Below are 67,853 nucleotides of genomic sequence, written 5' to 3' on the forward strand. Positions count from 1 at the left end.
CTGCAAGTCTTAGAATAGTAACACTAAGAAATTCATAAACAGAAGATAATGACATTCCACTTTGACAAAATAATAATAATTAATAAAAGGTTCTTAGGACGATAACCCCCACAAGTTAAGGGAATCATCAACCCCCATTAGTTGAGGAAATGGTCAAAGTACATTTCATACGATTGTCAATAATACCTCAAATGGTTTACTAGTTGAAAGCCCTACACCAAAATTCAAAATTAAATGCAAACTAGCCTAACTACAAAACAATAAAATCTTGTTAAATCACAAGTAAAAACATGAAGAAATTCCTTGGAATATTAAGCTTTAGACAAAAACTGACACTGCAATTGGAACTCCAAACGGCAGCAATCACTTTGTAGTAATTACCTAAACAAACTGCAAGTCTTAGAATAGTAACACTAAGAAATTCATAAACAGAAGATAATGACATTCCACTTTGACAAAATACATTCTGCACCAACTATAAGATTTTCCAAACCCAACGCCATCTCTCTTCATTCATATACTACCAACATGGTTAACTATGACAATATCATCAATTTATTTATCCATGATCATACTTTGTTTTGCGATGAATGTGAAGACAGAAGATAGAAGAAAAAGAAAAAGGTGGATAGATAGATAGATGGAGTGACTTACATAGTTTCTGCTGCTCCAGGGAGGCTGTGTTGTAACGTTAAGGGTTTGAGTTGTTTGAACTCCTTCTAGCGTGTATTTTTATTTTTTTTAGGGTTTGAGTTATTTTGGAATTATAGTAAAGTGGTAAGGGTATTTTTGGAAGTTAATAAGAGAAAGCAGGAATGGGAATCGTATCGACTAGCCCCCCCTAGTCGATCTGATACCTAGTTTTGAGGGAATGTGATTACGGATTTTGAGGTGGGGCCCATTTATTTTTTCATTCCTGATTGCAAGTAAACGCAGGGGAAGTCAGGAATGGAAATCATTCCCTTTCCTCCAATACCCATTACTGATACGTAAACATGCCCGTAATTAGGTAATACCTTAGCCCTTTTTTGATTACTTTAATTAGTGATTATGTTTTAATTATTATTTCTTCAGTGAATATTTAAATATTTTACTCAATTTCGTAAATTACTTGGTAAATAGTAATTAATTAATCATTAAAATACATGCGTATGTGTACAATACGTTGCTTTCATTATACCGAGTCTTTAAGACGTATACAAAAGTACTATTGAAAAATACGTACGTACGTGAATAACATGGGTCTTAAGAATTTTAACAACTAAATACTATTCATTTAGTAATGTCACTTATGATGTTAATTAAAATATTTAATACTATTTATCGACTAGAGAAATAATTGTTAGAACATAATTACTAATGAATGTAATTAAATCAAGCTAAGATATTATTTAATTATGAAAAGAAAAAAAAAATTCAGAATTTTTATATTTTTAAAAAAGAAATGAACCTCTCGCGACGAAATTTTGTCGGCATAAGTCTATGCCGACAAAATTTGCCGGATTAGGTTTGCCCCGACGAAATTTCGTCGGAATAGAATCTTTCGTCGGGAGAGGTTTATGCACTTGTGCCGACGAAAATTCGTCGGGAGAGGTTGTGTCCTTTTTAAAAAAAATAAAAAAATTTAATTTTTAATAAAAAAAATATTTTTTGTTGAAAATTTGTTTCTTTACTTTTGCTTTTGGGCCAACTTCTTCAATTCAATACATGTAATTAGGTAATACCTTAGCCCTTTTTTCATTACTTTACTTATTGATTATGTTTTAATTATTATTTCTTTAGTGAATATTTAAATATTTTACTCAATTTCGTAAATTACTTGGTAAATAGTAATTAATTAATCATTAAAATCCGTGCGTACGTGTACAATACGTTTGCTTTCATTATACCGAGTCTTTAAGACGTATATGGAAGTACTATTGAAAAATACGTACCTACGTGTATAATATGGGTATTAAGAATTTTAACAACTAAATACTATTTATTAAGTAATATTATTTATGATGTTAATTTAAATATTTAATACCATTTATCGACTAGAGAAATAATTGTTAGAACATAATTACTAATGAATGTAATTAAATCAAGCTAAGAAAAAAAATAATTTTCTAAAATTTTATTTTTTTTAAAAAGAAGTAAACCTCTCGCGACGAAATTTCGTGGGCATAGATCTATGCCGACAAAATATGCCGGATCAGGTTTGCCCCGACGAAATTTCGTCGGCATAGATTTTGTCGTCGGGAGAGGTCTATGCACTTGTGCCGACGAAATTTCGTTGGGAGAGGTTGTGTTCCTTTTTTTAAAATAAAAAAAAATTTGTATTTTTAATAATAATTTTATTATTTTTTTGGTTGAAAATTTGTTTCTTTACTTTTGCTTTTGGGCCCACTTCTTCAATTCAATACATGTAATTAGGTAATACCTTAGCCCTTTTTTGATTACTTTAATTAGTGATTATGTTTTAATTATTATTTCTTTAGTGAATATTTAAATATTTTACTCAATTTCATAAATTACTTGGTAAATAGTAATTAATTAATCGTTAAAATACGTGCGTACGTGTACAATACGTTTGCTTTCATTATACCGAGTCTTTAAGACGTATACGGAAGTACTATTGAAAAATACGTACGTACGTGTATAATATGGGTATTAAGAATTTTAACAACTAAATACTATTCATTAAGTAATGTCACTTATGATGTTAATTAAAATATTTAATACTATTTATCGACTAGAGAAATAATTGTTAGAACATAATTACTAATGAATGTAATTAAATCAAGCTAAGATAGTATTTAATTATGAAAAGAAAAAAAAATAATTTTCAGAATTTTTATTTTGTTAAAAAAGAAATAAGCCTCTCGCGACGAAATTTCGTCGGCATAGGTCTATGCCGACAAAATTTGCCGGATTAGGCTTGCCCCGACGAAATTTTGTTGGCATACATTTTTTCGACGGGAGAGGTCTGTGCACTTGTGCCGACGAAATTTCGTCGGGAGAGGTTGTGTTCCTTTTGTTTTTTTTTTAATTTAAAATTTTAATAATATATTTTTTTTTTTGAAAATTTGTTTCTTTACTTTTGCTTGTGGGCCAACTTCTTCAATTCAATACATGTAATTAGGTAATACCTTAGCCCTTTTTTAATTACTTTAATTAGTGATTTTGTTTTAATTATTATTTCTTTAGTGAATATTTAAATATTTTACTCAATTTCGTAAATTACTTGATAAATAGTAATTAATTAATCATTAAAATACGTGCGTATGTGTACAATACGTTTGTTTCATTATACCGAGTCTTTAAGACGTATACAGAAGTACTATTAAAAAATACGTGCGTACGTGTTTAATATGGGTATTAAGAATTTTAACAACTAAATACTACTTATTAAGTAATATCACTTATGATGTTAATTAAAATATTTAATACTATTTATCGACTAGAGAAATAATTGTTAGAACATAATTACTAATGAATGTAATTAAATCAAGCTAAGATATTATTTAATTATGAAAAGAAAAAAAAATAATTTTCATAAATTTTATTTTTAAAATAAATAAATAAACATCTCGCGACGAAATTCGTCAGCTTGGGCTTAGGCCATGGGCCGGCCTTTTTATATATATAATATAGTACAGCCGGACGGCTATACTATTTATTTGAATTTTAAAAAAATAGTATAGCCGGTCGGCTATACTCCTTTTTTGCATTTAAAAAATAGTATGGATTTACCTCTTTGACACGTGGGCTTAGGCCTCTTTGACAGGTGGGCTTAGGCAATGGGCCGGCATTTTAATATATATAATAGTATAGCCGTGCGGCTATACTATTTATTTGAATTTTAAAAAATAGTATAGCCGTTTAGCTATACTCCTTTTTTGCATTTAAAAAATAATATGCCTCTTTGACACATGGGCTTGGGCCTCTTTGACACGTGGGCTTAGGCCATGGGCCGGCCTTTTTATATATATAATAGTACAGCCACACGGCTATACTTTTTTTTTTTAATTTTAAAAAATTAGTATAGCCGTCCGGCTATACTCCTTTTTTGCATTTAAAAAATCGTATGGCTTTACCTATTTCACACGTGGGCTTAGGCCTCTTTGACACGTGGGTTTAGGCCATGGGCCGGCCTTTTTATATATATATAATAGTACAGCCGCACGGCTATACGTTTTTTTTGCATTTAAAAAATAGTATGGCTTTACCTCCTTGACATGTGGGCTTAGGCCTCTTTGACACTTGGGCTTAGGCCATGGGCCGGCCTTTTTATATATATAATAGTATAGCCGCACGGCTATACTATTTATTTGAATTTAAAAAAAATAGTATAGCCGGTCGGCTATACTCCTTTTTTACATTTAAAAAATAGTATGGCTTTACCTCTTTGACACGTGGGCTTAGGTCTCTTTGACACGTGGGCTTAGGCCATGGGCCGGCCTTTTTTATAGATATAATAGTATAGCCGCAAGGCTATACTTATTTTTTGAATTAAAAAAAAATTTGTATAGCCCTGGCCGCAAGGCCAAGGCCCAAGTGTTTGATTAATATAATTATTATTAATGAAAGCCTAATCCAAAGCCAAGGCTATAGCCTAGGCCATTGGCCCAACTTTCCAATGTTAACTACAGTTACAAATCCATCATAGTGCTTTCTTTATAAACACCTTTATAAGAGTGTGATTTTTTAATGTGGGGTTTTCACAAAGAGCACCTCAAAAGATTGGCCTACAGAGAAATCTATATTTTTATTGTTGGTGCATTGTGAAAATATATTTGAAGCCTTTCAAGGTCTCCGTGATGCATCTATCGACCTTGATATTATTTGGCTTCTTATAGCTGATGTTTAGTATTCTCTGAAGAAAAAAGACTTGCCTTTGCCCCCCACATCGGACATACTTGAAATCTTACAGATTCCGCCGCCATCCTCATCTCCGAAAGAATACCTGTATGTACAATATGGAGGGCAGAGTTATGGTTTTGATGTACGTGGGCTCAGGCCTCTTTGACACGTGGGCCTAGGCCATGGGCCGGCCTTTTTATGTATATATAATAGTATAGCCACGCGGCTATACTATTTATTTGAATTTTAAAAAAATAGTATGGCCATTCGGCTATACTCCTTTTTTGCATTTAAAAAATAGTATGGCTTTACCTCCTTGACACGTGGGCTTAGGCCTCTTTGACACTTGGGCTTAGGCCATGGGCCGACCCCTTATATATATATATATATATAATAGTACAGCCGCACGGCTATACTCCTTTTTTGCATTTAAAAAATAGTATCGCTTTACCTCCTTGACACGTGGGCCTAGGCCTCTTTGACACTTGGGCTTAGGCAATGGGCCGGCCTTTTTATATATATAATAGTACAGCCGCACGGCTATACTGTTTTTTTTGAATTTTAAAAAAATAGTATAGCCGTACGGCTATACTCCTTTTTTGCATTTAAAAAATAGTATGGCTTTACCTCCTTGACATGTGGGCTTAGGACTCTTTGACACTTGAGCTTAGACCATGGGCCGGCCTTTTTATATATATAGTACAGCCGCACGGCTATACGTTTTTTTTGAATTTTAAAAAAGTAGTATACCCGTGCGGCTCTACTCTTTTTTTGCATTTAAAAATAATATGGCTTTACCTCTTTGACACGTGGACTTAGGCCATGGGCCGGCCTTTTTGTATATATAATAGTATAGCCGCGAGACTGTACTTATTTTTTGAATTTTAAAAAAAAATTGTATAGCCATGGCCGCAAGGCCATGGCCCAAGTCTTTGATTAATATAATTATTATTAATGAAAGCCTAATCCAAATCCAAGCCTAGGCCATTGGCCCAACTTTCCAATGTTAACTACACTTACAAATCAATCATAGTGCTTTCTTTATAAACACCTTTATAAGATTGTGGTTTTTTAATGTGAGATTTTCACAGAGTACCTCAAAAGATTGGCCTACAGAGAAATCTATATTTTTGTTGTTGGTGCATTGTGAAAAGATTGGCCTCATATTTATAATCTTATTGCCCCTAGCGATAAACTTAAAAGTATTTGGTTAAAGAACAGGCAAAGTGGCCTCTTAAAAAATTAAATGATTTTTTCCTTCTTTTGGAGAGTTAAATGATTCTCACAAGGATGCATCAAGGGAACTTCCCCCGAAAACAATCTGACCAAGATAAAATCGACACTAATAACTATCCCAAAATTTCTTATTGTAGCTGAGGATCTCTATGTAAAGATGGCAGGCCCTCTTACATTCCTAATTCAACCTGGATAGTACACAAGTCAACCAAATAACTACAAATGAAAATTTGAAGACTTCATTTTGTTGGTTGAGTCCACGTAGTTTCTGAGGTCGCCGTATTTCCATAATAAACCTGCTTTGAGGATTCATCCCAGTAGGCCTGAAAAAAATTAAAAATTAAAAAAAAAAATTTCAGATTTTGCAGAACAAGATCACATGCTTTGAAGAAGCGTTTAATGGCTTTGACAATAAGCATACAATCTAGCAAGCAAGGAAAAGACTCAAACAAATCCAACTAGAGCACATGCAGAATTTTCCTTCTCACTCCAGGAGGCAACATAACAGAAATGTTGAAAAGCAACACTTCCTGGCCATTAAATAATGTGTCCCCTAAACATATACCTGCCAACCGGAGGGGAGACCCCTTGAGAGTTCTGCCAGATCAGGCTTCTGGTTCCCATCCGCATGTGCCTCAGGTCCAGGTGTTGATGCGGTTTGTCCAGCTTTGCGGGCTAATTGAGCTTTTCTTCGCTTCACCTTCTCACGCCTGTATGAAACATAGCAATCACATCACAAGAAAGTTCATATGATACGAAACTTGTATTTAACAAGTTGAAAACTTGGAGACTCTGACCAAGTCACCCAAAACAATAATAAATATACCAGAAAACTTTGGACTTTAACAGTAAAATATTAAACTGTCCCTACTGCAGCTCAGCAACTTTATAATTTCTTTCAAGAATGTGTTAAGTGTAAGATTTCAAGTCATCATACCAATCGCCACCAAGAGGCTGAAAATTGGCATTATCTTTGGCCTCTCCGCTGGTAATTTGTTGTGCATACCATTGCTGCAACAAAGGGAACATAAGAAACCAGAAGGAGCCAAGATACAGTAACTTGTACAAATAAAGTCCAGCAAACCTCTATTCCCCTTTGTCGCTTCCTCTCAAACAACTCATATGCATTTTGAGGTTCCTCCTCATCTTCAAGCAACTCCTCTTTTGCTGCTTTCCACTGGTTGATTTGAAATTAAAATTAGGTGATCCATAATTATACTGATGCTAGTAGCAATGTAAAAAATCAAAAACAAAAAGCATACCTTGTCTACTAAACTGGAGACTTTCTTATTAGACCTCAAGGAGGAAGCAACTGCAACCATTCGCTTTTTAGTACGTGGAACTGAATAAGAGAAAAGAAAATGATGAGTATGCCTGTAATTATGCATGTCACTGGAATAGAAGTTTAACACCACGTGGTTGAACTAAAAAAGAATGCTTGTTGGCTTGTTGCTTTCCATATATGTTATTAACTTATTATGTATGGTAGAGAGCCCCAAAAAAGGAGGGGGGGGAGGAGAGAGAACTCTCTTTCACACATCATTTGCACAATGGGTTGTCTAACCTATTATAACTAGTCACAGCTTAACTCCATCAAGAACATTAACAAGAAGTAGGATGACATAAAAAAATGCCGTGAAAAGCACATTACTCCATCTTATTAGGTGTTTAAAAGCTTTACCTTTAGACTGAGCCTTAGTAACCTCCGATGTGGCAGGAATAGATGCAGCACTAGGGGCATGATTAGTTGATGGCACAGGAACATTACTTTTCACTGAAATGATTGCAGGTGCTTGGATTGTGGATGTGGTAGATGGAACATCCATAGATGCCCCACCAGTCTCACCATCAACAGCAGAACTATCAATATTCACATTTGGCAATGAACCACTACTGCCTGCTCCTGCAAAGGAGTTGATAGATCCAGTACGATCGGATACAAGGTTTTCATAGCTAAGAGGAGCAGACTCACTGTGAAACTGTAAAGACTCTACACCATTGACTACAGGAACAGAGAGTCCTGTTCCATCTTGAAGCCCATAATATGTGACAGACTCAACAGGGTTAGCTGCAGCCTGAGAAGTTTCAGTATAGGTGCCAGGAACTGCAGCATAGTAAAGTGGTGCATGGGACATAGAAACTTGGCATCCTTCAGGATGTCCATAAAAAGTACTACTAGGCCCTTCAGTAACTGTATGCCCATAATATTCAAAACTGGAACTTGGATAGGAAAAATTGTATTGCTCTGGATAAGGAGCTTGCCCTGTCGCAGGGTAAGATGACAAAGGAGGATGCGGGGGCTGAGGTGGGGGCTCATCAGGTGGGGGTGGAGGAACCTGTTCATTATCAGGTGGTGGTGGAGGAATCCATTCCTCATCTGGGGGAGGTGGTATAGTGAATGTATCCTCTGGCACTGAAGATGTGTATACTGAAGGTGGGCTAGGATTAATTGGCTGCTCTGACGGAGCAAACACCGTGGCATTCAATGCATATGCAATAGTTGTATTTCCTGCAGAATTTGAATCTTCAACTTCCATGTCCACATCCATGTCAACCTCTTCCCCAGCACAAAAATCATTCTTGGTAGTTGACTCAATGGGAACTGCCAGCCCATTGACTTGTTCACTTACACCGCTCTCCATATGCCTAGTAGGCGAGCCAAATTCAGAAACATGCTCGGCATTTACACCTGAACGTTCTTTAGAGACTATTGCTAATGTATCAACACTAGGGGTAGCATGAAAATCATCCAAAGCTTCAACTTGATCTGCTTCAGTTTTACATCCCACGCTTTCCTGAAAATTTGTTTCTCCCTGGGAGAAAGATGCATGAGCTGCCTGAACTTCATCCGTTTGTACAGATTTAGAAATTTTGGACATTTCATCATTTATAGCACTCTCAACCCGTTTAAGCTGTCTTTCAGAATGCATCCAAAATGGAAGCAAGGATGACCCATAAGATAAAAGGGACTGAAAATCAAAGAGTCTTATCTCAACTTCCAAAGTATACTTTGAGATCCAGTTGAGATCTTGCAATTGTTCCTTGGACCTGAAACATATAAATTAAGTTATTATAAATCTCCAGAAGCAAAACAAAAAACCAAGTGGGCATTTAAATAAATTCAAAAAAATTGGGAGCAGAGCAAAACATGCCATACCCTTGTAATGACTTCAATCTTTCTAACAAAGCCTCACAATGTTTGACAAGACGAGAAGAGAGATCAATCCCTGATTCAAGATCTTCATTAGCCATTGTATCATGAGTAGCTTGATTATTGCATGCTAGATTCCACTGATCCATTTGGGACCCACACCCACACCCATGTCCATACGATTCTGTTCCATGAGGAACCATATTGGCAGCCCCTTCATTTGTGTCAGAATTAGAAAAACCATCTAATTTCACATCAGAAGTTAAGTTAGACTCTTCTGTACCAACAGGAACGTTCTCCAACTTTCCTGCAACAGTAGGTGTTTTCTGGTCACTCGTTAACTTGGTTTCCTGGGTCAAAACATCAGGTACTTCCCATGAAGTTTCCCCCGTTTCAGTATTCCAGTAATAATAGCTATTACTCTCTTCATGCATCACAATCTTCCAGCCTGAACTGACATCTCCAATGACTTGTAAACTAGAAGTTTCAGGAACAGAGGCTTGTTCTGTCAAATACAATTCTGTGCGTAAATCACTTGAGGCCACATCATCATTTTCTCTTTTATCACTGTCCTCCATGCTCTGGTCACAATCATTCGGGGCACAGTTTGTATCCCCTCCCTGTTGCTTAACCTTCTGAGAAGCAAGGTCTTCATCAGCATTGGTATCCATATGCTGATAAGATTCACCAAGCGAACTCTTAACCTGAAAGAGGCAAAGCATTGAGCATGTGAAGTAAATACAAAATGAAAGGTCTGAGAGGTAAAGAGAACTTAAATTTTAGTACCTAGCTTTACTTAGAGACATGCCCCAATTAGTACATCAGACACAGAGAGAGAGAGAGAGAGAGTCATAATAAAGCCCCACTCACTAAGCTACTCAATAAACTAAGCTCCAGATTGGTAAGGACACGGGACATTGAAGAAAGTAGAGAATCCATTTAATTACCTCATCATTATTCTCAGGTGAGGAATTTCCTACAGCAGCATTGCTAAGTACTTGATTTGAGTCATCATCCAACTCATCATCACTATATTGCCCAAGTAACAGCAACGGATTTTGTGGTTGCTGACCTGCACGCATAATATACTCGCTTGTCAAACACTACCCAATCCATCATATTATCTACTTAGTAATCACCAACATATCAGCACCTAAACAAACAAAGGATGGAATCTTTATTTAGAAGGGAAGTAATAGCAACTAAGAGTGGGGGAGACAAAAGGCTGTCTAAGTTAAAATTTGAAATGAGAAGATTAGGATCTCTTCATTGCAGCCACCTGTTACACAAGGAAGAAAATTGTCAGCAAGTACAAAGCAAAATAAAGACAGGACATACGAACCGATAGAAAAATTTCCCGGCTGAAATCTCCAAAATGCTTTGTTGGTGCCAAAAAGGGAATAACGAATAGGGGTGATTCATAATTTCACTGTGGCAGGGCCCGACCTGATCTGATAGTGAATGTTCTCAACAAGACAACAGCCACCCTACAGTCTGAAAACAAAATCTTGGGGGGCAAACAACATAACATGTCTTGCACATATAGTATCCATAATTCCACCGAACAACATAATGTTGAGCACACATGTCCTCTCTACAAAGTCCTTTTTGAAGAAAACTGACGGAACCCACCTGAAGAAGATGGTGAATTGGGTAACCCAGCATGGCCTTTGGATTTCATATCTCCTCCAAGCTCATCATGTTCAGCAGAGCCACCCAAATCTCCTATAAAGGCAAACAAGTTGCTCAACATGATACCCCGAAATGTAGATAAACTACACATAATCATTTATGTATCATCCAATTCCGTACAGGAATATGGCATTATCAACATTAGTGAAAAATAACGTCAGTTAATGATACTAAAGGGACATATTTAAAAAACAAAAACAAACAAAATGAAACACATCTAAAATGTTCCGAAGAAGAGTCCTTCAATCCACCAATAATCTAAAAATACCGTTTTCATCCCAAAACTGCAGCGATTGTTACTTCCGCGTCCGCTATTCAGCTAACTTTTAGAATACGTGTGTGTACATGTATATATGAAGACACTTCTTAGACAAGCTAATGACTATACACAACTAGATGAAACAAAACCCCAGAAATAGAGACACACAGACAATTAAACAGGAAAAATAATACTTAGAAAACACTAAAGAGAAACGATTTAAATAATCTCGAGGACAAATGCATGCATAAATCACATAGTACAGATATATATACACATACCTATGTGTGTGTGTGTATATATGTGTGTATATATATATATATATATATATATATAGAGAGAGAGAGAGAGAGAGAGAGAGAGAGAGAGAGAGTACCAGAGGGTTCCGCGAAAAGATCAAGCTTGACTCTGCGACCAGCGTTGGTCTTAGCTGCAAGACGACGCTCTTTTCTCTTCCCCATCGATTAGACTCTGAGCGCTTTTGCTTCTCAAACAAGCTTAACAGCTTGAATGCTTAGATTGTAACCCTAATTTCAAAGCTTCGATTTTGATTATGGTTTCGAATTCGAATTGATTAGAAATTGGCTTTTTGAGGGGGCTTTTGATTGCGTTTCCAGGTAAACAATCGTGGAGGTTTTGTGTTTCTCTTCAACCTCATTTTGTCTCTACGTTTTTATTTATTTATATATATATATATATATATATATATATATATATATATGGGGATTGTGGTCCATAGACCTTCACGTCAACCCACAACACACTCAACCACTAGGCCCAATGGGCCTCTCTTTGTTTAGATATTTTTAATTCTTTTTGGATTTATTTATGACTTTTAAAATGAAATTTTGGATTTTTTATTATTGTTTTTTAAGATAGTTTTATTTTAAACACAAATGATATATTATTTATTAACTAAGAGGAATAAAATAATCAATCAAAATATCTTGAATAATACCACAGTTTTTATTTTAAATAAAAAAAAGTTTTAAAAAAACTTAGTTACTCTCACCACCAGCACTCGAGTATACCCACAACCTCCAAATTAAACCATCCCAACATTTATAATAACACGAATAATATAATGTGCTATCAAGTTCACGTGACATGAAATATGGGCAAATTAAACATTATGCAATTCAGACATTCAGAGAAAAAAAGCAAACAAACATTATTCAATATAAATATATATATTTTTTATCTTCACATTATTTAGTCATGTCATACATGGACCCTTGATTTTGTTGTCAACATGGGATGTAGGGCACATGTCGAAGTTGGGTTATAACTTCACAACTGAATAATTTCAATTTGATCAAAATTGCCTTAAGTCATAACACCACAATCAAAAATATATAAATAAAAAAAGACTATTGTAACATCCTACATCGACCAATGAAGAGGGAGTGATGTGCCTTATATGTACATGTCCACATCCATCTAACATGAAGTCTTTTTGGAGCTCACTGACTTTGGAGTCTTCGAAATTAAGCGAGTTTATACTAGAGCAATCCCAAAATGAGTGACCAACTGGGAAGTTGCTCGTGAGTTTCCAGAAACAAAACCGTGAAGGCATGGAATGGCCTAAAGAGAATAATATCGTGCTACGACGGAACCGATCCGAATTGTGACAACTGTCCTTCTTTTGAAATGACTAAAACTTAATATGGAAATTACACAATTCCACTTGAATTTCACCTCTAATTTGTATATTAACATTTTTTTTTTCTTTACTAAAAAGACCTTATTATGCCAAACTAGGTTTTAAATTATGAAATATTTAATTTTGCAATCTTAATTAAAAGGCTCAATTAAAGTATGCTATAATAAATAAATAATTGTTTAAAATCTTTTGAAAAGCTAAAATGATTGCCGAGCATGCATATTATCTTTCCCAATAAAAAGGAAATAAAATAAAATTTATTATTTTTAAAAAAATTTAAAATTTTAAAATAAAAAAAAAAAAAACCCAAAAACAAACAACAAACGAACACACCCTCTCCAAGTCCAATAATTCACTAGCGGCGGATGGCAATCTACCAATCCAACTCCCGAACGACGTCGTTTCGCTCTCCGCATCATAAAACAGTCCTTGGCAGAAATGAATATCTGTCTTTGTAGTTTGTAACAACATGCTCTTCTTCTTCTTCTTCTTCTTCTTCTCTGTCTATCACATTCGTAACCTCCATATATAAACAGGAGATTCGCTACATAGCTGCACAGAGATCGCATACCATCGCCCTCCAAGAACACAGCTGCTCAGCCACAGCGCTCTTCCTTCTCCCTCTCTCTCTCTCTCAAAGTAAAGTTTCTATCTTTTTGTTGTAATTCTCCAATTTCTGAATCTTCCTTTTCGTTCTGATTCTCTCAATATGTTTTTTTTCAATTGCCCGAATTTTCTCCACGGCCAAATAAATCGCTGAGCTTCTTTTGTTTATATTTGCGTCTTTCAATTGCGTTCGGATTGTTGTGCTCAATGTTTGGATCTCGGATTCGGATTCGGATTCGGATTTGGGGATTGCTAGCTTGTTTTTCATGTTTCTGTTTGGTGTTGTGTTTTTTTTTTTGTGTGCGTGTGGATTTATGTTTGGTTGTGGAATACGTATGGAGGATTGGGGAGTTATAATTAGTCAGCTTCCGTGATTTCTAAGCTGAAATTTAGTGTGAAATTTCTTACATTTTGCCGGATTGTTTCTTAGTTATGTGTTGTTAAGCAATCACAATGCCAATTTGGGTTGTGAATTCAGTAAGCACAATACAGATTCGTAATTTATATTTCGTTTTCTTGGTTTGAATTGAAAATTTGTTTGGTTATGTGGGTTTTATTCGGTGAAATAATTGTGCATGTTTTTCTTATTCAAATCCAGTTAGATGTTTGGACTCTAAAACCGTTGTGGTGTATAGAAATAGAAGAGAGTGTTTAGCTGAGGTGAGGTACTGTAAATGCTATTACTAGGATGGATATGACTAAATCATGAAATTGTTGCTCTTTTTCAATGGAAATGTTTAGGTTAGGATTGGATTTAGGTTTTAGTATTTCATTGTGACTGTTTTGTTGGTTTAAGAGCTACATTTGACCCCTTTCATCTTCATGTAAATTTAAAAAAATTAAAAATAAAAATTAAAAAATTAAAAAAAACTTTGGTCAAGTCATATACACTTCCATTGCTTCAGTTATTGTGGGTTTGCTTTTCGTTTCGGGCTTTACAAGAGTAAAACCTGTTTTTGAGATGGGTTTCTAATCTACCATGTTCTACTTGATTCAGTTCAGCTATCTATCAAAACAGATATAGCTTTGGCTGCTCCAAATTTTACGGATCTTGGATTTGGGCGTGAGTTAGAAGAAGTAGGAAATGGTTAAAAGGTTTGTTTTGATATTTACATGCTTTAGGATCCTTTCTTTTAAAGATAGACTTAAAGGAAATTTCATGATTTGTTTTTCATTTTTCCATGTGAACCAGGTATGGAGTGTTTTGATCTGCAGAAAATATCATGTTGCAGTGCATAGAGGGGTTAAAGCATTTATGTGCTTCCCTACTGAGGTGCTGTGATCTTGAGTTGTACAAGCAATCAAGAGGTTTAGAAGACCCTGAAATTCTAGCAAGGGAGACAGTGTGTATGTCATTTCACCAAAGAAATTAGCATTTTTTTTCTTACTATGTCTATGTGTCCACTATTTCAGTTTTATATCTAAACAATGGACTCTCATAGTACTGGGAATTGTTATTTCTTATTTGATACAGTCAGCGTGAGTGAAATAGAGGCACTTTATGAGCTATTTAAGAAGATCAGCAGTGCAGTGATTGATGATGGATTGATTAACAAGGTTTGTATAATCTTACTGTTCTTTAGGCAATGCTTTTCATGTATACATTTGGGTTAGAATTGTATTTGCAATGCATATTCACCTAAATTTTTCCATAAATTCCTGGTCCCTTCCTTATGCTGCCACATTTCTACGTTCCCTACACTCTTTTTCTTTCTTAAAAGTTGTTTATTTAATGCCATGGTGTAGGAGGAGTTTCAACTGGCATTATTCAAGACAAACAAGAAAGAGAGCTTGTTTGCTGATCGTGTACGTTTCTCTGTGAGAAATTATATCTTCTTCAAACTTGTTATAGTCTTCTCTTTAATTCCATCATCTTGATTATTTATAGTATCAATTATGCATCTTACAGCCTTTGCTAAGTCTTAAGTACCTTGGATAAGGCGCCGATTATTTATTGCTCATTATTGCAGGTATTTGACTTGTTTGACACAAAGCACAATGGAATACTAGGTTTTGAAGAGTTTGCACGAGCCCTGTCTGTCTTTCATCCTAACGCCCCAATTGACGATAAGATTGAGTGTAAGTTTTGTGTTTATTGATAATATAAGTCATTTATAAATTGTAATATCAATCAGTTAATGTTTATCAATGCTAAACTGTAACATGTGGAATATGATTGCGAGGTTTTAAGGTTTATTTTTTGTTGATCAATTAGACCTTGTAATGTCTTTTTTTTTTTTCCTCATTAATATTAATTTTTAAAATCTCAAATTTCAGTTTCTTTTCAATTATATGACCTCAAACAACAAGGCTTCATTGAAAGACAGGAGGTAATTTATTTGTTCCTAAGTGAACTATCTGTTTATCTCTGAATTCATTTATTAAGCTTCTTTATGTTTCTTTCCAACAGTCCGCATGTTCTTATTTATGTTTCTATATATCTAGGTGAAGCAAATGGTAGTCGCTACCCTTGCAGAATCTGGCATGAATCTTTCAGATGATGTGATAGAAAGTATAATTGATAAGGTGCTTTCTCTACCCAACTTTAGTATTAGATGTTTATGTATGATGTTCCTAGATATATTGGCTACATGAAGGAGTGCTTGGTATGTTACTGAAGTTGATTAAATATTTCTTTTTTCTTTTGGAACCTTGTTTCAGACCTTTGAGGAAGCCGATACTAAACATGATGGGAGGATCGACAAGGAAGAGTGGAGAAGCCTTGTTTTGCGGCACCCATCCCTTCTTAAAAATATGACGCTTCAATACCTCAAGTAAGTTTTCATATATACTTATCATGTTACGAGACCTTGTCCTTACAAATGTTTCCAACTTTATGCCTGCTTAGACCAAGATAAACTTTTCTGGCTAAACAATGAGAAGATAAATCTTGTGGAAAAGATTTCAAAACATCATTCTTTTTTCGTCGACGTTGGTGTTTTCATGTACACTTAAAACTACAAGTCTCTAAATATCCTTTGGTAGAATGACGTGATCATAATCTTTTTATCAGGATATCTGTTTTGATTTTGATTTACCTGTGATGAACAGTGGGCAATTGATCAATGCCGACTAAAAACATTAAAAATGAATAATTATTTTTTTCTGTACTAAATTTCAGATTTAATTGAACTCGCTGATTATATATAACAGATCAACTGGTTGTGTGCTATAACTTCTGATGATGATGTGTTTTTTGTTTTCTGAGCAGAGACATCACCACAACATTTCCGAGCTTTGTATTTCACTCACAAGTGGACGACACCTGAAATTTGAAAATTTCCAATTTTAAGCTCCAAGGGACATCATTTTTTAATTAACTTGATGTGGTTTTGCATGTTTCTGAAGAGAATGTGGCCCACTCCACTCTTATGTAAAGGGCCAAGAAGAAATTTTTTACATCATTATTTTCGTTGTTTCTTTTGAATATTTTTTGGCTGTGTGTATTTTATTTTATGCTCTACGACTGAAATTGCTTTTAATTGTATGTGGCTTCTGATTTTGGCTTCTTATGATACTGGATTTTATTGGGAGGTGCACACAGAATTGTAGGCTACACCGACGAGTGTGATTTTGCCACGTAATTCTATCCTCTTGGCTTTGCTAAGTTATGATTCATTGATGGTCCTCTAAGCATCTGTCTGCCTGCTTGAGGCCAAACTGTGTCGTATAAATGAAGGAAAATTGGTCGAATGAGGAGTATGTGCGCTTTTTTATGGTGAAACGACCAAACGACAAGAGCAGCAATCTTTTTCTCCTCTTGGGTGACTAAAAAGAATGATTTGTTCTACGTCGTACGTCGTACGTCGTTATCAAATAATTCATTGAGCATTGAACGACTGAGGAGGGAAAATGAGCACTTGGGCAGCTTCTTGTGGCTGGGAAGGGAAAATGACAGAGACTGCTTGTGAACAGAATACAGTGTCATTTTGGCTGACACATTTCACACTAAAATTGGAGCCTGAGGCCCTGTGTTACCGCTTGAACTCATGCTCAAGCTGGGCAGCTGTGCCGCAACAGAAAACAGCACAATCTAAGTCGGGTTCTCATTTTCGTTCTCTAATTTTTAACTCTAGGGAGTTGCCATTTATACTTGCAAATGTTGGTAAATTTATACCAATATTTGTCCCCAAAATTTATACTCAGCAGGCATAGTAATAACGTGCTAAACAAACCCATAATTTGAAGTGGGTCAAAAAAAACTATACAAATATTTATACAAAAGACAAAATTATAACTTACTCAAATGACAAAACTAACCCCAATTTAATCTCAAAAGTCAACTTTGTTATTTAGATCAATTTTAAGATTTAAAACATTAATAAAAAAAATTTTGTAAAAACAATTTAAAATATAAGGAGATGTTCGTACAACTTCTAAAACATCAGGAAGTTTTATTAAAAAATCAAAATATTAAAAAATCAAAAACTTCCAAGGATGTTGGTGTAAACAACTCTTTGTTCTAATAATTTTTCTTTTGAATTTTGTTAATCTTATAACCGGTTTTGAATCCCATAGACGATGATATAAATAAATCACCAAATTAAGGAAAATACCCTTGTAAAATTATCCTAACAACCAATGAAACAATCATGCAAAAATGAACTAGATTATATTACATAACAAATAAGAAGGAACAAGATTCACAACCAAGCATCAAAGACTAATAGAAGCAAAACCACAGAAACAGCCGTAGGAGACAATAGTTCCAAATGCATTAACAAAAAGAAGGTAATTATAATATCCGATAACAAAAACAGCAGTAACCATCCCAAAATATCCAAAATTAACTAAAGAAAGTAAGAAAATATAACATCACTAATATGGAGAAAAAACTACTGCTTGGTGGTGGGTTGGAAAGAAGGAGGGGGGGTTTGTTTCAGACACATCACTTAATCAACTTCCTCCATCTTGCTGCCCTCAGCATCAGCATCAGCGTCCTCCAATGGGGGCATCTCAGCATCACCGTCAACAGCATCGTCGTCAATGCTCAATCCAAGCTTCAACATTCTGTGGATCCTGTTGCCGAAGGTGTTGGGGTCATCAAGGCTGAACCCAGAGGTGAGGAGAGCAGTCTCGAACAGAAGGAGAACAAGGTCCTTCACTGACTTGTCATTCTTGTCTGCATCAGCCCTCTTTCTCAGCTCCTCCATGATGGGGTTCTCTGGGTTGATCTCCATGGTCTTCTTGCTCGACATGTACCCAGCCATGCTGTTATCCCTCAAGGCCTGAGCCTTCATGATTCTTTCCATGTTGGCAGTCCAGCCATACTCGCCTGTCACCAAACAGCAGGGAGAGTCGACCACACGGTCAGACACAACAACCTTCTCCACTCTGTCACCCAAAACATCCTTCACAACCTTGCAGAGTCCCTCAAACTTCTCCTTCAACTCTTCCTTCTTCTTTGCCTCGTCTTCACTCTCATCAAGCTTGAGACCTTCCTTGGTGGCTGAGACAAGCTTCTTGCCCTCAAACTCCTTGAGCTGACCAACAGCGTACTCATCAATAGCATCAACCATGAAGAGGACCTCATATCCCTTCTTCTTCAGCTTCTCAAGGAATGGAGAGTTCTCAACAGCCTTCTTGCTCTCACCGGTGATGTAGTAAATATCGCTCTGGCCCTCCTTCATCCTTGTCACATAGTCCTTGAGACTGGTCATCTCTTCACCGCTCTTGGTGGAGTGATATCTGAGCAACTCAGCAAGCTTTGTCTTGTTCTGGGAGTCCTCATGGATTCCAAGCTTGAGGTTCTTGGAGAATGACTCGTAGAACTTGTTGTAGTCTTCCTTGTTCTCAGCAATCTCTTGGAACATCTCAATGCACTTCTTCACCAAGTTTTTACGGATGACCTTCAAGATCTTGTTTTGCTGCAACATCTCTCTTGAAATGTTAAGAGGGAGATCCTCAGAGTCCACAATACCCTTAACAAAGCCAAGGTATTCAGGGATCAGCTCCTCACAGTTGTCCATGATGAAGACACGGCGGACATAGAGCTTGATGTTATTGGGCTTCTTCCTTGTGTCAAAGAGATCAAACGGAGCCCTCTTGGGAACAAAAAGGATGGCCTTGAACTCAAGCTGACCCTCAACTGAAAAGTGCTTCACAGAAAGGTGCTCCTCCCAGTCATTGGTAAGACTCTTGTAGAAAGCTGAATACTCTTCCTTAGTGATCTCCTCTGGCTTCCTCATCCAGATAGGTTTTTGCTTGTTCACCAAAGACCACTCATGTGACACTTCCTGGATCTTCTTCTTTTTCTTCTCCTCTTTTTCTTTCTCTTCATCAACATCCTCAACCTTTCCTTCCTCTTCCTTCTTTTCTTCCTCATCTTCGTCATCAGAAATCTCCTTCTCAGTGGTCTTCTCAATCCAGAGTGAGATTGGGTAGCTGATGAACTCAGAGTGCTTTTTAACCAAATCCTTGAGGCGGCGCTCTTCAAGGTACTCAAGCTGGTCCTCCTTGAGGTGAAGAGTAATCTTTGTACCCCTGCCGAGAACCTCACCAGAGTTGTCTCTGGTGACTGTGAATGAGCCTCCAGCTTGAGACTCCCACACATATTGCTCATCATCATTGTGCTTGGTGGTAACAATGACCTTGTCTGCAACAAGATAAGCAGAATAGAACCCAACACCAAACTGACCGATCATGCTAACATCAGCACCAGCGGCCAAAGCTTCCATAAATTCCTTGGTGCCAGACCTTGCAATGGTACCGAGGTTGTTCACCAAATCTGACAAGACAAAATAAGAACAAAACCATTAAGCACAATACAACAATTGGAATAACACAGATAACAAATTGTCTAACACAAATCAACTTACCAGCTTTGGTCATCCCAATACCACTGTCAATAATAGTCAAGGTATTGTTGGCTTTGTCAGGGATGATGTGGATAAAGAGGTCTGGCTGACCATCGAGCTTGCTCTTGTCAGTCAAACTCTCAAATCTAATCTTGTCAAGAGCCTACAAACAGAGCATTACACGATGAGTAAACGTGAAAAAAATATATGGGACAATTTATTATAACTAAGCTAAAGGAAGTTCAATTCGCTACATAGTTTTTCAACATCAATTCACCAGGAGCCAGGAACACTAAAGACAATTTAGATAGCGATTTCAAAATCATGCCTGCAACTTAAATATTTTTGTGCAACTTAAATATTTTTTTAAAACCTTATTATATTCAACTTACAAACTTTTAACACATACTAAAAGAGAATAAAAAGGGCAAACAGGATAGCAAACTTCTGATAGTATGAGAAACTCAAATACTCAATTGACATTCAATATCACTATCATTATCATTAAAAATGAAACAAATACCCAAAGAACTAATCAAAACCCTAATGTGAAATCAAAACCCAGAAATCCATAAGCAGATAAGCCACAGTGTTTTTAAGCCATAACAGAACAACTAAATCAAAAACCCCAAATCCTGTTCTCAAACTTTTAACTAAAAAAGTAACGACTAAAGAAGAAATAAATTAGTTTCATCCCATATTAAAACGAGCATAAACCCCAGCATAAAAATTAACATGTTCAGATCTCTAACCTAAGCCATACAAACTAAATCGTTGAATTTAAAACGTTCACAAGCAAAACACAAAGATTCATACAATAAACACTAGAAAATACTGAAATGATAAATCGGGATAAGAATAAAAGGTGAAAATACGTACATCGGAGGCGTTACTTATGAGCTCACGGAGAAAGATCTCCTTGTTGCTGTAGAAGGTGTTGATGATCAAACTCAGAAGCTGGTTGATCTCGGCCTGGAAGGCAAACGTCTCAGTCTCCGCCATTGATGTTGTATATTAGGGATTAAAGGAGATCTAGGGTTTTGGAGAAGCAGAGAGGTCGAAGACGACGTAAAAATGAAGACAGAGGAGGTAGTGAATATTTGGGCTTTGAAGAGTGAAGGAAGCGAGCATTATATAGGAGACTTGACTAGGGTTTCTAGATCCTTCTATCGCTAATTAATTGGATCTGATTTTTTGATATGTTTTTTCGGAGTTTTGTTTCGCGTACGCGTTGGGGAATTCCTTTTCTGTTAGACCCGGGCTGTTGTGCTGCCACGTGGATAGTCTAGATTGTTCGCAAGAGGGGTCTTTGGGCTTATAAGAGAGAAAAGGAGGGCCCAATAAGAGAATCCAAACACAAAAGGGGAAAGTTCCTCTGTTTTGATCCTAAACTTGCCAAGAAGTTTGGTGGAAGACCTAACTTTTGAGGTCTTCACGTTTGAATGGTTCTTCTGCTTTTTCTTTTTTCTTGTTTTCTAAGAAAAGAATCTAGTAATTTCCAAGTATGGATAAAAAGGGGGGTTTCGAGTTATTTATCAGTAACTATAATTTTCATAACAAATTATAAATGCATCATTCGTCTAACAGTTGCATGCATATAAAACTAAATTCATTCCCTTCATGCTACTTTGATCTTGTAGGTTATAAAATTGTGTATACTTAACTCAAAAGCTTTTGGCATATACTTATGTTTTGCATATTGTAACCAGAACACTTTTATTTTTACCATTCATACTTTTCATGACTCTTGATTTTATAAAATTATAGTTTGATTTGGCCGGATGATTGATCAAACCAAATTGATTTCATAAAAAATTTGACGGATTAGTTATCCTTTCAATTTTATTCGTAATAAAAACTTTAGCTTCTCGAAATTATATGTCATTTTTTATTTTGTTATTTGAACTTCCTTGATTATGAATTCCCTTAAACTTTCAATACGCACTAATGTCCTATTGCTATTAATTATTTCAATATTTCATCTATTCAAGTTGGGACTTGCTTGACCCATCTTTATCGTGATGGAAAAGAATAAAAATTATGATATAATTAACGGTTAGAACAACACCAATATGAAGTCAAAATTTAGGAGAGTTCAAAATCAGATTGAAAGTCTGAAGGGCAAATTGAACGAGATCGAAAATTCGGAAGCATTGCTAAATTTTTTTTCCAAAATGAATAATCTTTGATTACTATCCGTTGACTCCAAGTCTTTCTTTTCATATTGGTCAAAGTGAAGTTTTATCAAAATTTCGCACTCTACCGACTTCCTTATGTCCATCCAAAACAACGGTCCATAGACCGCTCCCTGGACATTGGAACATATTAGCAAAATTCTCCATGTTTTCTCTCAAGCTTCGACCTTTCCCTGTTTATCCGTTATCTCCAAATTCTTCCACTCTCCCAATTGGCAAATGGAAGCTCTCTCATTTCGAAGCTTACTTCAACTCCCATCTACTCTCAGAACTCCAAGGTAAAACTCATCCTCTCAATTCAGGAATTCATTCAATAATGGCAATCAAACTGAATAAAACCAAAATTCTGTTCTTTACTGCTTTTATTGAATTCCAATATTGTAAATTGCTTTTCATTGTCCTGATTGGAGTTAAATTGGCATCTGGCAATTTCAAGTGATCAAAATTTATGTCATCTGTCATTTGATTATGCTTCATAAATTCATGTTTTGGTTTCAGTTTTTTGAGTGTCTATTGGTTATGTTATTGTGCATAAAGCAGTTATGTTGAGAAAGAGCAACCTAAGAACACCGTGGCTAAGAACTTGCATGAAAGACTTCACTCATCAGCACCCAAAAGATTACCAAGAAGGCTGCTTTTGCAGTTTATGGGATTCTCTCCAATCCTTTCACATCCTGTTTTTGCTGCACCAGTGCCAGGGATGAAGGAACCTGAAGTCATTCGGTAAAATTTTGTATGTGGGTCTTTGTTTATTTCCATTTCTGTTCCCATTTTGTACTTGAAATTTAAGCTCAAATTTGGAGCCAGCTTCTTATTCAAAGAAAAAAAAAAAGGGAAGTGTGAGTCTCATATGCAATGTTGTTTCGAATTTGAAGCGTCCAGGACCTTAAAGCTTCCCAGCGGTGTGAGGATTCAAGGTACATAGTCTACAGAATTCTAAAGATTCCATATGATAATTGCTCAAGAATGATTTTGGGGTATTTGATATGTTGTTCATTGATGTGGTCTGACACTTTAGACATTAAGAATTAATTTGCATGAATAAGATGTTCAATGATTATGCAGTATTGCCCATTGGCATTATCTCTTTCCATATTCTGCAAAATGAATATCTGTGCCTGGTCTGTGACTTGAATTTCATTTGCTCCATGCATGATCTTTTCATACTGAATAACCATTTAAGATATGAGATGTGGTCTTTCCATGAGTTATTTTATGTCATTTATGCTCTAAATGTTGAAACTGTATGGAACTCAGTGACTTGCCCATTAGATAAAATGTCATACTTTAACCAAGAAAAAAGGTTTGTTCGTTCTGAGGTTAACATTAATCCCAGGTTTCCTTTTTGAATGACCATTTAAGACATGAGAGTGCTGTTTTTATTGTATGACATCTGAGCTCCCAATGTTGAAAATTTGTACATGGAATTGAGTCACATTCCCATTGGATAAATTTCATACTTCAACTTAGTAGAAAGGGATCTTGCATGCGTATAATCAGTTTTGTTCTTTTAGGTTAATGTTAATCCATAGTTTCCTTTCTGTAGAGATTGTTGAAGGGCAAGGATCAGTAGCCAACGAAGGAGATTTGGTTGAAATTAACTATGTATGCAGGCGCACAAATGGATATTTTGTTCATAGGTGGACTCTGTACATTCCGTTGAATTTATGATCAATGCCATTTGTATAAATTCCTTGCTTCCGTTATATCATACCTCGGTCTTCAACTTTCCTGAATGGAATATGTTTTGGTGTAGCACTGTAGATCAATTCAGTGGAGAAAGCACACCTGTGATACTTCCTTTGGATGAAAAACAGGTTAGTTATTGTTTCATTGACACATGTGGAGTCCCTTTGATGATCATGCTATTAATGTGTTACATAATCGCTCATTCAGATTATAGCAGGCTTGAAGGAGGTTCTAGTTGGCATGCGGATTGGCGGTATGTTCTAATATAAAGCTGCAATTTTTAACAACCGGAGGATCCGCTTATGTCATATGCTGGGTTTTAACTCTTTTTTAAGATGATGGTAAAAAAAAAAAATTTAAAAAGACAAAGTACAGTTTTTGAATGATCTCCACCTGATTATCATCCTTGGCTCCCTGCTTCTGGCTTGATTTTTTTCCCCATTCTTCTGTACTTCAGAATTTACTACTTGAATAGGGCATCTTGAAAAAATTTCACCATCCATAATGTTTCTTATGTTGGTTGATCTGAGTTAGAAGGATTGGAAATATAAATAAGCTAGAAAATATTGTATCCTCTTCATGTCTTGGAAATTGGTATGATGTATAAGGCTAATGTTATTAACCTACAGATAATCTGTTTTCAGTTTTGCTATCACTTGCAGAGACTTATTAAAAGCACTCACATTCTGAATATGCTTACTTTTCAGGAAAGAGAAGAGCATTGATACCTCCTTATGTGGGTTACATAAATGAAAACTTAAAACCAATTCCTGAAGAGGTAAAACCCAACAATCATGATTCATTTCCTGAACTTTGTTGTTAAATGGGTTCTTTTTGCCCACAGAACTAAAATAATATACACTTGTGTGTGTTGGTTGCAGTTTGGCCCTAGACGCAGCCTTTTGTCTCATGTAAACGAGCCCTTGATATTTGAGGTGCAGCTCTTGAAAGTGCTATGAGTTTAACTTCATAACATGCATTCAAAACACTTGTACCAACATTCTTTGTTCTAAGTTTTTGCACCTGAATGATTTATAACTACTGGGACCTTTGATCCCAAGATTACCTTGAATATACATTATTTTTCATGACCTTGACAGATTCTTGCAGAAGTTGCATGAAAACTGCAGTCTTTAATATTTACAATGCATTGCAAGTGGATTGGCAAAAAAATTTCCAAGTTCAAACTATTTTAAAGAAATACTTGAAAAATGACATTTTGAGATGCTGCTAGATGTTTGCCTTCATCTGCGGCTCAATGAGACTCACATATATCAACATGCATCGAGTGTTTATGTTACTGTCGATGCATATAGGATTCATAATGAGACATGTATCTACAACATGCATCGAGCGTGAAAGCAACCTTAACAGAAGCGTACATACGAAACTTGTATGAGTTACAATCCATGACAGCTGATAGCTTGGGTAAACTCAGAATTCAATCTTCATCTTGGAGTTTCCCTTCTTGAGTAATCTCCTCTCTCTATTATTCATGTGGTTTTTAGATGACTTTCTCTTAGAACTATGCGTGGTTAAAGAGTTCAACTTCAAGGGCCAAATGACTTACTTAGCATTACAATATTCAATAGTAACTATGGAGAGAGAGGTTATGAGTTGAAATCTCGTACTTGTGTTGATAAAAGAAAAATAGTTAAACTCTGTTAGCTCATGTTTTATTTTGAAGGCAAGTTGATGGTGAGTTTAAATAAGGAAAAGGCATACAAAATCCTATCTTTGATTCAAGGTTCAAGCTTTGAAATTGAATGATCACATTAAACATGCAAATCCAAATTACTCTTTCCCTCTGTTTTTCTTTTCTTTTTTTATAATTGCCTCTACCTTTTTTATTTTATTATTATTTTTTATAAATAGGAATTAGGAACCCCAAAAAGGAGAGAGAGAGGAAAAAAAAAAAAGGCCCAATGACCCCCATCCCATCTCAGAAAAATTTAAATAAAAACAGAGAAAATACAAAATATTAAAAACAAAACAAAACCACCAGCAGCAGCCAAGCCTTGCTTACTTCATAAGCCTCTACGGCCACGGTCATTCCGAAACACAGAGAGTCACAGACCAACCGCATCGCCATATATGTCAACCTAAAAGACGTTTCGACAAAGAATCTCACAATCAAAACCAAAAAAAACAGAAACGTGTTTTTTTTTTTTTTTTTTTCAAAATTTTAAATTCTCAGAAAGCTTAAAGCCAGCGACTGTTTGGTGAAGCAAGGAAACAATGCAAAAGATGGCACAGGAATGGTTTTCGCAGAGCGGTAGCGGCGCTGACGAATCGCAGAATACCTCGTCTTCCTTGTTAGCCGATTGGAACTCCTATGCCGCTTCACAATCTACAGATGAGAGCTCCTCCTTGGGCCTGGGCTTCGATCTCGAATCTGCGGTCCGTTCTGCTAACGATACCGTTTCAGGGACTTTCAGCGTGTATGTTCATATCTGATCTTAGTCTCCTGCCAAATTAACTCAGCATTTTACTTACGGTATACTTATTTATGGGTGAATTTGGTAATGGGTTTTTGATTTTGTGTATTTTTAAGTGAATTTGATAATTGGGTTTTGATATTGTGCATATTTAGTTGAACTTGATTATGGATTTTGATCCCTGCCTATATATAAGTGAATTTGATATTAGGATTAATGACAGTGGTGCATATTTAGGTGAATTTGATAGTGAGTTTTTGAAATTATTGTATAACTAGGTGAATCTGATATTGGGTTTTTGTATGTGTATATATTAAGGTGAATCTGATATGGAGATTTTGGTTTTAAGGGGTTTAGGAACTGGTGGATTTGTAGAATAAGCTGTTCCGTTTGACCTATTTTGTAAAATTTGTGACAGGGATTATGTATGCTATAGATTTTGATGATGGACATTTTGATTTTTGTTCTTGGATCTGTGATTTTTTTTGGACGAAGGATCTGTGATTAGTATTTGATTGAATGCATCATAATGCTTATGTTGCTTCATTGGCTGATTTAGGGTCTATGCATTTGTTTCTGATTGTAAGATTGGACTTTAGTGAATTGAAGAATTGTCTTATACAATGAAGGTTCTTTTTTTTTTTTTGGTCGAACAATGAAGGTTCATATTGTGTCTGATATAAGTTGTAGGAGTTGTGGAGGGTCCTGGCTGAGATATAAGTTGCAATGAAAAAATTAGCTGAAAGTGGAGCGAATTTAAGTTAGTTGAATTTATAAACTGAATATGTGTGCCGCCGCTTTAAAGGATTATAAGGGATCTGCAAAATTCACACGGGGTTTTAAGTGGAAACCTATTATAAGGGATCTGCAAAATTCACACTGGGTTTTAAGTGGAAACCTAGGCTTTTATCTCTTAATTGTCATTCTTCCGAAATCAAAACTAAGCAAGACTCAAAGCCAACAATTGTTTCAATAATTATGTTGTTCGTGGATGATGGGCAGAAAGGTTATCCTGCCAATAGGGCTTATAGACAAGAATCAGGAGTTAGGGGAAAAAAGGGTGGGGTGGTGGACTGTAATTTGCTTAATCACCTGTATTCTGTTGTTCTACCCCTACCTTAGTGTTGTATAATTTCCCTACCCCTATTGAAAAAACAAGTTTGAGATGAAAGTAAATGTTTATTCATTTTCTGGGTTTTATCTCATAATTGATGGAGTCTTTGTGTGATTTCATTGATACTTGTTTAGGGTTTCCAAAGGAGTGAGAGATCTACCTGGGAACCTCCAATCTGCCACTAGCACTGTCCCTTCAGGAAAAGCTCTCATGTATTTTGGCTTGTTTCTAGCAACTGGGGTGTTCTTTGTTTTTATCGCATTTACCATGTTCCTTCCTGTCATGGTGTTGATGCCTCAGAAGTTTGCTATCTGCTTTACACTTGGGTGTGCCTTTATTATTGCATCATTCTTTGCACTCAAAGGCCCGAAGAATCAGCTTGTTCACATGTCTTCAAGAGAGGTAACTATATCATATATGTACCTATTCTATTTGTGTAACCTGTACCAAGCATCACACGTCTAATGATATACTTATTGTTTTCTTTTCCACAATTTATGCAGAGACTTCCATTTACATTTGGATTTTTAGGCAGTATGGCGGGCACCATATATGTATCCATGGTGCTCCACAGCTACATTCTCTCTGTGCTCTTCTCTGTGATACAGGTATCAAATTCTTTTCCATCCTTCTGACAATTTGAATCTTTTTTCTCCTGGCTGACGATCCCTGCTTTTTAATCTGTTTTGATATCTCTAATTGTTATATTAATCAGGAAATTTTTTATTAAAAAAAATGTTCATAAAGATAGTTAATTATCCTAAGTGACACTGAAACTCATGTTCAAATGAAACTATCAGGTTCTGGCACTTGCATACTATGCTGTTTCATACTTTCCCGGTGGATCTGCGGGTTTGAAGTTCCTATCTTCTGCTCTTACGTCTTCAGTCATGAGATGTTTTGGGAGGTGACATTGACCTCTTCTATTTTTATGCTTGTTGCCTTGTATATTTCTTCCGATTTTTGTCAGTCTAGTTGATGTTTGGGATGATCCGAAACACATTTCCGAGTTGAAGCTATCATGTTAAAAATTTAAGAGTTTATTTCTTTTTCTTTTTCTACCCTGAAGATGCATGTGGAAAGTTGAAAGTGCACCTTTATTTGCCAAGATTTATTTGGTTTTGATAAACATCGATTTTAGATCAATTGGAGAGAAATCTGGCAAGATTTGTAGTTTTTGAATTGCTATCTATTTTCCCTTTGAAAATGAGGGGACATAAAATGCTGGTGAGTGGTAACAAGAATACAAGTGAAAACCAAAATGATGTTATGTGTGATTAAGTCTTTGGGGAGGATTCTGTTGTATGCTGAATTCTGAGATTCTATTTGGGAAAACAGAGCTGATGCTTGAAGATGCAAGCCCTCTGAGATCCGCCTTTGTATCTTTGTTGAGTGGCTCCCTCGTTTTAAAGCTAACATGGACAACGCGAATACACCATTGTCTTGGGTTTCTGGGTTTTTTTTACCTGGGCCCAAACTTAGATAATTTATTACTCTTGTATGAACCCAACTTATTTGGGAATTGGGCTCGTCCATTCAGCCATTCATGGTAATAGAGACATAATGGCTTAATCACATAAAACTCTATAAATTCTATGGTTAATTTCAAGTTGGTAGGCTCGTCCATTCAGCCATTCATGGTAATAGAGACATAATGGCTTAATCACATAAAACTCTATAAATTCTATGGTTAATTTCAAGTTGGTACATAATCTTTGAAGACTCTACAAACTCATACACAATTTTTTATTTTATTTTTCTAAAACCTTACATATAAGTACATCTGTCACTTAGAGCGTTAGTTTATAGGGTCTCATTTAAGTAATTCTATGTACTAATCAGATTGCTCACCGCATCTTTTACATATATGAGATTGCTCACTAGCAAAGTAAGTTCGTGTGGACACTTGTGGGAGAGATATGATTAGTAAATATAGTGCAATTAGTTTATCAAAAAATTGTTTTATCATCTTTTAAAAAATACAAAAACACAATGCGTTCCAACGCTTAGTCTACAAATTTTGACTATTAAAGGTTGGTTTAGAATGGCTACAAGTGGCGCTTTAGGAAAAGGAACAAGTTTAATAAGCAATACTAAGTCCCAAGATCATCCTCTACCTCACACCCATTATCACTCTTAATCTTTATTAGTGGTGAGGCTAATGACAACGATATAAAATGTTTAAAAGTAGGGTGCAAACACCAAAACCCAGGAATCATGGAAAGATGAGGACAGCAAGATTATTACTTGGCGACAAGGATTTGACCTTTGATATGGAGCTTATGCAAGAGAATGCATTGTATATGTTAAAGCCTTTGTTTTTGTAATGAAAAAATTATTGAGAAACGAGAAGGAAGAAAGGAAGAGCCATCTTCTCCACTAAGCAAAACAAAGCAAAAAACAAAGAGGCAAAGTGATGGGTTTTAATGATCAAATGGCATCATGAGATTATATTAAGCAAAACCCAAAAAGGCTAAGCCAAGTTAGTGTTCAAATGGTGAATCTTAATTAAGCATTTTCAATCTTTCTTGGGCAGCCAATCTGACTAGGTTAAAGGAAATAAATGTGAAGACAATAATAATATTTGGTCTATCAATAAGCCAGTCACTGATTGCTAAAGCATTATTATCATATCAGAGATTGGATGGTGGATTAGATCTTAATTAAAAGTGACCTAAAAGATGCTTTGGTGCTTCACGCAGTCAAGTTCTATCAGTGTTCAAATGCAAATTGCTACCCCAATCATGCATTCCAATTGACTTGACTGTTGAAAGCTACCAAGGATGTGTGGGCCTTTTAGGATAAATAATAATTCAGATTTATACCATTTTAATTGCCAAAATAGACATGGGTTTGGTACATGATAAGAGTCTCCTTCTGCAGACATTGGGTAAGAAGAAAACTATTTTCTGCTGAACTACCATGCAATTTATGGTCCATGGAGTTGGAAGTCTGTTTTGAACCAAAAAAGTTTCTGTATGCATGTGGTAACTAGTCACTTACAATAGACATCATGTATTGGAATTGATAAGTAATTTTTTAGTGTGATTTTAATGTTGTGATATCAATCCATTCATGTTATAACCCGTATATATTTATTAATGCTATACTTTAAAGTATAAACTCGTCGTCCCTTACTTTTTATGATTTGAGTAAATTGGTCAATAATATTATTGAGAAGCAGATTTATCTTTTGCAATATGTCAATAGCCAAGTGTACTAACAAGACTCATCGTAATCGAGAGTCCATAGTAACACAAGTCAGTGTGTCACGATCAAATACAAGATTTTCTTGCAATTGAAAAGTAAAAATTGAAATTTTATGGACAATCACATTAGTTTTCAGTTTAATGATTAGACTTACTAAGCCAACGATAATATGGTATAACAATATTTTTCTTGTTTTAGACGGCCGTAGACTGTATATAATAGATTTTGCTAGGCATGACAAATCTTGTTGGATCGATAATAGACCTTATTGTTATTTTGAGATTAAAAAAAGTTTAGACTGAGAACCATATGATCATGATATAACAATCTATATAAATATGTTTCTAGACCGTATAGAATTGGTAGATAGATGGGATCACCTATACTATAACTATAGTCTATAGGCATGACAACTCTTGTTGGATTGATATGTTTAGATTGAAAAAGTTTAGGGTTCTATCCAATTGGCCAACTCCATAGCACGTGTGCCAAGAGCCAATGACAAAAAGTCTCTCTATGATTGGTACTACTATGGTAGACCATTCAAGGGTCCACTTGTACAATTCCAAAGAAACTCTCTCTCACTTATATTCACTATCAGCAATGCAGCATAGGATGGGATGGGAAGCCATTTTATATGTTCAAAATTTCATTTTTATTTTCATTTATATTAGCGATATTGGAAAAGGGACGATCCGAACACTGAATCTCTAACTCGAAAATAAATGCTTTAACCAATTGAGCTACAAACCTAGCATTGAAGTTCAAAATTTGCTTACCCACCACCCTTCTTCCACTCTCTCTCAAACACACATGTGCAACCCTCATGCCAAAACCAGAAACTGACAAGATAAGTTAATAAAATGCACCAAGGGAGGTTGTAACATGGCACCAACAAACCAGAAAAGCATGATGTTCATAAACTAAGACCACAACAAACATAAATATATTATAATTTCTACTCTTTTGCATCATGCAGCAGCAGTCAGTAGAAGAACTAAATTCCCAGTGCCATGAGCAAAACCAGAAGGGAGGGTCAAAGATCGATCTCAGATTCCTACAACTATTGGTTGTGAATATATCATATACGGGATGGGATCTGAAATCTAAAAGAGATTGTGATTCAGATCCAAACCACTTTCCTCATATTTTCATAACCTAGCTATAGTGTGGTGTAATAATTGACATGAACAACATGCAAATTATCAATAATTTTGCACAAGGAAAAAAAGGACAAAATATGACTATACGAATTACTGCTAAGTGAAAAAAGTGACATCACATCCATTCGTGCATACCAAATAATCTTTATAGTTTTTTGCTTCTAGGACAGAAAGCCTTTATCAGCGGCCTTTTCACAAAAGAAAATTATTATAATTAAAAGAAGAAGAAGAAGAAGAAGAAGTGGGGTTGGAAAGGGACCATTTCAGTTAATGTCTTTCTAGCCTATATCTATATATAACATTATAGATGATGTCCTTCTCCCTTCTTTTGATGTTACTTGTTGGTGCACCTTTATATTTCTAGAGATCTTTCTCTTTTTACACTTTTTATTATCAAATGTTATTCTTTCATATATAAATTTTTATAATAAAAAAATGGGTAAAACTTAATATTCATCTATGAAAGCATGAAAGAAACAACCACAAGGTGAGGTGCGATTGGCAAACCGCTACCTTCAGATGGGTGAGCTACCTGGTGCCTCAATGGCAGGAGTTCGAAACCCATTAGAAGCACTTTGTGGCCAGAAACAAGCTGAATCCCAAGCCAGAATTAATCCTACCCTTCGGGTGTGGGGACACCTTATGGTATTTACCAAAAGAAAGAATGATAGAAACACAAGGGGAGAAGATTGAAAGTTTCCCATGAGTATCTTCCTAATGAAGCTCATGGGCTCCATATATTTATTAGAGATGATTTCGTTATGAAATGTAAGGTGTAGAATAACCAAGAGAAAGTGAAAGATAATTTACAGTTGAAATTTGGTAAGGATCTTTTAATCAAATCAAGGGTATTGTTCAAAACCCTGAGTGGTCTTTATCAGTAAATATTTTTATGGACCATGCATGGTGATGGTGATGGTGTTTGTTTAACTGCAATTTTCAACTGTGCTCAATTTCTGTTAAAAAAAGTCATAATCATCTCGGGGTTAGTCTTAATATGAAAGGAAGCATATTACTACCACCACACATTAATCCCAAGTCCCAACAAACAAACATGCAAAGGCCAATAATTTTATTAAACTCCAAAGGAGCCCGTGACATGATAAGGCTAATTGCAAGGTTGGCAAGAGCGCCTAAACCCATCTGCAATATTTTAAACAAAGCTGTCTTGTTTTGTTTTGTTTTGTGGAGGTAATTTGGTTTTGATTTGTGACTAATTATAATACTAATTAACAACTCTGAGTTGGTGTGACTTTGTTCCTTCCAAACGAGGCCACCATTCCTTTCTTCGTTTTCTTTTAATCCTTCACAGCAAAGACCGCCCGACAGCATGAAGTTTAATTAATTTAAACATTTTTACATTTTTATTTTGCACATATTCCTCACTTCACTTCCATGTGCACTTCACTTCTCCAGCAGATTCTACAAGTTTTATTTTATTTTAATTTTTTATAAAATAAAAAAAAACTACACATCCCCATCCTGCCTGTACAGAATAATAATAACCACTCCAGTTCCCTCAAATTCATATAACTTTGCATTAAATAAATAAAAATATCCATTTTATTTCACCTTAATCTTAATTAACCAAAACCCAGCTGACCTTTTTTAAAATTGGTCAATATTCAAATCAAATTCTTGATTTTTTTAATTTTAATTTTACTGCTGCTGCATATGTGATGAAGTTATTAATTGAACAGAATGTGTTTTCTTCAATTGCACAGGCACATGGTACTAGCCTAGAAGCACCACAGACTTTGCTGCAGTGCAGCAGCAGCTATCAAAGATATGGCTGGCTCAGCAAATGTTACTGGCCACAAAAATTTATGGACCACAATTTGGGGGCTCCTGCCCTGCCTTATTTAAGAAGATGCTGCCCTCTTGATTAACAGTTCCAGAGCTAAATCCATTGAATAAGTTGTTGCTGTTTCTGGTTGGTTTTGGTGACTAAGCTATCACTGTCTGAGAGCTAATCCATTAAACTGAACATCTCCTGCAGGGATGATGAGGCTGATTTTACTCTTCAGTATATCATTCAAATCCCACTATAAAAACATGTCAGTGTTTCTTCTCCAACCAATATAATTGGATAGATGGGATGAAAACATATGCCTAAAAAGAGGAAACAAGATAGTTTAACTGTCAAAATGAGCAATAAAAAAGGGAAAGGGAAGGTTCTTTCATGACATTCAGCAGAGCATTAATGTGACTTCTGAATGTTTTACACACCTGGTTAAAAAAAGAGGGAAAAAAAAGTGATTCACTAACTTGTTTACACAAAATAACAAAGAGAGCAAAAACCAAAAACTTTCTGCCAATTAATTGACTCAGAATGAACAAAGAGTCCATTTAAAAAAATAAACCCACTTAGATAAATAAAACAAAAACCCATCTGCATCACCATCTCTAAATTAACAACAATACCCAATTACAATATTATTAATTAATAGAATAAAGAAGTTGCTCTTGGATCCAGATCTTCTGCTTTTCTTCTATAAACAAAACATGGGGTTCCTCCCTCTACAATCCCAAAACAGATCACCTGCTCTCTTCTCTCAGCAATGCCTGCTACTCTAAGGAATCTCTTGCTTTCTCCCAATATCTTCTCCATCACCTTACTTCTTTCAATAAACTCTCTTTTCTTTTCTTGTTACTCAATTGATGAACAAGGCCAAGCTCTTCTAGCATGGAAGAACAGCTTAAACGGTTCCACAGATGCATTGAAATCATGGAATCCTTTAGACACAAGTCCATGCAACTGGTTCGGGGTCCGCTGCAGCTCCAATGGAGAAGTGGTCGAGATAACCTTGAAAGCATTAGATTTTCAAGGTCCATTGCCTTCAAATTTTCAGTCTCTCAAGTCCTTAAAGACCCTTATCCTCTCTTCCTCGAATCTCACTGGCACAATTCCCAAAGAGTTTGGACAGTATCGTGAGCTCAGTTTCGTTGATGTCAGTGGCAATTCTCTCTCTGGTGAAATCCCAGAAGAAATATGCAGGCTAAACAAACTGCAAAGTTTATCTCTCAATACAAATTTTCTCGAAGGGAAAATCCCTTCAGGCATTGGAAATCTCTCAAGTCTTGTGTATCTGACTCTCTATGACAACCAACTCAGTGGTGAAATTCCGAAGAGTATTGGATCACTAACAAAGCTAGAAGTTTTCAGAGCAGGAGGGAACAAAAATCTTAATGGTGAGCTGCCTTGGGAGATTGGAAACTGCACCAACTTGGTCATGTTAGGCCTTGCTGAAACCAGCATTACCGGAAGCCTTCCCTCATCGATTGGAATGCTTAAAAGAATCCAAACCATTGTCTTATATACATCTCTGTTGTCTGGTCCAATCCCTGAAGAAATTGGAAACTGCAGTGAGTTGCAGAACTTGTACTTGTACCAGAATTCCATCACTGGTCCAATCCCAAGGAGAATTGGGGAGCTCAGCAAGCTTCAGAGTCTACTGCTGTGGCAGAACAGCTTGGTGGGGTCAATTCCTGATGAGCTTCGAAGCTGCAGGGAGCTCACAGTCATGGATTTATCAGAAAATCTTCTGACAGGCAAGATACCTAAAAGTTTTGGTGAGCTTTCCAAGCTTCAAGAGCTTCAGCTGAGTGTCAATCAGTTATCAGGTACTATACCTTCTGAAATTTCAAATTGCATGGATCTGATTCATTTGGAAGTGGACAACAACGACATTTCAGGGGAGATTCCTGTTCTCATTGGCAACCTTAAGAGCTTAACTCTATTTTTTGCCTGGCAAAATAGGCTTACGGGCAATATTCCTGAGAGTCTCTCAGACTGTCAAGAGCTTCAGGCTGTTGATCTTTCTTACAACAATTTATTTGGTTCAATACCAAGAAATATTTTTGGATTGAGAAATCTCACCAAGCTGCTGCTACTTTCCAATGATTTATCTGGTTTTATACCGCCGGATATAGGAAACTGCACGAGCCTGTACAGGTTAAGGTTAAATCACAACAGGCTGGCAGGTACTGTTCCATCGGAGATTGGCAACTTGAAGAGCTTGAACTTTGTTGATTTGAGCAACAACCGTCTTGTTGGAGCAGTCCCTCCATCAATATCAGGATGTCAGAACCTTGAGTTTCTTGATCTTCATTCAAATGGGATCACTGGTTCTGTCCCTGATACTCTGCCTACAAGCCTGCAGTTTGTTGACATCTCAGACAATAGGCTTACTGGTCAGCTTCCTCATAGCATTGGGTCATTAACGGAGTTAACAAAACTCAACCTGGGGAAGAATCAGCTCTCTGGCAGCATACCAGCCGAGATCCTTTCTTGCAGTAAGCTTCAATTGCTAGACCTTGGCAACAATGGCTTCTCAGGTGAAATTCCAAAGCAACTTGGTCAAATTCCTTCACTTGAAATATCTCTCAATCTAAGCTGTAACCTGTTTTCTGGTGAAATCCCATCCCAATTCTCTGGCCTTAGCAAGCTAGGAGTTCTTGACCTCTCCCACAATAAGCTCTCTGGAAACTTAAACACTCTCAAAAACCTTGAAAACCTTGTTTCCCTCAATGTCTCTTTCAATGACTTATCTGGTGAATTGCCTAACACCCCATTCTTTCGGAAACTCCCGCTTAGTGACCTTACTGCAAATAAAGGTCTCTACATCTCTGGCGGAGTTGTAACCCCGGCTGATAGGATACGATCAAGCCACAACAGATCAGTTATGAAGCTAATCACGTCCATTCTCATTAGTATCAGTGGAGTACTTCTCCTGCTTGCTGTCTATTCACTAGTCCGTGCTCAAATAGCCAGCAACATTCTCAGGGAAGATGATAACTGGGAAATGACCTTGTACCAGAAGCTTGAATTCTCCGTAGATGACATAGTCAAGAATTTGACATCATCTAATGTGATTGGCACTGGAAGCTCTGGAGTTGTATACAGGGTGGCAATTCCAAATGGAGAAACACTAGCAGTGAAGAAGATGTGGTCATCAGAAGAGTCAGGAGCATTCAACTCTGAAATTCTGACACTGGGTTCAATCAGGCACAAGAACATCATCAGGCTTTTGGGTTGGGGTTCGAACCGAAGCCTGAAACTTCTGTTCTACGATTACCTTCCCAATGGAAGCTTGAGCTCTCTGCTACATGGTGCTGGGAAGGGAGGAGCAGATTGGGAGGCTAGATATGATGTTGTCTTAGGCGTGGCTCATGCGCTTGCCTACTTGCACCACGACTGTGTGCCTGCTATTTTGCATGGTGATGTCAAAGCTATGAACGTGTTGTTGGGTCCTGGCTATGAGCCTTACCTTGCTGACTTTGGATTAGCTAGGATTGTGAATAGCAGTGGTGATGATGACTTTTCTAAAACAAGCCAAAGGCCTCAATTAGCTGGTTCTTATGGATACATGGCTCCAGGTAATCTTTCTTTCCATAATTTTAGTTAGTTCCTAATTTTCTTACCATATATATATATATATATATATTCCAAAATTCACTAAATTTAGTTGGTTCCTAACTTGTTTCATGTTTTCTTTTTGTGTGACTACAGAGCATGCATCAATGCAGCGTATCACTGAGAAGAGTGATGTCTACAGTTTTGGTGTGGTTCTTTTAGAGGTATTAACAGGGAGGCATCCATTAGACCCAACTTTGCCAGGGGGTGCACATTTAGTTCAATGGATTCGTGAGCACTTGGCAAGGAATCGAGATCCGGTCGACATCCTTGATCAGAAGCTTAGGGGAAGAGCTGATCCTACAATGCACGAAATGCTGCAAACACTAGCTGTGGCATTCCTTTGTGTCAGCACTCGTGCTGATGATCGCCCGATGATGAAAGATGTTGTAGCAATGCTTACAGAAATTCGACATGTTGAGACTGCAAGGGGAGAACCAGAATTGTTAAAGGGAGGAGGGTTGCAATCAATTTTGGCATCCCCTCCTGCCAGGAAAGCAGTTTCACAAGGCTCTTCTAACTGCTCCTTTGCTTTCTCTGAAGATTCAATGCAATGAGAAGTTATGAACTTTCATCCATTGTGCATATTATCTTGGGAGAATCAAAATCCCATAGAGCAAGGAAGAATATAGAGGAAGAATATTAGTGTAAATTGAGATTTTAATTATATGTGGTTCTTGTAGATTGAAATAATCAATGCCTCCCCACTAAGAAAGAATGGTCTTTGGGGGAATAGGTGATGGCTTAACTGTCTTCTGGAGTGAGAGTAAATGCAGGGTATGTAGTATAAGTGTTAAACAATGATTGGTATTTTTGGATTTATGTAATTAGAATTTAATGTGAGGGAATGAGATTCCATTCCATGACATCTTTTCTTTCCAGCAATGCTCACATGGTCCCCCAACTCCACATCACATGTCCATGTGCTTATCTGAGCAAGACTTTCCAGCAAAGAAATACTAATCTTGGATTAGAAGACTTCATCTTTCATTATCAGAAAGCACATGTAGAAAAGCAGGATCATTATTTATACCTGTACAGATATGTAATACACAAACCAAGTAAACTGTTCCATAACATTACAGCTGCACATGGATTTGCATCCACTTTATGAGCATACTGCGGAGATCTAAGTTTAAGTACTTTCTTAAGAGGTCCAAAAACACCCTAAAATATCGAAACAAATCTAACGGTTCTTACAGTGAGTATGGACAATACAAACAAACACATGCAAAGTGAAGCTTGTGATCTTACTATCGCAGGTTGATTAGAGGTAATTATTTTCAAATACAGCAACACAAACAACAAAATTTCATTGAGGTAAATATAAACAATACATGAATACAAAAGAGTCCATTTTCAGCCACAAAATGGTGTTTCCTATCAAAAACAGCTAAATGGTGCCACTTCTTGCTCGTCTTCTAGCTATGTTGTCATTAAAGTAGACTTCGCCCCACCTAAACTAGGTGGTGGTATGGTAGGCAAACGTAACATTATGTCCGGTACTGGTAAGGGCTAAAGTGAGTAATTTTCTAGCCACAGCAGCAAGTGATGTTATCGACCCAAACCCTGTCCATACTACACAACATTTCAGTTGATGGTTATGGACTAGGGTGGGTACTGAGATTCTAACTTCTTTAATACGAAGCCAATAACATCCCAGTTGAATCCACGATACTGAAGCCAACGAACAATCCTTGATTTCCTTGTCTCTTTAGGCACTTCTTGACCTCGAAGCCACTGCTTTGAGGCCTGAACAAGTAAATTATCCATTGAGAGCTTTGACAGGCCATGAACTAACTTCTGATCATTATCTGATTCTCCCTCCTCAAAAACCAATTTAATTGCATTCTCAGCATCAAGTTTACTCACTCCCTTGCTGAAAAGTGCCTGATCCAACAACAATGCTTCATTACATAAAAACAGACATTTCACCCTTGCTAATTTGGATAGTCGATACTAACATTTATCTTGACTTGTTTCATTCTTTCTTATTGCTCTAGATCAGATTTTTAAAACAAATAAAGACTCCAACAAGAGCTGACTACCTAGTGTAATATCAACACGGCTACTCTTTCTTTAATCAGGCTGCACCGTGGAAAAACAAGGATTAACATGACAATCTCAGTCCTTCAACATTTCAATCTAATAATAGTCATCTCAATCTACCAAATTTCTATTATGCTGAAAAATAGTATGGCTTACTTGCTTTATCCGCCTTGGTCCCCAACTTGAGGAAGACCATCTAGAACGAGAAAATGCTTCCGCATACAAGCTATCATTGATTAGGCCTCTACAATAAACTTAAAGGGTCACAAAAGATGTCATATCATATATAATATAGTATGAAACTTTGGAATTCACTTCTGAAAATGACAATATAACTACAGTAAAAAAGTAAAGAAATAGTTGGAGAACAGTTCACATGCGCACAAAAGAACACAATACCAAACATTCAATAATGACTGATCCAAAAAAAGAAAAAAGGTGTTACTCGGGTGCTTTGAAAGACCTAAGAAAAGAAAAGAATAGGAAGGGATATCCAGGTACTGAGAAATCCCCTGTGGTGTTACACTTGAAAAGTTTCAACCTCTTGCTAATGAGATCTGAAAATTGACAATAACCATTGACACGATTGTTAGCCAGCAAAACTAATTCACTATGGTCTACCAGACTTTAAGTTTAGGGCCACAATTTTTTTTATAGAATTGTAAAAAATACTTCCAGATCTCTGTAATCCATTTTTCTTGTGCTTTTTGAGTGGTAACTGAATCAGTCTTACAACTTGCATGTAGAACCAGTTTCTAAGATCATTGTGGCATAATTACCCAAGCATGTGGAGTTTTCAAACATGGTTATTTCCATATAATTGGCTGATGAACACTCTCAACACAAGACATTCTCACGACTAGAAATGTACCTGCTAATGAAGTCATTTATTACTGCCTCAACAGTATCTAGAGAAAAGTTCTTGCCATGTAATTTCTTTCTCAGTTCAACTGCTGTGAAAGCCCTACAAAGAAAAAGAACTTCTTAAACAAATTTTTTCTTCTTTATTCACAGGTAAACATCCTTATTTTCAAACTTCTATAGCATCTTCGCTCCAGGAACGCACACACTCAAACCCTCAAACTGCTATCCAAAGGTATCTTGACAATGTACCTCAGAAGAATTTCTGCCCTCAGACATTCTAGCAGCACTACACCAAGCAGTTCTATGAAGTTATGGAAATTCTAACCTGGTTGCAAGTAATTTTATTGCCACTTTCTCAGCATCATGCAATACATCCTTTTCATAACATTTTTTCACTTGATGAGTATTTAACTCTTCAAAAACCTCCTCAGGTTCTTCCATGAGTTCATAGCCTACATCCCCCGAAAGATGATCAATCTGATCTTCCAACTCTGGAGATGCTATAATGTTTTCAAGAAAATGGCTTCAGTTTTGTGTATAAACAAAGCCTAAAATAAAACTCCACAACTAAACAGACACGATAACAAGAAGCTACAATTGCCAGGGTTAAGTGCAATCATGTCATTAAAGCTATGTTTGTATGTTAAGCTATGTTTGTATGTTACACAATCAATTTGTTTTTTTATTTATTCAAGTAAACTTAGAATACCTTTCTCAACATCATTAAACAAGTAGTTCTTGTAGGAAACGTGATTTTGATTCTGAGGCTTCTCATCGAAGCCCCTATTTTTCTGCACACCTCTTCCACATTGTTTAACCTCACTCTTCAATGCACCCGCATCCAGAAATTCACGGGACTTCTTTTGTTCAGAAACCTTTGTCTGCTGATAATTCTCCGACTTTTTAACTTGAGAAGATTTCTTGGGAATGTACCTAACGGGAACCGACGAACTGTGTTCTCTGCTTTTCAAGCACTTGATTGCAATTTTCTCCCTAGCCCTACAAATGACAGATTTAGTATTAAGTAAGACAAGGTAACAAATCACCAAGAACTTTGAACGATCAGTTACTCAGTTTCTGAGCTGAATTTTCTGTTTGGTTCATGAGAAAACATAGGAAATAGAAGAAAAGTGGACAATTCAATCATTCAGTGTTTGAATCATGAGAATCAAGAGTCCCAGTCGCTCAACTTGTTAACAAATTTGGGGTTTTGTTATTTAAAATTTCAAAATTAACGGTAAAAAGAAAATAACTTTTTTTTTTTCCTTCATTTTCTCGGGAACCATACTAAAGATAGAAACATTATAAAGTGTGAGAATTTCTCACCAGGACATGACGAACACTCGACAGGGCAACTGAAATTGAGTTTTCAAGCAGAGAATTCCAGCGTGAATTGCCATATCTGTTAATTTTCTGCGAGGAAGAAAAGCCCCAATTTGTATGGCGTAGGGTTTTAGATTCAATTGGCGCGTGATTTACAGTATAGATGAAACGGGCGCGGACAACAGGATGGGTTTTGCTTTGTGGGCTTAATTCTCACTATAACTCTGAAGCCCAAATAACCCGTTCCAAGATCGACTTCAGTCCAAACGTAATTTATAGTGACTAATTTAGGCCCAGCTCAAGTTCCATTTTCTCGCCGGACTATGGAACCGGAACCCATACCTGAGACCGATGACACAAGACTAAAGGACACAGGATCCCCGACTCATAATTGAGTCAAAATGATATTTATGGCCACGTGACTTTTCAAAATGATATTTATGGCCCACTTTTTATAAAGAATATGATGTGAAATGACTAAGAGACCATCAAAAATGAGTTAGTCGTTGAATTCATAATTTTATTTGACGGCATCTTGAATGGAAGTCTTAGGAATCTGACAGTGAGGATACATAGACCAATTTTGTATAGTTCATGGGGAAATTAGATTTTATACATAATAGTAAATATACACTTGTATATAACAAGCGCATAATACAACGTAATAGCCAATCAAAATTGAATATGCATTTTTTCATCCAAAAAATAATAATAATATCATTTGATCATTTAGAAAAGGCATTCTTTTTTACCAATTGAAGCTATGGACTCTTTTGTGTGTGTGTGTGTGTTAATTTGCATTCCGAATTCAGCTTGCTGAATTACAAGTTAATAAAATAACAAAACATATAAAGAAAAGAAGTGGGATCAGATTCTTCTTCATGCTCCTCAACTTCTTCTAGAGTTCTTTTCTTAGGGCTCTTATAAGCCATAAGCTGATTCTTACTAGCAGCATCTTGACTCAAACTAGTCTTCTCAAGCACAGCTTTCCCCCTTGCATTTAGAGAATGAACATCCATAGCAGCAGCAGGCCTCACAGACCCTTCACTCATACCTCCAATTTTAACACCTTTAGCAGTCTCCTTGAAAGTTTTCCCGTCTCTTATGCCAGCTTTGGCTTTCGCTTTCCTATTTCTCACCACATTCCACTCAGGATCATACTCTTCCTCTTGATTCATAACAGAGGCCTCCTTCTCTGAGTAGCATTATCCACTCCAGTAATCACATTGGGCTGGGGGAACACCAAGATAACATCATCCCTCAACTGACTCTGGACCTCCTCATCAATCACCAAGTCAGCAGGGAAGAAGTTGGGTTCATGAGGGAGTCTCTCCATTTGTAGGAAATTCATATTGATCACCTAAACATGACAAATATGCTCTTCACCTTTTTTTTTATAACCACAGTAAAAACAGATCTCAAATAAGGTTTCATAGCTAATGAAGCTCCTTATCTCGTCATTCTCCTCCCCAAACACCAAGACTCTTTTCAAGGGTTTGGTCAAGTCAAGTGTCACACAGACTAACAAACATCCCATGGCTTCGAGTAAGAAAATTCTGGTCAACACTGAGAGGGTCACCAATAATGTAGGACTGCTTCATCTCTAAATTGAAGGGGAAGAAATGGAATTCTTACCCAGCACACAATGAAGTCCACAGTGGCATAAAAGGGTGAGAACTCAAGGGTCCATCTCTTCAGGGCAAAGATTAAGCCCTGAACAAACCACGGACGGTTCTCGAGAACATACTCAATTTCCACCTCATCTGTAAACTCAACTTTAAACCACTCTCTGCTCATGTGGTCAATAGAGAAAATCTCCTTGCATTCTCTTCTAATCATTTCTAAACCTATTTCGAATAATTCTACCGGGACATACTTCCTAAACACCTTCCCCACAAGACAAAAATTCTTATAATGCCCTTAGACACTAGAAGCAAGAGCAGTTGCAGTGATCCTTGTTTATACCGAAAATAAACGGCCTATGACCATCGAACACGTGGACAGGATCAATATTTATCACAGAAATCCTTCGGCATGTGGCCTGCCGAAGCCATACATTTTGACTCTTTGGCGACAGGATACGTGTCATGCTCACAATCCGCTCCTACAGTCCCACATCGGAAATATGAGCATAGTGCACGCCTCCCAAAGCCTATATAAGACGACCCCTATCCTCAAAAGGAGAAGAGAGACAAACCTACGGTATACTGCCACTTGACCTGTCATCTAATCTTACTAAAACCGTACTTACTTAAGCATCGGAGAGCTTTCGGCCGGTACCGCATCGGTACCCCAAGGTCTTACCGAACGTGTCCTTTTGCAGGTACTTGCTCTTCCGAAGGCAGATACCTTCCAAAGACATAATATCACTAAGTTGGGCGAAACACGTGCCGAACCACTTTTTCGCATCAACAATCCTAGTCTCAGATTTTTCCATTCTAAACATAAACCTCCTTTTGTTAACACAGAAGGAGAGTGGGAGGAGCTCGCTTTCCCTTTGGACGCATTGGCAAACAATTGAGCACTTATTTGGGGAACAAATATACAATAAGACTAAGCACTAGTAGTAAGCATAAGACACTTAGCATTGGTACCAGAAAAGTTCAAGCAATCCAAATACATAGGCTAGCACACCTGAGAGTAATGATTAGCATTAAGTAGGAAAAACCAATGCATGCAAGAAAGATAATTCAAAAAGGTAAATCTTGAGAGCTTGAGCTTAAAAAACCTAGGAGCTAGTCTAAAACCCCTAAAATTGCTGAATTAAGAGGATTAAGCAATCTAAAAAAATAAATCAAAGAGCTAGCAAGGGAAAGACCAATAGCACTATAGATAAATGATAAGCCCAAAGCATGCTCAATATCAAAGACATTAAGAGAGAGAGAGAGAGAGAGAGAGAGAGAGAGGTATTGAGAAAAAGGTGATTTCGTATAACCAGACAATCTCGAGGAGATCAGACGTTTTTTTGTTTGTATTGATTGTCACCCAAAAGGGGCCAATCCAAATGGGGAATGCTAGCAACCTTCTCTTTTGGACCTTCTCCATTTTCCACATAAAATGTGTCATTATCCTTACACTTAAAAAAAAATATATATATATATATATATATATATAATGCATCACACAAGCTCATTTTTGTTTTGCAATTTATCCTTATTGAATGTATTGGTTTTTTTATAACTTTATTACCACCTTATTAAAACATATATAAATAAAAAAAATGATGATTTTATTTATTTATTTTTAAAAGTGTCTTCTTCTTTTTTTTCAAAGAGAACGTTTGTTTTTTTTTTTTTCCACAAAAAAAATGACAATAAACATAAATATTAATAACAATAACATATCAGAAGAAAACAAAACAAAACAGTAAAACATAAATAACAATAAACATAACATAAATATTATAAGAAGCAAAATAAGCAAAAAGAAAAAAAAAGAGCAATAAACATAAATGAAAAGAAGCAAAAGAAGCAAAAGATTAAATGGACAATAGTAAATTTTTTTTTTTTTGAAGTATTAAACGGACAATAGTAAAAGAAGCAAAATCTGTTTTCTAGAAGAAACAAAAATGGACATTAAACACATTCAAAGTAAAAAAGGTGACAAGAAATGAAGTTTGTAACTAGGAGTTTTTCCAGGCATGGTCGAAGGGGGACGAGGGGGCACTTTAACGGAGGCAAGGCCCCTGCTCCTGCTTGCGGTTGAGCGGGTACGGCTACTTGTTAGCCCGACGTCCGAGCCCATTGGTGTAGAGAGACACTCGCCTAATCCCCGATGGCTTAGCCCATTTTTTGTACTTGTTACGGTCTTTCATCAATAAATACTACCGCTTTCGATTATAAAAAAATTATATTTATATATATATATATATATATAAAAAGACTAATTTCTTGTAAAAAAAAAAAATTCAATATATTTAATAAGAGTAAACTTGGAAAATAAAAATTGGTTTATGTGGTACATTAATAACATCGTTTTAAGTATAAGGAAAGTGACACATGTCATGAGTTAAATGGAGAAGGTCCAAAAAAGAAGGTTAGAGAGAAGGTTGCTAGCATTCCCCTTTATCTATTACCATCATAAAAACTCCACGGGCCGATGATTTTAAAAATAATCTTTATGCACTTCTCTTCAATAGGGACGTAGAGAAAAAAAAAATTTGATTAAAGAATAACTATTTTGAATTTTGTATTATAAAAATAATTATTCGAAATTGATTAAAAAATAATTATTCGAAATTGATTATAAAATAAAAAGAGAATGTGGGGACAGATGTCAAGACAATAGTGCGTTAGCCCAAATGCAACGTGTGATGTGAGTGAGTGAGTTGCTAAATATAAATAAATAAATAAAATTAAAGCCGTTAGCGGACTAGGTGCTAGATTTGACGACCACGTGTTTTCTGCTCTAGATAACATTCATAGTACCTGACCCAAACAAAAAAATATTTTTTTAAAATAATCTCAATATACCCTACTATACCAAGCAACATACTTAAAGTAATTTTTATTTATATTTTTGGTAAAAAGTTAATACCTTTTTACCAACCCTGATGTAAATACATGCAATTTCCCTGCCTAGATTTACCAGGTACCTTCCACCTACCTCATTTCCTTTCCTAGCCATGTGACACATCATTTTTCCCCTTTACCTTTTCCTACCTAAAATCCTACATAACAAAAATGATGTATGACATGTAGAAAGTTAGAGCCAAAACTTTAATGTTTATGGGTGAAAATGTGAAACACACAATTTAATTATACAATCCTTTTTGGCTATTGAGATAATGAAAATTTTTGGATGGGGAGGGAGGACATGATGACTTTTGGCCTAGGCCCGACTACGCCGCTACCCAATACATGACATCTATTATGTCGCGTGACACGATGAATGGCAGACATTAAAACATGCGTCAACTACATAAGAAAAAAGAGCCAAAGTTAGTCAATTCCCACGAAAACAAAACATTAAGGTCCTTTTAAGTTTGTTAAAGGGCAAAGCTTTTGATCATTGACAATCGCTTAGTTCGGCCGTAGGAGAATCTATAAAGCCAAAACACTACCACTCATAAAAGTCTAAAAAGAGACATTGCACCTCTTAGGCTTAACCAAACACGTTTTTCCACTTTGGAAAAACCAAGAAACTCACCCCAAAAAACAATAAATGAAAAATATATACATTTTGCTGCTCAAACCCACCGGGTTTGTCCCGGTTTTGTTTTGTTTTTTTTCCTTTTTGTTAATAAATTCATTTTTAAATTACAAACCAAAAAAAAAAAAAATCCTAAATATGCCATCGCATCTTAATCCTTGAAGATGACGTCATTGGCCATACTCATCAACGGTCCAATCGCATCCTGCGGGAACTTCCTTGCGAACAGAAATGGGTCCCGCCGTTCTGTCAAAGACCAATCAGAGCCGTTGCCGCTCTCCTTCTCGTCACCGTATTTCGGCCTGTCGTTTCTCAAGGTGGTGATCAAATGGGGCCCCAAGTCGGAGGCCTGATACGTGCGGGGGTGGCCATCGAATCTCCCGCGCCAGTCCACGTGCGTGAGGGTAGCGGGCACACACCCGCCCGGTTCTCTCATGTTCAGGAAGGTAGGAAAGTAATTTTCCTCAGGGTAACACGTGTCCCAACGCTGGCACGGTAGCTTGAACTTGGACCAGAGCTGGTGGTCACCCACAACCACCCTCGCATGCTTCCGCTTCAGGATCCAGAATTGGGACCCGATTCGAAACTCCTCCAGCTTCACCTGTGGCAGCATCGCGTCCTCCCCACGGGCCGCCCACCTGTCGTACGCCCCGATCTCGTTGTCTAAAATCTCGATGAAGCTCTTCTTCGATCGAGCGAGGGTTTGGTACGTGAAGTTGAAGGACCGGATGGGGATACAAGAAGGAGAGAGAAGCGCGAACATGGCGTTCTTGGGGTCATCGAGGAGGGCGTGGGCGAGCAAACGACGAGTCGCCGAGATGAGAGTGGAGGTGAATCGCTGGGCGGGCTGGGAGTGGATGACCCGGTGGGCGAAGACGCCAGAAAACGGTGGGTCGTAGGGGAATCTCGGGTCAGCGTGGACATATATAGAGAAATGGGTTTTGGGGGTTTGGTTGAAGAAGCATTCCCAGAGAGGGGAGAAGGGAAGAGGGGTGGTGGTTAGGAAGAGGAAGGCGATTTTGGGACGATCGGAGCAAGGCGGGCGAGACTTGACACGGGTGGCGAGGTGGAAGAGCGAGTCGTCATCTAATGGGAGGGATTTTGGCGGTGAAATTAGGTTGATTTTTTGGTAGGTTTTGGTGAGTTTTAGGGATTGGGGGATTTGGGTGGGGATGGTGGTGGTTGGGCTTGTGATGGTGAAGATTATGGTGAGAGGCAAACAGAGAAGAAAGGCGCAGATGAGAGAAAATGGCGTTGGGGAGAGCATGGTTTTGTGGTTGAGAGAGAGAGAGAGAGAGAGAGACAGTGACTGGTATTTTTAGTGGAAAATGGAGAGTGAGATTTGGTGGAAGAAGATGAGGAGCATGGTGATTTACGGCGGGGATAAGATTGATGACAACCTAAAAGCGCTTTTTAAATTACTTTTTAACTTATTTTAGAAATAATTTGTTGTCTTTTGTTTGGAGGATATAAAGGGGATTTAATGCTAAATAACCTGGTTGGTGAAGAGGTATTAATTTTTTTACCAAAAATATAAATAAAAATTACTTTAAGTATGTTGCTTGGTATAGAAGGTATGTTGAGATTATTTTAAAAAAATATTTTTTTGTTTGGGTCAGGTACTGTGAATGTTATCTGGAGCAGAAAACACGTGGTCGTCAAATCTAGCGCCTAGTCCGCTAGCGGTTTTTATTATTATTATTATTATTTTTTAATATTTAGCAACTCACTCACTCACATCACACGTTGCATTTGGGTTAACGCACTATTGTCTTGACATCTGTCCCCACATTCTCTATTTATTTTATAATTAATTTCGAATAATTATTTTTATATTAAAAAATTCAAAATTGTTATTCTTTAATCAAATTTTTTGTTTCTCTACGTTCCTATTGAAGAGAAGTGCATGAAGATTATTGTTAAACTTTTCTTCAATAGGAACGTAGAGAAAAAAAAAAAATTTGCATCAGCAATTGTATGGGTGAAACTCCAAACGCATCTAACAAAGCTTCTAAGAAAATGGCACTAGCACAAATGTTGATTGATTTTCTAGCCTACATAACTTGATTGTCTCAATTTCTTCTTTTTCCTTTTGCATTTATTCCAATTCCCAAATTCCCGAAACCCTTATTTCCTCATGTTCTCTCTCATTTTCTCTTCGTGTATTTTTTGAATCGTTGGGTATTAGAGATATATTATTCCTTAAGAATAAAAGGCTATAAACATATTTCTATTTTTTTATTAAAAAAAATTACAGCAAAAGAAAAAGAAGAAGTGTTTTTTCCTTTTATTTTCACAATTTTAAATTCTCGGAAAGCTTAAAGTCAGCGACTGTTTTATGAAGCAAGGAAACAATGCAGAATACGCATGAATGGTTTTCGCCATAGTCTGAAATATCGATAATATCGAGGAAATATCGAGGATATTTCGGTTTTTTTGAATCACGGATATTTCGGAACATATCCATGTACATATCGTATAAATATCGACAATATCGACGATAATATCGGAAAATATCGATGTCGATAATTTAGCTCACATTTCAGCAATATTTTGTCAAAATATCGGTGTAATATCGCTAAAATATCGAAAATATCGAAAATATCGATGTGAAGGAAAAAAAAAAGTTTTTTAAAAAAAAAAGGGAAAAAGGGGAGAAAAAAGCACAAAGGGGATATGAACCCCTCCCATTTTACTCCTCCAACACCTTAAACACCATATCACTTATGTTTTTGTGATAATATGCTAAATATTTATATTTATATGGGTGGTATGTTAACAATTACATGCAAAACTATTTTGGGGATTTATCATTTGATGACTACTCTTCACAATACACTTATTCTACACATAGAGATGATTAAGATAGTGAAAAATTTGAACCTCGTAGGAACTCTATGTGGTACTAAGTCACTCATGTATCTTACCATGCAATGTATAAAGTGTAAAATATTATAGTAAATTATTATATATAAATAATTACGGTGTATTTAATTTTTTTCATTAATTATTATATATTTTTTACATTCATAGTGTTTGCCCGCTTACTGTATAATCAACTTAAATTAGTTAAATCCATCATGCAATGCATTTCCTTCTAATTTTTTTGTGATAAACTCATAGATAATTGACTAAATAAACATTCTCCAAAGTTTCAATAAAAATTTCCAAGTTTTTCTTACAATTTCCGTGGTTTTTATTCCATTTTTATCGATATCGATAATATCCCGATATTTCCATCGAAATTTCCATATTTTTGGACTACCGATATTTCCGATAACATCGATATTTTATACCTTGGTTTTCGCAAAGCGGTATGTTGGAGCAGAAATTCTTACAGTAAGAATATCTTCCATAGGTTCTCGCCTTTACTTCGCACACACGATAAGTGAATGAAATCTCCAAACAACACTCCTCCAAAATCGAATGAGAGAGGGTGGGGTACTTGCAAGAGTTAGTCTGACACTTAAGTTAGTTTTTGTATGTATTTAAGTGTACGAGTTAATTCGAAATCGCATCTCTCGATCTAGATGTAAAGCCTCCCTTTTATAACTGGCAAAAGCCTTAGGATGCAAGCTCTACTTTGCATATCATATGCCCATGTTCACCATTTTCACGTCAGTGAGAGTTATGCCAGATCAACCCTCTATATTTGTCTTGTTCCGCAATTCATGCGGTCGTGAAAATATTGGCAATAGAATGAACTGTCAGCTAAGTCGCATTAGGTAGATCATATGTATGATGATGTTCATCTAATTTAGTGGGCCGTGACGCAATCTAACCTGTGTTTTTGGGTTGTGCACATCGGAATCCAAGTTGTTGGGCTTTGCATATCGAAACCCATGTTGTGGGGTTGTGTGCATCTGAACCTATATCGTTGGGTTGTGCGCATCCAAACCCATGTTGTTTGGTGGTGCACATCCAAACTTGTATTGAGTTAATGCGTATTTGAACTCACGTTAGGCGGTGCACATCCGAATTCGTGTTTGGTTAATACGCATCCCCCACATCAATTGCGCCTGAATCCAATACCATGACGTGGCAGATCAGTACCAAATTTATTTGCTCACACATTTCCCCAGTTTTTCCCCTCGCCACTTCACTAGTAGAGGGGAAAATAAATTACTACATTCCTTCGAATTTCCTGCCCCTCTGTTAAGTTTGACTAAACCAATAAGCTGACTTATTCGTAAATCCGCAAAACAAGAGTATGTAATTGATGCGGTTTAACAAAGAGTTGAATCCCCACGTTACTATGTACCTCATTAACAAATGATCCCAAACTACTATGGTTGGTGGCTTATTTCGTTTTTGGCCCTTCATACTCGATCAGGGATGATCTCTGAACAAGTTATTACCTTATGGAGAGGGAGTGTGACTCCCTTAGGGAAACTCTGAATCGCCTCGAAAGGCATTTGGTTGATGCGACCATGTTGTGGCTCTTGCGCACTTTCAGGAGATCCGTGACGGCTTCCAAAAAGGCATAAACTACATTTGTAACAAAGCAAAAGCAGCTTATTCATTGGGAGGGAGGGAGAGAAAGAGAGAAAGAGAGAGAGAGAGATTAACACCCCAATTAATTAGCAGATTGGCGAAAAATAGTTAGTTGTATACTCTAACCAAATAGATTCTTACAATTAGTGTAGTGATCTTGTCGATCTGTATCTTGAATGAATGCAAAAATATATCTCCTCTACACATCAGCACGTGCCTTCCCCTCTGATCAAAACAAAAGTTTATATAAATATTGAAAAAAGGATTAAATATATAACCCTCCTAAAAATAAAAATAAAATGAAACAGGAAAAATGAAGAAGCATGAGCATCAATGAAACAATTTGGAGAAAAAGGAATTCTTAGCAGAAACAAACTAACTAACTAATGACAACATTTTTCAGAGAAAAACTAGAATCCAAAATTTTGAGGCCAACAGCCAAGCACAACTAATTTCATAAACTCCATTTTCGTCTAAAAAAAGCTCCCAATTTCGTCCCTAAATCCTAAACTCCTAAAAACCTCTAAACCTTCATATATAAAATGGAAGTCTTATCACTTCTCTCAGTTATTTTGTTAGACTTTACTCGGACACTCATTCAAAGTTGGACATCAAATTGTCAAATTCAGTCATTGAGTCTTCCACAAAGGAGCCGTGTAACATCCTACATTGACCAAAGGAGAGGGGGTGATGTACCTTATATGTACATGCCTACCTCCATTTAGTACAAGGCCTTTTGGGAGCTCACTGACTTCGGAGTCATAGAAACTCCAAAGTTAAGCGAGTTTGGGCTAGAACAATCCCAAGATGGGTAATCCATTGGGAAATTGCTCGTGAGTTCCCAGAAATAAAACCGTGAAGGCAAATAGGGGGCCAAAGCGGACAATATCATGCTACGACGGAGCCGATCCTGGGATGTGACAATTTGGTATCAGAGCCACTCTATCATGTGGTGCAAGTGTGCCGACAAGGACATCGAGCCCCTAAGAAGGTGGATTGTAACATCTCATATCGACCAACGGAGAGGGGGTGATGTGCCTTATATGTACATGCCCACATCTATCTAGTACGAGGCCTTTTGGGAGCTCATAGGCTTCGGAGTCATAGGAATTTTGAAGTTAAGCGAGTTTGGGCTAGAGCAATCCCAGGATAGGTGACCCACTGGATAGTTGCTTGTGAGTTCTCAGAAATAAAACCGTGAGGGCAGAGAGGGGGGCCCAAAGCAGACAATATCGTGCTACCGCAGAGTCGATCCCGGGATGTGACAAGCCGCACATGGATCTAGAGCCTCAACGTATGATCTTTTTTATTTTATTTCTTGTACTTTTGAAATTTTGAATAAAGTTGGAAGGAGTTTGCTTCCCGTTTGATTTCTCACAATGTGTGCAAGTTTAAGCGTACTTAGACTCTCTTGATTGCTCCTAGAAGATTGGTAACCCTAAGATGATGTTGAGATCGGTTCGGATCTAATTGATTGCCCGAGGAGATTGGTAACCACAGGTTGATATTGGGATTGACATGGATCCAACTAACTGCCCCATAGGATTGGTAACCTAAGGGTAGTGTTGGGATCTACATGGATCCGATTGATTGTTTTAGAGGATTAGTAACATTTGGTTGATGTTGGGATCTATATGGATCCGGCTGGTTGTCCCTAGAAGATTGGTAACCTCAAGGTAGTGTTGGGATCGGCATGGATCCGACTGATTTCTCCTAGAGGATTGGTAACCTCAGAGTAGTGTTAGGATGAGCATGAATCCAATTGATTAGATTTGGTTAAGTGTAGGGTCAACCATAGCTAGGTTCACGACAAATTTAAGCAAATTGCGTGAATTAACATTTAAATGGAAAGTGTGAATTTTATTTAATAGATATAAATGTGGAATGATGGATAAGTAGATGACTTTAAACATAATATTTCTTCTAATGAATTGCATTCTAAAGGCATGTCATATATGTGGGAGCAAATTTCCCCACGAGAATATTCGGTTCAGAAGATTCCCCTTTCTTCTTCACCGCCTCTTTCTCCCTGCAAAATAGAACAAATAAGAGGACCACACCCGGAGGGTGTTGGCCAAAGGCCCTCCGATGCCTAAGTCAGTTCAATCGATCCGTAGAGAAACGATAGCTAAAATAGGATACGGGATGTGTTTATAATATAAATTGGGTGGCCGGAGCCTTATGTAAAAGAGAGAGAGAAAAGAGGTGGCTAGGGTTTGAGAGGAATTTTCTGTAGAGATTTTAGTAGTAATTCTGACGTACCTCCACCCTTGTGTGTGGCCATGCTTTTATAGTGGTCTCGGAGGCTAGGGGTTCAGAGGAATAATTCCGTAGATGGAAGGGAATTATTCCTCCCCTTTTTGGGATTGATTTGATTAATTAGGGATTTGATTTATTAGGGTAAATCAAATCCCTAATTGTGGTAGGCATCAAATCAAATCCCTATTCAATTAGGTAACTCCTCATTTAATTGGGGATCGTGGTAATTAACCAAATCAAATCTCAACCTAATTAGGTAACGTTCAATTTAATTGGAAAATTTCCAATTAAATTGAGTAACTCCTAATTAGGTTGATTGATTCCCAATTTGGTCAAATAATCCCCAAATGGTAGGAATTATTTGACCTAGGTTTTGATTTAATTAGGTTCCCACAAATGCCCCCCAGCTTCTGCATGGCGCGTGGTGGCATGTAGGAGATGTAGATTATCCGTTGGGCTGTCCAGCTGTAACTGGGCTTTCTTCGTGGACTTGGGCTCCCGTGTAGAGGAGGTGTTTGACTTGCCAATTTTATGAACTCCCAAGTTGGAAAGAGTTTGCGATTCCTTGTATGCGATTGACGATGTAGACATCGAGATGCTCTGTCCCGACTCACCCCCTATGGAAGGGGGAATTGAAGAGCAGGTAACCGGAGAGGATGAAGCAGAGGTGGACGCAGTAGACGAGATGATGGCAGATGTCATGATTCAGGCAGATGGAGTTGCTGAAGGCGTAGCTAGTCAGGTGGATGCCGAAGAGGCTGCAGCTTAAAGGTCTTCTGCTGGCGTCTCCAAGTAGACAAAGACTTTTTTTTGTTTCTTTTCAGCTTTTGTAGTTTGCTTTTTGTTTAGAATAACTGGTCTTTATTTGACCATCTTGTTTTTGTTGAACTTGGCCGGTTGGTCTGTTTGTTATGGAAATTTCAGTTACATTTTCCAACTTCAATTTGCATATTTGACTTGTGAACTGCTTGAGTAACCAGCCTATGTTTTGATTGCACGTCCTCCTTTAGAGATTTGTGAGTACTAGGGGATTTGTGAGTACCAGGGTCCCCCATGAAGGACTTCGGGCATGTACTGCATATCCCGTAGGATGATTCCCCTTAGGAAGTTGGCGAGCACCAGGGTCCCCCTTGAGAGACTCTGGGTGTGTTCTGCACATCCCATAGGATGATTTTCCTTAGGAAGTTGGCGAGCACCAGGGTCCCCCTTGAGAGACTCCGGGTGTGTTCTGCACATCCCATAGAATGATTTCCCTTAGGAAGTTGGCGAGCACCGGGGTCCCTCTTGAGGGACTCCGCCTAGAGACGTGTTCTCGATATCCCATAAGATGTTTTTTCTCGTGTCACATCATGTTTAGCCTATGTCCGACTGCGGGACATATGCCTGATTTTTCTTAGCCTACGGCCCGCAGACGCAGGGTGTGTGACCCGTGAGACGACGCCCGCAGGATGTGTTTTTTTTCGAAAGTGTGACCCGCTTGCCTGCTCTAGAGACGCGGTTCCACGCATCCCATAAGATGTTTTCCGCTTTGGACATCATATTTAGCTTATGTCCGGAGACGTCGATGTGTGTGGCCCATTTGGCCTACGTCCGGAGACATGTCGATGAGATGAGAGTGACCCATTTGGCCTACGTCCGAAGACGTGTCGATGTGTGTGGCCCATTTGGCCTGTCCTGAGGCGTGTCGATGAGAGTGGCCTGTTTGGCCTACGTCCAGAGACGTGTCGATGTGTGTGGCCCGTTTAGCCTACGTCCGGAGACGTGTCGATGAGAGTGGCCTGTTTGGCCTACGTCCGGAGACGTGTCGATGAGTGTGGTCCATTTGGCCTACGTCCGGAGACGTGTCGAGTGCGGGTCCATTTTTGGCCCCGAGACGTTCGAGACGGCCCGTTGAGCCTCGGTCACGGAGACGTGTTGATGAGTGCGGCCCGTTTGGCCTACGTCCAGAGACGTGTCGATGAGAGCGGCCCGTTTGGCCTACGTCCTGAGACGTGTCGATGAGAGGGGCGCGTTTGGCCTACGTCCAGAGATGTGTCGATGAGAGGGGCCCGTTTGGCCTACGTCCGGAGACTTGTCGATTGCATTTGTGAACACTCCATTGGAAAGAAATGTATTGATGTCTACGTGACTACATTGCTTTATTGAACAAAAGAGATGAGTTGCAGAGGTAACATCAAAAGTAACTTGTCTTCAATGGAGGTGAGGGAGGCCTGGCCACCTGCTTGGAGCGAGCTAATAGGCGAGGAGCTTCGTGGATAGCACATTCGGAGGTGATGGGCATTCCGTTGTCTTGGAACTTCCTTCCCTTAAAAGGTGATGTCGGGATCGTCTTCCATGACTGGGTAGCAAGTGACAGCTTGGGAGACCTTCGCTTGTCGCTTACATGGTCTTTCTCTTCTGCTCCTCGGTGGTCAGCTCGGGCTCTTAAAGTCGGCTACGATCGTGCTGATCCGTATGACTTTTTTCGTGGAGGTTCGCTGGCAGCCGCGTCACGATCTTTGATTTGCTGGATAACCCCCTTGCAATGAATTCCGTGCAATAGCCATCTCCGACCAGTTCTTCGAGGTGTTTTTTCCAGGCGAAGCAGTCATTTGTGTAATGACCGTGCCCTTCATGGAATTCGCAGTATCTACTGGTATCCTTCTTGGCTGAGTTTCCCTTCAAAGGCGATGGTTTCTTCAACCAAGGCATGTTCTTTACTTGGGCTAGGATCTGCTGTATCGGAATAGTAAACTTGGTGTAGGTCTCAGTTGTTGGAGCACCTTCCTGAGGCTGTAATTCGCGCTTGCCCCCATCCTTGTCTTTTATCATGTCGTTTCTTTGGCTTGCCGCCTCAATCGGTTGATCGGCTTGCTTGGCAGCTTTCTTTGCGGCGATCCGGTCATCGTCCCAAAGCGCATAGCACTCTGCTGTCGCGAAGACTTCTACTAGTGTTTGGCAGGGAGAGATGGTCAGCTCGCGATACAGCTCACACTCAATTGGCAAGCCCCTCTTGAAGGCCAATGACGCGATTCGGTCGTCACATCCAATGATGTTCGCCCTTTCTGCTTTGAACCTCTTGATGTAATCTCGAAAGGATTCTTCGTACTTCTTTTGTAGGTTGAACAGGTGGTCAGGATTCTTCTTGATCATCCGGGAAGAAGTGTATTCTTTGATGAAGACGTAAGCTAGCTCCTTGAAGCTGCTGATCGACCCAGATGGCAGGGTGTGGAACCAGTCTTGGGCTGCTCCTAGCAAAGTCATTGCAAACACCTTGCACATCAGCTCATCGTTAGCCTTGTAGAAGATCATGATACTTTTGAAGTGCTTTAGATGGCTATCGGGATCGGAATCCCCTTTGAAATGCGTGAATGAAGGCATTGAGAATCTTTTTTGGGGGAGCAATCTGCTCGATCTCGGCAATGAAAGGCGTAGAGTTTGCTTGGTCCACCTCCCTACGTAGAGCATCTTTGAAATTTCCACCAATCTTTAAGTTACGAAGTCGGTCGTTTACGAGCTTCTCGACATCCTCCGCGCACATGGCTTGCCGATCACGTTGGCGACCCTCGTGATTCAAGCGGGGATGGTTGACTTCCTCGTCGACTTGAAGAAGTTGACCTCCTCGGTTGCCCTGCCCGTGAGGCAGATTGGTGGATTGAGCTTGCGAAGATTCCTCCACGAGTTGTTGTCGCAAGTTGGTTCTCGAGCGGATTAGTGAACTTTGGTCGTTGCGTTCGTCACGCAATCGTTCAAGGACTCGTGCCCCCTGTGTGCCTAGTCTTGAATGTCGTCGATCGGCTCAGAGTACGGCTTGTAGATGTCTGCGTCTCGCCAGCTCGATCTCGTTCTCTCCCCTGCCAGTTTGTCTCTGACTGACTAGTCTAGGATCCCTCAAAATGCTCGCCAGTATGCTGGCGGATCCTTCTCTCATTGTCATGGGCTCCAAGGCTTTGACCGAAGTTGATCTGCCTGAGGAGTTGGCCAATTAAACTGTTTTGGTCGTCAACCCTTTGTGTAAGTTGATCTACTCGTGCGTTAAGGCTCACTTGACTGCGCGTGTCGGGAATAGAGGTGTGGATCGGGCCCAATGACAGATGGGCTAGAGTTCCATTAGATGTGTACACGAGTGCATACGTCAAGTGTGGTTGCAAAGGAGCGAGTGAATGGATTTGCTCCAAGACTAGGGAATGGTCCGAGATGGCATTGAGGTGGTCACGAATGGCAGCACTGTCATGGGTTGCAGCACCGGCACCTAGGCCTTGCAGTTGCACGACGAAGGAGGCCACGGGGCTGCGTGGCTGCGCTGCAATTTCAGCAGCCATATGGCACAGCTGCTGCTGCGTTTCGGTTGCTGTAGTAGTTGTTTGGGGAGGTTGCATAGCTGCCGGAGGTGGTTGGACAGCATGGGCAGCCACGAGGGGCTGCTGGAACCCTCCGGGAAGCTGCTGGAACGCGCTGGCAGCCATGGGAGGCTGCTGGAAATCTCCGGGAAGCTGTTGGAACGCCCTGGCAGCCATGGGAGGCTGCTGGAACTCGCTGGGAAGCTGCTGGAATACGCTGGCAGTCATGGGAGGCTGCTGAAACTGGCCGGGGAGCTGCTGGAACGCACTGGCAGCCAGGGGATGTTTCTGGATCTCGCTGGGAAGCTGCTAGAACGTGCTGGCAGCGATGGGAGGTTGCTGCAAAATGCTGGCAGCAGCTGTACCACGTGGTGGCAGCGAGGCTTCGGCAGTTCCGGAGTGCGCCGTCGAGGTGGTTTTGCCCCTAAGGCGTTTGCTTCCAACCATGGTTGTTTGGAAGGCTTCGGTGGATTGAAAAAATAGGTTTGGAGCACGCTTTGAGTATATCTCGTGCTCTCAATGAAAGCACCAATTTGTGGGAGCAAATTTCCCCACGAGAATATTCGGTTCAGAAGATTCCCCTTTCTTCTTCGCCGCCTCTTTCTCCCTGCAAAATAGAACAAATAAGAGGACCACACCCGGGGGGTGTTGGCCAAAGGCCCTCCGATGCCTAAGTCAGTTCAATCGATCCGTAGAGAAACGATAGCTAAAATAGGGTACGGGATGTGTTTATAATATAAATTGGGTGGCCGGAGCCTTATGTAAAAGAGAGAGAGAAAAGAGGTGGCTAGGGTTTGAGAGGAATTTTCTGTAGAGATTTTAGTAGTAATTCTGACGTACCTCAACCCTTGTGTGTGGCCATGCTTTTATAGTGGCCTCGGAGGCTAGGGTTTCAGAGGAATAATTCCGTAGATGGAAGAGAATTATTCCTCCCCTTTTTGGGATTGATTTGATTAATTAGGGATTTGATTTATTAGGGTAAATCAAATCCCTAATTGTGGTAGGCATCAAATCAAATCCCGATTCAATTAGGTAACTCCTCATTTAATTGGGGATAGTGGTAATTAACCAAATCAAATCTCAACCTAATTAGGTAACGTTCAATTTAATTGGATAATTCCTAATTAAATTGAGTAACTCCTAATTAGGTTGATCAATTCCCAATTTGGTCAAATAATCCCCAAATGGTAGGAATTATTTGACCTAGGGTTTGATTTAATTAGGTTCCCACAATATACTAATCAGTCTAAACCCGTTTATCTAGTACGCGATTCACCAATCGCCGATATGTTGAACCCGCATTCTTCAAATCAAACAATATCACCGTGTAACAATACAAGACGTGTTGGGTAATGAAAGTAGTTTTATCATTGATCCTCAATTGCCATTGGAATTTTGTTATACCTAGAATAAACATCAAGAAAGATCAAAAGTTCATAACCGGTTGTGACATCCACCATATGATCGATTTTGGTTAGCGAGGAACAGTATTTTGGGCAGGCCTTGTTTAAGTTGGTGTAGTTGATGACGTAAACTCGCCATTTTCCATGCTTCTCAGTCACAACCAACACATTAGAAATCCACGTCAGGTACCACATGTCACGGCTGAACCCAACTTCAAGAAGTTTGTCTATCTCGTCATTGATGATCTGATTTCTCTCTGGCGCAAACCTCTTTTGTCTATGCTGGTGTGGTGAATGGTTAGGATCCATGTTTGTCTTGTTCCGAAATTTATGTGATCATGGAAATATGCGCAATTGAATGAACGGTTGGCAAAGTCACATTAAGTTTATGTGCATCCGAACTTGCGTTGGACTGTGTGCATCCGAACTCGTGTTGGGCAGTACACATACGAACTTGTGTTTGGTTAATACGCATCCCCCACATATGTTGCATCTAAATCTAATTACACAAAGTGGTGGATCGGTGCCGCATTTATTTTCTCCCACACCGTAGAGCAATGAGGACTCGTAGAAAAAAAAACCTCGTCTTTATTTTTAGCCGATTGGAACTCCTATGCCGCTTCACAATATACAGATGAGAGCTCCTCCTTGGGCCTGGTCTTCGATCTAGAATATGCGGTCCGTTCTGCTAACGACACCTTTTCAGGGACTTTTCAGCGTGTATGTTCATATATGATTTTAGTCTCATGCCTAATTAACTCAGCAATTTACTTACAGTATACTTATCCCAATTTGGTTGGCACAGGGTTTTAGATTTCATTGGTGCACGATTTACAGTGTAGATGAAACGGGTGCAACAACTGGATGGGCTTGCTTTGTGGTCTCAATTCTCATTAAACCTCTCAAGCCTAAATGATTCATTCCAAGATCGACTTCTGTCCAAACGTAATCTAAGAGGGGTGTATCCAATTCAAACTTTTAATGACTTTTATAGAGTTTAAAAGTTTGGAGGTATTCAATTTAAACTTTTAAAGAGTATTTAAAAGTCTAGTGGTATTCAATTGTGACTTTTAAAAAGTATTTAAAAGTTTGGTGGTATTCAGTTATGACTTTTAAAAAGTATTTAAAAGTTTAGTGGTATTCAAAAAGTTAATGACTATTAAAAAGCTTATTAAATGAATGACTTTTCCATACTTTTAAGGCTAATTATTAAGAGCAAAAGTCATGCCAATTTACTAGTGACTTTTATCAACTCTATTAAAGTATTTAAGAATTTGTCATCTCTATGAAAGTCACTCACTTAAAAAAAGTCAATTGGATACACCCCTCTAAGTGACTAGTTTAGGCCCAACTCAAGTTCCTTTTTCTTTAAATCTGAGTGTCAGGTATCCTTTGCTTTTGTGAATCGTAGGTGCAATGCAGCTGCTCATCTGGTAGCAGTGCAAGTATGTCGTGTGGGTGGGAAGTTTATATGGGATCAACTTTGGCCTGAGTGGTTGTTTGACGCTCTTGCTGCTGATGTAAACATTACAATTCGGCTTTAATAAATTTCTTCCATCGTTTGACCCAAATAAAAAAAAAAGTTCCTTTTTCTCTCCAAACTAGAGAATCGGAACCCAGACATGGGACCCAACACCCGAGAGTAGGGACACATGATCCCAGAATCAAAATTGAGTCAAATGTTGAGCACATGGCTTTCCAAAATGACATATAAGGGCCACTTTTTATATATATAAAAAATATGACGTGAAATGATCAAGAGGCCCTTAAAAGTAAGTTACGCATTGAATTTGTAATTTTTTTTATGGCATCTTGAATGGAAATCTTAGGAATCTGACGGTAACGACAGACATACCAATTTTGTGTAGTTCATGAGAAATTAGATATTATACATAATTAGCAAATACACACCTGTATATAACAAGCGCATAATGCAATGTAATAGCAAATCAAAATTGAATATCGATGAGTTTTGGGGTTTTTTCCCCCCTGTTTCATCAAAAATTGAATATCGATTTTCTTAATTTCATCATATTAAAAAAGGCATTTTTTCTACCAACTGAAGCAATGGACCCCCTTTTTTTTTTCTTTTTTTTTGTGGTTAATTTGCATTCCGGATTCAGCTTGCAAAATTACAAAAGTAACAAAACATATAAAGAAAAGAAGTGCCATGGAGCCATGAACAATGAATTGGAAAGATGAATTAACATTAACCTACTCAACAAGTCTCACTCAGTTTTCCAAGCATAAAGAAAATGGCAAAACCCTGTGGTTGATGATGAGCTCCCTTTTGGTGAGTTATATGGGCTGGGGCTGCCACTGCTGTAGTCTCCATCTAGTCTGGATGGCTTGAAGATAAAAAAGCCATGGCTTGTGCCCAAGCTACTAAACAACCAATCATGCACATCCCAGAAAATTTCAACTGGGACATCATTCAGCATCACGGTTTCATTCCCTCTAAACCTCCAATGCAAATTCATAATCCGAATGGCCACCGTCCCGTCTATGCTAATCCATATTTCAGGCTCATCAGGCCCGGATAATGATGTCTCAATGACAATGTCATGTTCTTTTTTCCCTTCCTCCAACATGGCTTTGGTGCAGAACAATCTTTTCCCACTCACATTTTCCTTCTTGTACATCAACTTAGCCTCTTCTGATGATGCTCTTGATCTGGTCCTCTTATAAGCATCTTCCATTAAATCCCCTAGCAGTAAGACCACCTCTTGTTTGGACACCAGCGCGACATAATAATCTGAGCATGGCTCCGGGGTGCTGGAGAATTTTGCCTGTCGAAAATCCCAGTACACATCTACTCGTCTTCCATCTACCTCGAAGGATTTGAGACCTTTCTTTCCCCAAAATTGACAAGAGTTTAAGTCAATCTTGCAAGTGCAACACTGATTATTTTGACATGGCTTTTCCATTGTGATGCAGAGGGAATGGCTGGTGTGGTTTTTGCACCATGTTGCTGTGACATTGCAGTACAATTCTGCTAGTTTGACTTGATAGACATAGGTGATGGCGCTTTGTGGAGTTGCTTTATCTGTTTCCTGTTCCTGGCACACTTTCTCGGCAGATGGTGATTTTGGGATTGAAAAGGGTGCGGCTTCAACAAGTTGATAAGACATTTGTCACGGTGAAAAGAGAGGCCTCATTATCTACCTTATCCAAATCACGTGAGCATGCACCATAATCTCTTGGGGATATTAGGCTGCAGGCATGAGATCAACAAAAAGACTTACATGCTATCTTGGATCCAAAATTCGATGGAACGAACAAAATATGTAATACGAAGCTAAGATTTCAAATTCTGGAGACATTACTAAACTACAGTGTGGAGCTTTTGCGAGAGCTGATCTTAATAGTTGCTTTGAGGAAGAACGTCATTGCTGAAGCTGTCAATGAGGTGTCTGGATTAACAGAATGTCATTCTTTCTATTCTATTTTGCTATATATAGTGTCTGATCTTAACTTCCAGGCTGGTTGCATGGCTATATTATTGGCACTAGAAGAATCGCCTTCTTCTTCTTCTTTGCTAATTTTAGCAGCTATTATCCGTAAGCAACATATTCATATTCATCCACAGTTTGTACCAAAAGAACATTCATCCAAAGAAAGAGAAATGGTCTACTTAAAAAGGTTCACCTCAGGGCTTTTTCTGACATGTACACAAAAGAAAACACTAATTCTCCATCATCATTTTAAATCCAACATCACAAAGGTACCCAAATTTTCTTTTTCCTCTTTTATACAATCTTATACATGTAGATATGCAATGTTATACATGCAATGCATAAGAGATATGATATTTGTAATAGCTAAAATTAGCTTCCAATATAAGGAAAAACTCGAGCGCTATATATAACTTTGTGTTTTTGATTTACAAAAAGAGTGATCCCAAAAATACATAGGTAATTAATTTAAAATCGAATTACAGAGCTCATTGTCTGGTATAAGAGAATAGAATAGGTTTACGGATATCACCTCCAGTAAAATCCTCTGAGTCCAGATACAATTGTATGCAAACTGGAACTCCAACATAAATAGCAACTATACAAAAGATACATTGAAACTGCTCAAGGTAGTAATAAAAATTTCCCACGAGGTGTAGACCGGCTTCTTCTGAATTCAGGCATGGACATGTTACTGCCTTCTTTTTGATACCGTGTTCCACCATTTGGAAGCTTGTTTTCAGTTTTCCCAGCCAATAAGGGTTCTGCTGCTTGCACTATGCCTCTGCATGTAAAAGGAACGAGCATTAAACGAAAAAAATATGAAAAGAAAGGCCATTCCTTTCACACTTAAAACAATGGTTTAAAAAAGTGTGTGATCAAAGTATCCAATACTTGGACACTCAAGGGGAAAGTTGATAATCGTACCGTGGTTCCAGGTTTATGTAGTTCCTTGGCAAGTTGTGACGAAGCTTTTTCTCCATCAAAGAATTATACATGGGTGAACCAATGGGGATATGCTCATTTTCCGGCTCAGAGAAGTCACTCTTTCGAGCTTCTTCCACCTTTTCACCAGCATCCAAGTCAGAAAACATTGTTGTCACTGCATCAGACTTTTGAATTCTAGCTGGTATTCGGTTCTGCTTGGCCTTAGCCTTGCTCTCGTTCTTGATTTTTCTAATACCGCCTTGTCTTACATTAAGAGCTTGCTTAAACTGCTCATCTTCTTGTTCTGGACAAACTTTCTTGAAGTTGGCCTTCTGGAAGCTGTTTAATGCATCAGATATATCCCCATGATTTGGTGGTTCTTGTGAAAACCTCAAGTTGTTGTCAGTTGATGGGATCACTGGCATAGTCGCAAGTGATTTATTGACAGGTACTCTAGCTGGAAATGGTAGTTTCGCAATTGGTTGGTTTTCTGTTGTCTCAGCCTTGACTCTGCTTTTAATGAAGGCCCCTCTATCAGTAGATATTGATCTCCTAACTGGAGGGGATGGTGATCTGGGCTTTCCAGAGATCACCAATCTTTCTTCACCTAGTAACGGCATCTTCAGTGTAATATCTTTCTCAGCGAATGCTGAGGGAAACCTCGACCTCCTCTGCTTGCCCGAAGAACAACTTCTTGCCTACCAAATTTGGGCATAAAAGAGATGAATTTTTATCATCTGCTATCTTCCTATTGACATGTTACATTTACATCTGTTTGCATTAGCTAACCTCCCAAGTCTAATGGTACCATTACTTCTCAAGAAAAATATAGTTTCAAGTTTCAACTAAATTTCATTTTCATGATAGCACACGTGCATTTCTCCTTTTTCTCAATCAATTAGCTTTTATATGAACTAAGGATTTTATACTTTAATATGCCATCAAATACAGATTAGAGTGAAAAGATATTGTTTTAAGAATTACCTCAGAAATCTTAGTATCGTCCAAGGGTCGTTGACAGGTTTCGGGCCTTGAAATGTTGTTAATACCATTTCTTGGAAGACGAAAAGGTGAAACGGCTCTTGGCTTTTGGGAGTCAATGGTGTTTCGTGAACCTCCTTTGACTTGCTCTAACTCAGCTTCTTTTCTCTCCAATGCCAGTTTAAGATTTGATATCTACACAGATGCAAATTTGGTTTTAAGCACTATAATAAATTGTAGTTGAAACTTTAAGGTAGAACAGCAGAAAAGAGAGATAAACCTCTTCTTTAAGTTCCCGGATTTCACCCGTTTCTTTATTCGATCTAGCTGCCCCAAGTTCTATGGACGCAACCCTCTCAGCAAACTTGAGTGTACTGATTGTCTCCCCAAGAGCATTGAGTTCAGGATTTATATGTACAAACATCATTGTTTTGGCAGCTCCACCTACGCATACACAAAACTTATATCCAATAAATATATTATATACATAAACTTAGAAATATTAAGAATATGTTTAACTTTACCTAAAGAATCTTGCAAGACTTGAGTAAGTTTGCTATTTCTGTAGGGAACATGTGTGCTCTTTTGTGCAAGAGCAGAGATGACATCTCCAAGTGCAGAAAGTGATCTATTTATATGCTGGGCTTCTTTTAGTCTCTCACCAACGGCCTCAGACTTATCAACCCTCTCACTCCCAGCCAAATCCACAAGATGGAGGCAGCCCCTAAGAATAGATCCTGTAGCCAACTCCTTTCCATATATATGAACTGTTAAAACACTGCAGAAGATGATATAGCCAATCAAAAAATATTCACTAATTAGAATGAATTTATAACAGAAAAATGCCACTTACACCCCCCTTTCAGAAAAATGAAGCTTAAACCTCAAGAAAAGATTTATAAAAAAAATTTCTACCTATGAGACCGGCTGCTCCTCTCATTTAGAGCTGTGGCACCAACAGCGCGATTCTTTTGCCCGATTTTCATCAACTCAAGAACATCTTGAGTACAGGTCACTGGAACCAAACTTGCATCAGGTACATTTAGGCCGTTCAATTGAGACTTGTTTCTTATATCTAACGTACAAGTAGTTAAGGAAACAAAGTAGCAGAACAGTATATAGCTTAAGGATTTGTAACACCTGAGTTCAGACTCAAATTGGAGAAACAATATAGGAATAGTAAGGATATCTTCTGTTAGAGCCATCACTGACTAAAAGGTCTCTCACTTGTTCGTTGTATATTTCTATCATCTGTACTGCAACTTCATATCTTACTATGTCAACCCTGGCCTTCGAAATTTGAAATAAGTCCCGCAGGGCTCTATAGTTCACACCCCATGACTCTTCAGTTGTCAAATCAGGGCCACTCTGTATAAGGGAAACATTTAATTTAGATTTTGTGCAAGAAAGAACGCTCTCATCTATTTTCACAACTCAAATAGGCTGGCATTACCATTGTGTATGTTTTCCCCGAACCAGTCTGCCCGTATGCGAATATGCATGCATTATAACCGTCTAAAACAGACCTGACCAGTGGCTGAGTGTCAGCATATATATGCTCTGCACAGAACATCGAAGAGATATCATGAATAGTTTCTTAGGCAAGCAACATTCAGACATACAAACTATAAAAAGAATGTTATATTCTCATTCATGGCTGATCTTACAAACTACATATTTGTGTCTTTCCAAGACAATAGTAGTAGTGTAGTAGCATATCTTCATTTATTTCAAATAACATTTACTCAAAGTTTCAAAATCATTTTAAGACAGATGTTTGAACTTCGATTACTCGAATTTGAGCTATGTCAAATTTAAAAAAATGAGAAACTCCAATTGAAATGCCCTACTCTGGGTTACAATAGGATACCTTGTGTGACATTTGTTCTGAACACCTTGTTAAATGTAAATACCCTTCTTGCATCTTTGCCCTGTTTAAGGGGGTTGACAATCATAATAGTTCCATTTTCTCCAATATAATCCACAGTGGACTGGCTATTTGATTGCCATGGTAAGAAGGGCCTGACTCTGCAATATACTCTAATTGATCCTGCAAGAAAGCAAATTCTTTAAGTAAGCTCCATATCCTAGAACACTAGACAAGTCATTTGGGATAAGGTGGCCACCTTTGAGATCTTGGACTTGATTGTAGAGAGCTCGGTTCTCTTCTATAACTTTTTGGTAGGAAGAGGATGCCACTTCAAGGCCTTTAATATGATGCTCTGAGACCGAAAAGAAAGTAAAGTGTAAGAATCCTTCCAAGTACTGCTCAAGCCAGATAAAATCTTCAGAATATTACCAAGCCTTCTAAGCTCCCCCTCCCAGTTTGAATGAACTTGTTTGACTTCAAATCTTGTCTCTTGGAAAGATGACTTTAGCTCCTACAGATATAAAAAACGGACAAAAAAAAGTACAGGATAGTAAGATATCCATGGTATGAAAATAGGAAATTATTTTCTTGCATTCTGCCAAAAAAGAGAGGGGGAAGAAAACCTATGTGCAGGAAATGGAACACTGTGTACTCACCTCCAGCTGTTTCTGTTGAATGTCAATTAGTTCTTCATGAACAGATGAGTGACTCGTATTATGCTGAACAGCCTCACCTCTCCCACCACAAATACAGAATTTGGATAGGTCATTTGACACCAAACCACTTCTTTGGCCAAGATATTGTGAAATAGCTTCTACAAATTCAGATTTTGATAGAACACCAATATCTCCTCTCAGTAGTTTCTTTAGAAAAAGGCCAAGCTGCAGAAAGTTGTAAAAAAGAGATCTTAGATTATTTCCAGGCGGTAACGATGATCCTGCTTAAGCCAAAAAATTGATCCCATGGATTTACTTCAACACAACAACAAGAAACACTGCGAGGGAATATTTTCTGCATACCTGAGTGCCTTGAGAAACAAGCAGTGCTGAGAAATCCTTGACTACCTTACTGAGCAAAGTATCTATTATCTATACATTTTTGCCACTAAACTAAATCAGAATCCATAAGACAATAGAACCTTTCATTCAGCAAGTATAAAAGAATTATACAGTTTTCCTGTGTTCTATCATTTATAAGCACAGAATCATACTAAAAGTAAGAATCTTACCTACCATTGCATTAAAGGGCAACTCTTCAATCCCATTAGTCTCTCGAAGGTAAGCT

The 67,853-nt window shown here is 37.9% G+C and overlaps 11 protein-coding genes across 23 annotated transcripts in view; 4 read left to right on the plus strand and 7 right to left on the minus strand.

The window, feature by feature from the left end:
* Nucleotides 1-6,072: 6,072 nt before the first annotated feature.
* On the minus strand, nt 6,073-11,841 carry LOC117631011 (formin-binding protein 4). 4 transcript variants are annotated; one of them, XM_034363919.1, is made up of 10 exons: nt 11,560-11,841; nt 10,865-10,957; nt 10,180-10,304; nt 9,239-9,936; nt 7,763-9,129; nt 7,344-7,423; nt 7,166-7,258; nt 7,019-7,092; nt 6,647-6,791; nt 6,073-6,404 (listed from the first exon to the last, which is right to left on the minus strand). In XM_034363919.1, the coding sequence occupies exons 1-10, from the start codon at nt 11,642-11,644 to the stop codon at nt 6,321-6,323; spliced, it is 2,844 nt and encodes a 947-aa protein (XP_034219810.1). In that variant the 5' UTR covers nt 11,645-11,841; the 3' UTR covers nt 6,073-6,320. The 4 variants fall into 4 exon arrangements, with proteins under 4 accessions (XP_034219810.1, XP_034219811.1, XP_034219813.1 ...); XM_034363920.1 differs by having other exon boundaries at nt 10,180-10,511; nt 10,679-10,957; nt 11,560-11,590; XM_034363922.1 differs by having other exon boundaries at nt 10,575-10,957; nt 11,560-11,590.
* A 1,449-nt stretch (nt 11,842-13,290) lies between these two features.
* Nucleotides 13,291-16,991, plus strand: LOC117629611 (calcineurin B-like protein 3). 5 transcript variants are annotated; one of them, XM_034362143.1, is made up of 10 exons: nt 13,291-13,485; nt 14,450-14,547; nt 14,645-14,799; nt 14,927-15,009; nt 15,199-15,270; nt 15,423-15,531; nt 15,730-15,782; nt 15,898-15,978; nt 16,114-16,226; nt 16,664-16,991. In XM_034362143.1, exons 3-10 carry the CDS (start codon nt 14,676-14,678, stop codon nt 16,719-16,721), a joined length of 693 nt encoding a protein of 230 aa, XP_034218034.1. In that variant the 5' UTR covers nt 13,291-13,485; nt 14,450-14,547; nt 14,645-14,675; the 3' UTR covers nt 16,722-16,991. The 5 variants fall into 5 exon arrangements, with proteins under 5 accessions (XP_034218034.1, XP_034218038.1, XP_034218035.1 ...); XM_034362147.1 differs by having other exon boundaries at nt 15,199-15,258; XM_034362144.1 differs by having other exon boundaries at nt 14,455-14,547.
* A 1,057-nt stretch (nt 16,992-18,048) lies between these two features.
* Nucleotides 18,049-21,488, minus strand: LOC117629610 (heat shock protein 90-2). Its single transcript, XM_034362142.1, has 3 exons — nt 21,129-21,488; nt 20,271-20,412; nt 18,049-20,179 (listed from the first exon to the last, which is right to left on the minus strand). The coding sequence occupies exons 1-3, from the start codon at nt 21,249-21,251 to the stop codon at nt 18,345-18,347; spliced, it is 2,100 nt and encodes a 699-aa protein (XP_034218033.1). The 5' UTR covers nt 21,252-21,488; the 3' UTR covers nt 18,049-18,344.
* A 1,058-nt stretch (nt 21,489-22,546) lies between these two features.
* LOC117631562 (peptidyl-prolyl cis-trans isomerase FKBP16-1, chloroplastic) lies at nt 22,547-25,227 on the plus strand. Of its 3 annotated transcripts, none has more exons than XM_034364791.1 (8): nt 22,547-22,722; nt 22,985-23,167; nt 23,252-23,361; nt 23,991-24,084; nt 24,201-24,261; nt 24,341-24,386; nt 24,841-24,911; nt 25,015-25,227. In XM_034364791.1, exons 1-8 carry the CDS (start codon nt 22,664-22,666, stop codon nt 25,090-25,092), a joined length of 702 nt encoding a protein of 233 aa, XP_034220682.1. In that variant the 5' UTR covers nt 22,547-22,663; the 3' UTR covers nt 25,093-25,227. The 3 variants fall into 3 exon arrangements, with proteins under 3 accessions (XP_034220682.1, XP_034220683.1, XP_034220684.1); XM_034364792.1 differs by having other exon boundaries at nt 23,327-23,361; XM_034364793.1 differs by having other exon boundaries at nt 22,619-22,722; nt 22,943-23,167.
* An 800-nt stretch (nt 25,228-26,027) lies between these two features.
* LOC117632984 (protein transport protein SFT2) lies at nt 26,028-28,867 on the plus strand. The gene is made up of 4 exons (XM_034366639.1): nt 26,028-26,574; nt 27,820-28,087; nt 28,189-28,293; nt 28,486-28,867. The coding sequence occupies exons 1-4, from the start codon at nt 26,372-26,374 to the stop codon at nt 28,594-28,596; spliced, it is 687 nt and encodes a 228-aa protein (XP_034222530.1). The 5' UTR covers nt 26,028-26,371; the 3' UTR covers nt 28,597-28,867.
* Nucleotides 28,868-34,392: 5,525 nt separating this feature from the next.
* LOC117632182 (LRR receptor-like serine/threonine-protein kinase) lies at nt 34,393-38,342 on the plus strand. The gene is made up of 2 exons (XM_034365605.1): nt 34,393-37,437; nt 37,571-38,342. The coding sequence occupies exons 1-2, from the start codon at nt 34,620-34,622 to the stop codon at nt 38,029-38,031; spliced, it is 3,279 nt and encodes a 1,092-aa protein (XP_034221496.1). The 5' UTR covers nt 34,393-34,619; the 3' UTR covers nt 38,032-38,342.
* Nucleotides 38,343-38,762: 420 nt separating this feature from the next.
* On the minus strand, nt 38,763-41,876 carry LOC117629686 (regulatory protein RecX). Of its 3 annotated transcripts, XM_034362257.1 has the most exons (7): nt 41,714-41,845; nt 41,097-41,386; nt 40,713-40,887; nt 40,395-40,487; nt 39,680-39,767; nt 39,523-39,562; nt 39,248-39,364 (listed from the first exon to the last, which is right to left on the minus strand). In XM_034362257.1, exons 1-6 carry the CDS (start codon nt 41,785-41,787, stop codon nt 39,554-39,556), a joined length of 729 nt encoding a protein of 242 aa, XP_034218148.1. In that variant the 5' UTR covers nt 41,788-41,845; the 3' UTR covers nt 39,248-39,364; nt 39,523-39,553. The 3 variants fall into 3 exon arrangements, with proteins under 3 accessions (XP_034218146.1, XP_034218147.1, XP_034218148.1); XM_034362255.1 differs by lacking the exon at nt 39,523-39,562 and having other exon boundaries at nt 38,763-39,364; nt 41,714-41,876; XM_034362256.1 differs by lacking the exons at nt 39,523-39,562; nt 40,395-40,487 and having other exon boundaries at nt 38,763-39,364.
* Nucleotides 41,877-46,734: 4,858 nt separating this feature from the next.
* On the minus strand, nt 46,735-48,169 carry LOC117632560 (glycosyltransferase BC10-like). Its single transcript, XM_034366079.1, has one exon. The coding sequence runs from the start codon at nt 48,126-48,128 to the stop codon at nt 47,013-47,015; it is 1,116 nt and encodes a 371-aa protein (XP_034221970.1). The 5' UTR covers nt 48,129-48,169; the 3' UTR covers nt 46,735-47,012.
* Nucleotides 48,170-56,038: 7,869 nt separating this feature from the next.
* LOC117629511 lies at nt 56,039-56,974 on the minus strand. Its single transcript, XM_034362015.1, has one exon. The coding sequence runs from the start codon at nt 56,972-56,974 to the stop codon at nt 56,039-56,041; it is 936 nt and encodes a 311-aa protein (XP_034217906.1).
* A 4,590-nt stretch (nt 56,975-61,564) lies between these two features.
* LOC117629519 lies at nt 61,565-62,467 on the minus strand. The gene has a single exon (XM_034362024.1). It carries the CDS (start codon nt 62,465-62,467, stop codon nt 61,565-61,567), a length of 903 nt encoding a protein of 300 aa, XP_034217915.1.
* A 707-nt stretch (nt 62,468-63,174) lies between these two features.
* LOC117631748 (kinesin-like protein KIN-14F) overlaps nt 63,175-67,853 on the minus strand; it is a 7,506-nt gene continuing 2,827 nt past the window's right edge. For both annotated transcript variants that reach the window (XM_034365037.1, XM_034365036.1), the window contains exons 5-18: nt 67,802-67,853; nt 67,589-67,657; nt 67,226-67,450; nt 66,999-67,080; nt 66,826-66,921; nt 66,570-66,749; nt 66,153-66,259; nt 65,889-66,067; nt 65,615-65,779; nt 65,224-65,477; nt 64,980-65,143; nt 64,703-64,894; nt 63,719-64,416; nt 63,175-63,575 (exon numbers count right to left, since the gene is read on the minus strand). The exon at nt 67,802-67,853 is cut by the window's right edge and continues 305 nt beyond it. In XM_034365037.1, coding sequence (XP_034220928.1) covers nt 63,416-63,575; nt 63,719-64,416; nt 64,703-64,894; nt 64,980-65,143; nt 65,224-65,477; nt 65,615-65,779; nt 65,889-66,067; nt 66,153-66,259; nt 66,570-66,749; nt 66,826-66,921; nt 66,999-67,080; nt 67,226-67,450; nt 67,589-67,657; nt 67,802-67,853 — 2,623 coding nt within the window. In that variant the 3' untranslated portion in view covers nt 63,175-63,415. The remainder of the gene's footprint in view (nt 63,576-63,718; nt 64,417-64,702; nt 64,895-64,979; nt 65,144-65,223; nt 65,478-65,614; nt 65,780-65,888; nt 66,068-66,152; nt 66,260-66,569; nt 66,750-66,825; nt 66,922-66,998; nt 67,081-67,225; nt 67,451-67,588; nt 67,658-67,801) is intronic.

The sequence above is a fragment of the Prunus dulcis genome, chromosome 6 (genome assembly GCF_902201215.1).
Source record: "Prunus dulcis chromosome 6, ALMONDv2, whole genome shotgun sequence".
NCBI lineage: Eukaryota > Viridiplantae > Streptophyta > Magnoliopsida > Rosales > Rosaceae > Prunus > Prunus dulcis.

Bases quoted from the DNA above. Each gene is read 5' to 3' on its own strand.
- LOC117629686 (XM_034362255.1), bottom strand. From the start codon at position 41,787: ATGGCAATTCACGCTGGAATTCTCTGCTTGAAAACTCAATTTCAGTTG. The intron at 41,387-41,713 runs GTGAGAAATTCT...TGTCATTTGTAG, and splicing joins CGAGTGTTCGTCATGTCCTG to GGCTAGGGAGAAAATTGCAA. The intron at 39,768-40,394 runs GTACATTTCTAG...AGTTTATTGTAG, and splicing joins ATAAATGACTTCATTAGCAG to AGGCCTAATCAATGATAGCT.
- LOC117631011 (XM_034363919.1), bottom strand. From the start codon at position 11,644: ATGGGGAAGAGAAAAGAGCGTCGTCTTGCAGCTAAGACCAACGCTGGT. The intron at 9,937-10,179 runs GTAATTAAATGG...TGCCTCTTTCAG, and splicing joins CACCTGAGAATAATGATGAG to GTTAAGAGTTCGCTTGGTGA. The intron at 6,405-6,646 runs GTATATGTTTAG...AATTTTTTTCAG, and splicing joins GTCTCCCCTCCGGTTGGCAG to GCCTACTGGGATGAATCCTC.
- LOC117632560 (XM_034366079.1), bottom strand. From the start codon at position 48,128: ATGCTCTCCCCAACGCCATTTTCTCTCATCTGCGCCTTTCTTCTCTGT.
- LOC117631562 (XM_034364791.1), top strand. From the start codon at position 22,664: ATGGAAGCTCTCTCATTTCGAAGCTTACTTCAACTCCCATCTACTCTC. The intron at 22,723-22,984 runs GTAAAACTCATC...TGCATAAAGCAG, and splicing joins TCTACTCTCAGAACTCCAAG to TTATGTTGAGAAAGAGCAAC. The intron at 23,362-23,990 runs GTACATAGTCTA...TCCTTTCTGTAG, and splicing joins CAGCGGTGTGAGGATTCAAG to AGATTGTTGAAGGGCAAGGA.
- LOC117629611 (XM_034362143.1), top strand. From the start codon at position 14,676: ATGTTGCAGTGCATAGAGGGGTTAAAGCATTTATGTGCTTCCCTACTG. The intron at 15,783-15,897 runs GTAATTTATTTG...CTATATATCTAG, and splicing joins GCTTCATTGAAAGACAGGAG to GTGAAGCAAATGGTAGTCGC. The intron at 16,227-16,663 runs GTAAGTTTTCAT...TTTTCTGAGCAG, and splicing joins ATGACGCTTCAATACCTCAA to AGACATCACCACAACATTTC.
- LOC117629610 (XM_034362142.1), bottom strand. From the start codon at position 21,251: ATGGCGGAGACTGAGACGTTTGCCTTCCAGGCCGAGATCAACCAGCTT. The intron at 20,413-21,128 runs GTACGTATTTTC...CTCTGTTTGTAG, and splicing joins TCATAAGTAACGCCTCCGAT to GCTCTTGACAAGATTAGATT. The intron at 20,180-20,270 runs GTAAGTTGATTT...TTGTCTTGTCAG, and splicing joins TATTGGGATGACCAAAGCTG to ATTTGGTGAACAACCTCGGT.
- LOC117629511 (XM_034362015.1), bottom strand. From the start codon at position 56,974: ATGCCTTCATTCACGCATTTCAAAGGGGATTCCGATCCCGATAGCCAT.
- LOC117632182 (XM_034365605.1), top strand. From the start codon at position 34,620: ATGCCTGCTACTCTAAGGAATCTCTTGCTTTCTCCCAATATCTTCTCC. The intron at 37,438-37,570 runs GTAATCTTTCTT...GTGTGACTACAG, and splicing joins TTATGGATACATGGCTCCAG to AGCATGCATCAATGCAGCGT.
- LOC117632984 (XM_034366639.1), top strand. From the start codon at position 26,372: ATGCAAAAGATGGCACAGGAATGGTTTTCGCAGAGCGGTAGCGGCGCT. The intron at 26,575-27,819 runs GTATGTTCATAT...ATACTTGTTTAG, and splicing joins GTTTCAGGGACTTTCAGCGT to GGTTTCCAAAGGAGTGAGAG. The intron at 28,088-28,188 runs GTAACTATATCA...CAATTTATGCAG, and splicing joins TTCACATGTCTTCAAGAGAG to AGACTTCCATTTACATTTGG.
- LOC117629519 (XM_034362024.1), bottom strand. From the start codon at position 62,467: ATGTCTTATCAACTTGTTGAAGCCGCACCCTTTTCAATCCCAAAATCA.